This window comes from Dryobates pubescens, chromosome 21 (assembly GCF_014839835.1).
Source record: "Dryobates pubescens isolate bDryPub1 chromosome 21, bDryPub1.pri, whole genome shotgun sequence".
In the NCBI taxonomy this organism is placed as follows: Eukaryota; Metazoa; Chordata; class Aves; order Piciformes; family Picidae; genus Dryobates; species Dryobates pubescens.
Window position 1 is genome coordinate 15,995,984 of NC_071632.1, and position 71,821 is coordinate 16,067,804.

The following is a 71,821-nucleotide window of genomic DNA, read 5'->3' on the forward strand; positions in this document are numbered from 1 at the left end:
CCTGTTAAAGAAAAAAAAAAGTATACAGAGAGTTAAGCTCGTTGCTGTAACCCCTTTTGGATTGAAGTGTGCTGATGTTTTTTTATTTTTTTTTAATATTATGTATATTTTTATATATATATATATATATATTCTGCAAAAGTGTGTGTGTGTGTATATATATATATATATAAAATGTATACATAAAATGGCCTAATGCAGACATCCATTGTATTGCAGTTATGAAATGAATACATTTTGGAAAGAGCATTGTATCATAGTTCATGAATTTGCAGTGGATCTTTGTTCCTTTTTACTGTGGTATTTTAGAACTGAGTCTCAAAGTTTGAAATTAGATCTGCCACGTTGGAGTTTCGCTGCTTCGGCTTTGCACCGGGTGTCCGAATAAACCAGTATGAATGTAGTATTTGCCCTGTGTGAAGCAGCTACACTCCAACAGATAGGAGGAAAAAAACCTAGAAAGAACTATTTCCAGTTTATCTTTTTGTATATGAAAATAAACAGTAAATTACAAATACTTGTTTCTCTTGCTGGTCCAGTGTTAAAAGCTGTTACTGTCTCTGGCATCTAGCTGGAGTAGTTTCCATACAGAAGGAAGTTTTGGTGTTCTAATGGCATCTCTGCATCCAAAATCCCTAATAGAATCCCTGCAGAGGTGTAGCTGAGCCTTCTACTACCCATCATTTCTGAACTCCTCCAAAGGCAAGAGGGAATTGGCTCAAATTGCGTGTTGTCTTTTGCAGCACTGTGGTGAGCACTACTTTGTCGCTCCCAGTGAAGAACTGTTCACACAGAGCACTACACATGTGTTAACCTGTATCAATAATACAAAGTGCAGCAATGTGCTGCTAGTGGTGGGGAGTTTAAATCCTACAGCCTCACAATGAAGCGTCTCTTTCCAACAGTTCTATCAGAGGAGCTGAGCAGTCAGCAAGGGACAGAAATTGCATAAATGGTTCAAAACTGTTTACAAAAAAATTTGCCTGGTTTTGGGTTGGAAATGCTTACAGTGGACCCACGAGGCCAAGATTGTAGAATCATAGGATTGTTTGGGTTGGGATGAACCTTAAAGCTCATCTCCTTCCAACCCCACTGCGATAGGCAGGCACATCTTCCACGAGACCAGACTGCTGAAAGCCCCATCCAGCCTGGCCTTGAATACTCCCAGGGACAGGATATCCACAGCTTCTTTGGGCAACCTGTTCCAATGTCTTGTCACCTTTATAGTAAAGAAGTTCTTGCTTATATCTTATCTAATCTCCCTTCTTACACTTTAAAACTGTTACCTTTTGTCCTGTGAATATACTCCCTGATAATGAGTCCCTCCCCATTTCCGTTTCTTTCTGAGTTGCTGGAACGTATCCAGAGAAGGGCAACGAAGCTGGGGAGGGGTTTGGAGTACAGCCCTATGAGGAGAGGCTGCGGGAGCTGGGGCTGCTTAGCCTGGAAAAGAGGAGCCTCAGAGGAGACCTTACTGCTGTCTACAGCTACCTGAAAGGAAGTTGTAGACAGGTGGGGGTTGGTCTCTTCGCCCAGGCAACCAGCACCAGAACAAGAGGACACAGTCTCAAGCTGTGCCATGGGAGGTTTAGGCTGGATGTTAGGAAGAAGTTCTCCACAGAAAGAGTGATTTGCCATTGGAATGTGCTGCCCAGGGAGGTGGTGGAGTCACCATGACTGGAGGTGTTTAAGAAGAGACTAGATGGGGTGCTTGGCACCATAGTTTAGTTGATTAGATGGTGTTGGATGATAGGTTGGACTTGATGATCTCGAAGGTCTTTTCCAACTTGGTTAATTCTGTCTTTGAATTCTATTCTATTCTCTAGGCCCCCTGTAAGTCCTGGAAGGCCCCTATAAGGCTTCCCTTGAGCCTTCTTTTCTCCAGGCTGGACAATCACACCTCTCTGAGAGTTGTGACTCATAGAGTGGAGGTATTCCAGCCCCCTAATCGTCTTTGTGACCCTCTGCCATGCCTGCTCCAGCAGCTCCATGCCTTTCTTACATGCTGGAAGCCCGCACTCCAGATGGCATCTCCCCAGAGCAGAGGGGCAGAATCACGTCCCTCGACCTGCTGGCCAGGCTTCTCTTGATGTAGCCCAAGATACAGTTGGCTTTCTCAGGGGTGAGTGTCTGTTGCCAGCTCGTATTGGTTTTCAACCACCAGCACGGAGCTGCTCTCAATCCACTTATTGCTTAGACTGTATTTGTGCTTAGGATTGCTCTGACCCAGGGACCGATTAGCAGGCAACTGTGAGGGGAAAACAGTAATAATGAGGCTGGTGCTTCTCCTGACAAAGAGCCTGATGTCACATCACTAAATAGTGACTAATCCCAAAACCCTGTACCAGCCTCGCTGTATGGGACCAGTTTAATCAGCAGTCTCCGGGCGGTCCCTGTAGTCTCCATGAAGGCGAACGACGCGCCTCGGCTCTCTCATCTCTACAGCAAACGCCACTTGGCTCGTTCTTCGCCTACCAGCCGCCGCCGCTCTGAGGCGATGCCGCCATAGCAGTCAGGCTCCTCTGCTGCCGCCGCCGGGCCGCCAGGGTGCGCTGCCGTGCAGTGCGGATCGCGCCGCCATGGCGGCTTTCCCCCGCCACCGCCGCTTTCTGGGCGGCTTCGTGTGCGGGGCCGCGGCGGGAGCTGCTGTGTCGTGCTGGACTGCGTGGCGGCTCCTCCGCAGCCAGAGCCAGCTGGAAACGGTCCCCGAGCGAGCCCTACTGGAGGGTAAGAAACACGGGTAGAGGGGAAGCCGGGTACGGCGGCCTCGTGGCTCCGTGGGGCGGGAGCGGCGGCGCCTTTAGCGAGGCTGTGGCAGCGGCGTTTCAGTGCGGCCCCGGCCCCTACAAACATCCTCTATCCCCTAAACCCCCACCCTCCCCTTACTGCAACCTTCTCCCTGCTGCCTGCATCCTGAGATGCGCGAAGCGGGCCAGGAAGGCCTGGAGTGCCTCAGTCCTTACGGCGGACCTGGGTAGGTAGGTTGTTTGTAGGTGCTGTGTTGTAACTTGAATTAAAAACGCAGCTTCCCCTCGTTGCACCTGCTCACACCGAGCTGTCAGTGACACACGACAAAAATATTCTCGTGGAGCTGCCACAATGGCTGTAAATGTCCCGTGTTGCAGTGTGGAGCAGAGAGCAGTCGTCCTGTGTGATCTGGTAACTTCCCCGTAAGTACATCCTACGGCTGGACTCGATTATCATAAAGGTCTTTTCCAATGAAACAATGCTATGATTCTCTGTTTACTTTTAATCACATAGTTCAAGTCAGGCCACAACTAAATTTCAGCTGTTGCTTCCCCTTGCACAGAGCTGGGGCGACAAGGCCAGCACAAGTGGGGGCGGTTGGCTTGCGAAGAGCCCAGCCCACTTGCCCTGGCTTCTGGCAGGGTGCAAGGCTTGGAGGGGGTCACCAGGTTCTGCTGGGAATTAATAGTTTTCTCTGCAGCCTGAAGGCTTTTAAAATACCAACGTATTGAAAAGCATGGTAAGAGTGGCTCTAAAAACATGAGTTGCTATCGAACAGATGGCTGGAGGACAAGGAAGTCAGCAAGACAGATGTAAATATTCCTTCATGAGAGAAAAATGTTACTTGCAAAAAAAATAAATCTCAAAGTGATGCTTTGATTCATTCAGCAGAGTGTAAGTGTTCCCCATGAGGCCACAACTCATGCTTATGCTCAACTCGTACATCTCAGTTTGTGAGGAGTGTGATTTCCAGCTCTGAAGGATGAAATGTGTATGTGTTGATCTCCTATGTCCGTAATGCCTTGTTGTCTGATTTGTCCTAATATATCTGGTAACTTTTCCTCTTAAAGTAAGTCTGGAGTGATTGCTAGGGAGCTGTGTGTATGCATTAGTGAATGAGTTAGTCCTAGAGCTGAGATCTTCGTGTGAGGATATTTGGGCAGAAGAGTTTAATTGGAAAGCTCTCAATATTTTTCAAGGCCTTAATTGTGGCAGTAACCTCAAGTAGTTCGTTATACAGTGTGTTTACATCCACTGAGATGCTTTCCTTATTGTCTTGTTTCTAATCACATTTCATTTTTGGATGATGTGCTGGGGTTTTTTTCTCCTTAGAACCCATAGAAGAGTCTCTGCTGGAAAAATATGGATTCCCTGAAGCTGGAACAGAGACAAGATGTTACACAAATCATGCACTGTCTTATGATCAGGCAAAACGGGTGCCAAGATGGGTGATTGAACATATTTCAAAACAGAAGACCCTGGGTATGTAGGTATTTATTTCTTTACATTTATGATACCCAGAATGGGCTTTGGGGTTCATACAAGGTGGACCTGGGAGCAGGCAGGGGAAAAATTCTTATAAGGATCTCTGCAGGTTGGCAGGTCTCTTCAGTATTCTTTCTCATGTTGGGACTAGTTGTGTTGAACATACCTTGCAAGGTGTACCTGCAAGGTATGCTTGGCCCAAGGACTGACTATTTCCATGAAAAATTTCTGTTACAAGTTTATGAAACTGCCTGTGAGCACCAGGTGGATATATCTACATCAGTATAAACACTAATCTGTGTGTGCAGGAGCAAAGCTTAACTTGCCTCTTTTAAACATGAATGAAGAGAAGATGAAACACTGAAAATAAAACTTTGCTTACCTTGTTCAGACTCGCAAAGTTCAATGTAACTGCTCAAGCCCATAAAAATTGTGCTTTCATCCTTAGCTAGCATAGTTAGTTCTGTGGCCTGATTAATATCCGTTTAGGTAGTGCCCTATGGGCATTATGTGTGAGTGCTTGTGGAGTCAACATCTTTAGTGGCCAGACTTCCTTCTGCAGATCTTGAAGAGCACTGCTCAGAATGGGAAGAAAAGATGACTGCCCATTTGCGAGATAAAAATGGAGCAGAGGGTATCAACAGCTGTGATCGTTCAAGCCAGATAGGGCATTACCTACTCACTGCAGCCATAATTTACCTTGATGCAGTCCTGTTGTATTTTGTGATGTGCATTATCTAATACTCATTCCCCTGTTCTTTATGCAAGACAGAGGCTCAGTGATTTTTTTTCCTGTCCGTGGTGAATGAAATATGACTGGTATACAGTCATTGTAAATTAAGTTTATAGCATTAGTTCAGTTTTTATAAAGCAAATTATTAGTAATGGAGGTAACTGTGTAATTGTAAAATGTTTTATGAGCTCAGTAGCCCTATAAATATATCTTAATAACTGTCTTCAAATTACCTTTCAAAATTAAAAGCATGATCTTGAAAATATTTATAACCAACCCCTAAGTAGCATCATTGATTCCACTCTTTTCTGAAAAGAAAGCAGTTAGTTCCAGGCTTCTTTCAAGTGGGCCTTAACAACTGAATTGTTAAAATGTTTCCCAGATGATCAGATACAACTAACCTGCAAGCTGAAACTGAGCATCTTGAGGCATTCAGCTCTGATTTATGCCTGACAATTGAGATTTGAGGTGAAACTTTTGTCCAGGGAAGGTCACCAAAACCTTTCATGCCCTGGAGTTTTGAAAGGATACAAGGTAAAAAACTGTGTTTTATTGATCAGTGAGAACTTAGATGTTTGAAAAACACAGTGAAATTAGCTTTATGTGTAAAAGAGATGTACAAAATGGTTTTCAGAGGAAACTGGCCATTTGTATTAAAGCAGTGAATAGAGAATGTGTGAGGCTTTTCCATTTTTATTGATAAATTACACTCTGTCTTAAATACTGAGATTAAATAGGACATTTTTTCTATTAGAAATTCTGTTGTTTTGCACACTAATAAACTTGTCAGCATGGCTTCTTAAGCATCAGTCCTATATTTGAAGGCATTGTCATATCATGTGCTTTACCAAAAAAAGAGACATGAAATTCTTTCCTTGTTACCTGCACTCCATATAGCTACCCTGACCACCTCTCTGCTTTGACATGAACTCCATCAACCTAGGCACAGATGGTCATCAAAGAGGAAATTGCTTACAGGTGCTGGTTTTCAGGAGCTGCATTATCTGTACACACGCTGATTTTTCCACTCCTTCCTTTCTTCCTTGTGGTTCTTGCATATTCTGGGTTCTGCAAAGGCCTGCCAGAAGGAGAGCATGTACTGCTTTTTGTTCTCAGTCTGGAACAGAAGGAAGTACAGGGTGCATGATGCTCACTGGTAATATTGACATGATAAAGAAGCCAAAGTGTGTGGAGTTTGTGTGTGTATGCATGGGCAGCAGTGATCACTGTTGAAAATTGCCACTCACGTTGTATTGCAGCAGGAAGTGCTTTATAAAGTGCAAGTTTGAGGAAAGTTCTCTCAGGTGTGTACAGACCCCAATTCACACTTAAATGAAAAAGGAAGTATATAATGGTCCTGTGTATTGCATCTAATGTGTGGCAGGAATTAATCTAGGACTGGAGCACAGATATTTAAGTTGAACTCTTCTCTTGTATGGTTGAGGAGCAAATACTCAGGTTAGATTAATGTTTTAATTCACTAAGCATGAGGCACTTGGCAAGATGGGTCAGAACCAGTTCTTCTTGTCTTGCCATTGTGATGGTTTAATGATAACCTAACAATTTAGTGTGTTATTCCTCAGGCAATGCAGACCGAAAACACTGTAAATTCAGACCAGATCCTAACATCCCTCTAATGTTTAGTGCTGTCAATGAAGACTACCTTGGCAGTGGATGGTCCCGAGGACACATGGCACCAGCAGGAGATAACAAATTTTCAACAGTAAGACTTCTTTTCTCTTCTTAATTGTATTAATCAGTTGGAAAGGGCCAAAAGACCCTTAAAATAATGTATAATGTTCCTTTTGCAGTTGTTTTGAGACTGAATATGATCTCATTGTTGATGCACAGACCTGGATTTGGAATTACAAGGTCTGTTCCTGACTGAGCGCTGTAGAATGCCCTTACAGTCTGCTTCAGGTGTCTAAAAATGAGATGCATTAAATCACACCTAGATTAGCTTGTTTGGCAGAGGTTATGTGAGTATATCTTGCACAGTATAGTGTTAAGCAAGTCTTCTCAACTTCTTGTGTGTCACATTGTCTGCCTGTAAAATGAAGGTGATAACCTTCCCCAAACAAACCTTGAAGTGTCTTCCAACGCTGAGTTAAAGGAAGACAGGAAACGATGACTTCATTCTGACCAGCAGGTGCTGAGATGCTTAGAGCTGGATTGGGTAAAGCAAAGATGCTGTATTGGCAAGGGGATTGCCTGGGTGATTTAAAAGGCTCTTTCCTTTCTGGCAATGACTATGAGGTAAATTAGAACCTTTTTTTGCTGTAGTTCTTCAAGTCTATAAAACGTCCTCACCTGCCATTTATTTGAGCTGTAAGAAAAGCATGCCCTAATGCCTTGGCTGACTAACAAAGCAGCCTTGGATTTATTAGACCCTCTTGTGAAATGTACCTAATGCAGTGCTTTGTCAATTAAGAAGCTGTTTGAATTTGTATTTCTGCCAGGCAGAATAGCATGCAGTGGGGCAGAGTCACAGCCCAATGGAATGTAGTGGATGGAAGGAGGAGTCATTTTATTTCTATTTGAAGTCTGGTTATTATTTCTGATATCTGGGGAGGTTTTGCTGGTGAACTCCCTGTGCAGAGAGACCCTGGACCTGGTTTGAAATGGTTAGGCTACACCTTGAGTCCTGTGTCCAGTTCTGGGCCCCTCAGTTTAGGAAAGATGTTGACTTGCTGGAATGTGTCCAGTGAAGGGCAAAAAAGCTGGGGAGGGGTTTGGAGTACAGCCCTATGAGGAGAGGCTGAGGGAGTTGGGGTTGCTTAGCCTGGAGAAGAGGAGCCTCAGAGGAGACCTTATTGCTGTCTACAACTACCTGAAAGGAGGTTGTAGACAGGTGGAGGTTGTTCTCTTCTCCCAGGCAACCAACACCAGAAGAAGAGGACACAGTCTCAAGCTGCACTAGGGGAGGTTTAGGCTGGATGTTAGGAAGAAGTTCTTCACAGAAAGAGTGATTTGCCATTGGAATGTGCTGTCCAGGGAGCTGGTGGAGTCACCATCACTGGAAGTGTTTAAGAAGAGACTGGATGAGGCACTTGGTACCATGATTTAGTTGGGTGATAGAGGTTGGACTTGATGAGCTCAAAGGTCTTTCTTTTCCAACCTAGTTAATTCTATTCTAATTCTATTGTATTTTAAATGCAGTGAGATGATACAGCCTTTCAAATACATGATAGGAAAATTTAATTTCACTGTTGAATTAGTGCAGGTAGTGTTCACTTGCTATCCTAAGGAGTGCTGCCAGCCCCTTCACTTTGAAGAAGTAGTATGTGAAAAATACTGACAAGCACAGGACCTATGAATATTCTGGGTTTAGGTCTTGGAAATATTTTACCCTGTGTTTCCCTGCGCAGGCTGAAAAACAGTGCCAGGTCCTTTGCATCTGGAGATAAGCAGGCCTAAGCTTGGAAAGGTTTATAGAACTTTTGAAGGATAAAATGAAGTAGATGTTTTACTGTTAAGCTCTCATAAATCATTTCATTGCATGCATGTTATGTATTTGTGAAATATGGGTGATGATTTTTAATAAAGTCTTTTCTTGTCAGGGAAAGGAAAAGTTAGCTACTAGGCAGTCAAATAAATGAAATGCATGTCTGAAAGCATCCTTCCCATTCAAGAAGAAGAGCAGTTAGTAGCTTCCAAAGACATGACACAATTCCTGTGCCTCTTTAATTGGATATTCTTGTGCTGTTTCTGTTAAAAAAAAAGGTAAATTTTGCAATACTTGCCCCTCAGTTATGCACCTCCTCATCTAAAATAGTCTGGTAAATATTCTGACTTGGGTTTTACCTGACCTTTTGTGTTGGCAATGTTAACACTAAACTAGAAATGGATTCTGATCATCGCAAAAAGGTTTCAATGACATTATTTATTTATTTCCCTTTCTGTCTACAGAGAGCTATGGCTGAAACCTTTTATCTGTCTAACATTGTGCCTCAGAATTATGAAAATAACGCTGGATTTTGGAACAGGTGAGACACTTCTTGTAAGTAAAATAAGTGAAAAATACCAGGCTGTGGCACAGATGAAAAAGTGCTACATTTATAAAGCTTCTTCACATCTAAGTATTCCAGAGCATTTCATAGATTGTAGAGATCATAGAAACCATGTCTGAAATGAAAGGCAGATCAGTCTCCACAGTGCAAGAACAGTGTAATGGTCACTGTAGTTCTTTATTCAATCAAACTGCAGAGGACATTTCTTTAGAATATATAAAATTACTTCTTCTGGCTGATGTGGGCAAAGGCTTAATATCTCCATCTTTAAGGGAAATTCAGCAGAAGGAAGGAGAGGGTTTGGATCTTATTTTAACAATCTCTTCCTCAAAAAGACAATTCCACTCAGAGAGTTCAGATCTCTGTGTGTGGACATTGGTTCACTTTGAATTGGAGAACTGAGCACTCCCCACTGAGCCGTGACTACTTGAGGTCTTTAGGTGTTTCTTCAAGTGCTGGCTTCCAAGTAGTAGTTAGGCAGGTTGTCTGTCACTTGTGAGCATCAGCTGGATTGGCTTTGAGGTGAAGTGTGTGGTTGATAAATTTAGACTTTCTTCACATTGGATTTTTATTCTTTCCCTTCTTTGAGTAGAGAAAAACAGTAATAAAAGCAGCAGTTTCTTGCACAGGACTTACAGAATGTTAAGACTCAAACCCAGGAGGGGAACATGATGAATTTCCAAGGTTCCCTCAAGGGAAGGTTAACAATTTTATTTTTTTTTAATTGTTTTAATAACTCAACTATTTGAACATAGAATTTCCTTATACCAGAGCTAGGTATTTGTGCCATTTCAAGGTAGGAAACCTTTATTTCACTTAAGCAGGATCGCTGCCTAATCAGGAATCGTGGGGGGTGTCTGAAAATTTCCCCTGAAACTATCAGCCCTGCAGTTCAAGTGCTTTTTCACCCCATCTCCACAGTTTAAAGATAGGAACTAGGTATTTCTGTCACTTGGTTTGTCAGTCATTAGTTTAGTGATAGTTTTAATAGTTTTAAAGATACTGTTTCACATGCTTCTAACTTTTTCTGGCTTCAGTGCTCTCTTTCTGGGGTTTTTTAATTGTTTGCTTTTGAATTGTCTTCTGAGGTGCAGGCAGACAATACAGCTTAGTCAGTTTAACAGTCTTTTTTCCTTAAGGTGGTGATCCATCCTCCAGCCATGTGGTTTTGTTGCTTTCCCAGTCAAGTAGTAGCCTGACTGCAGGGAGCCATTTCCTTTTGCTAACCCAGTGAAACTGATTCACATTTTGTTTTGCTTGGTTATGTTTCTGCCAGATTAGAAAATGGGATCAATCAACTGGTGAGATGAGTGCCAGAGCCAGCATGGAAGATGGAGTAGGACTGTTCAGCTGGGGCAGACAAGGAGAGTAGTAGGAGAGGGAAGAGCAGGACTGCATCTTTCGACAAGCTATTAGATAGTAAGCTATTAGATTGGTTCAGTGATGGGATCTAACTGCACCTTAGTCTTGCTACTTCATTCTCTTCCCACCAACACGCATGCTTTGTTCATTCCTGATGTTTAGCTATAATCTTTCTGCCCTGTTTTGAGTGTGATTTCATTGTCACTGTAATCTGATCTCTGTCCCTGCTGCACCAAAAGCAGTTTGCTCCCTAGTTGCGTTTATTCCCATTCTTTCTTTGTGCCAGGTGGTGTTTGTACTGCCATGCGTGAGACAGCCTGAGGAGCTGAGCTGCTTGGAACCAAAGCTGATGACAGCTTGTGGTCAATACTTTGGTGTAGCATGTGGCAGCTCCCTATTACCAAAGAAGGGCTCATTCCTGATAATTCTGATTTGTGGGGCTCATTCGTGATAATTCTGGTTTGTGTGAACTGATGTAACTTGCTAACCCAGCACACACACAAAAAAAACCCCAAACCACCAGGTTTTGCTCAGGGTTATTGACAGATAAGAGTGCTAAAGGTGGCCCAAAGGGCCCAAGGGAGAGGTTTGAGGAACAGGGATGAGACAGAGAAGGGGCTGAAACCTCCCCCTTTCAGAGGCAGCCAGATTAGCTGGTCTTACCTGTCTCATGTTGTGGGTTGTCCATTTGAGTGAAATGTAATTCTGTCATTTGTAAAGGACCAACAGGCACTCACTGTATGTGATTTCTATAGAGCAAAAATGAGCTATAGTGTGTAAATAATATGTTAACAGCATGTTATAGTAATACACACAATATGTAAAGCAGGCATGGTCCAGAAGCCTTATGCAGAGAAATGTTTCCTGCTGCAAATTGAAATCAGTTAGTTTAAAAAGCAAAACTAATGTTACTATTTCTAGAGTTACTGCTTCAGTTTTAAACAGTTTTGTATGGAAAGCCAATAAGTGAACTTGGTGAGATTGACTTGTAGAAACCTCCCTAAGTACTCTGAGCTACAGAAGGAGCTGTCTTACAGGACATTGGTTCCTAGGGAAGGAGCATACAAATCCAGTAATGTAGTAAAACCTTTTGAAGAACACCACAACCTGCTGTTTAAAACAAATCTTCTACTAATCTCAAGTGACCATCAACAAGATCTTTCTAGTGTCAAGTGTGGGAATAAGTAGAGGACTGAGATTTTCAGGATGGATGGTAAGGCTACAGAAACGATTTCCGTGTGTGTGTGACGTGTACCTGTCCTTAAATAAATGAACAAATGAGAATAGGTTGGCATTTTCCCTTCTTTGGCTTGCAAGTCAGTTGCATGAGTTTGGAAAAATGCTCCCAGACTGCCAGTAGTTCATCTTGCCCTTCACAGTGTGTCTCAAAGATTATAATGTTAAGTTTTCCCATCTGACTTTACCCTATCTGACAAATATGTTCCAGAATGGAAATGTATTGTCGGGAGCTGACCGAGAGATTTGAGGATGTTTGGGTGGTTTCTGGACCTCTGACCTTACCTGAAACAAATAATGATGGAAAGAAGACTGTTACTTATCAGGTATGTATATATGTCGTTGGGTTAACACTGCTATGGCAATTGTTGTTTATAATCCATTTTGTAGCTTGATAAAACACAGTTAAACATCCTAGTACATGCAGATGTTTGGAATGTCCAATACTAGCAGAGACAGGTTCAGTAGGTAGGGATGTTCTATCTTGCCTGCACATGTAAAAGTATAATTTTAAAATAATATGCTTTATTTACAAAGAGAGGTCTGTTAAATGTTTGTCCACAGGCTGCAGTAAAACTGGTTTCTGAGTTCTCTAACACGTGGCAGTATCGAAGTAGGGAGTTAGTGGATTTTGCTGATGTGTAGGCATCTCTTCAATCATTTATTGATACATTTTCAAAGCAGTGCAATACAAGGGTGGTGTGGGTTTCTCAAAACTGTATAGGGTGTTAGAATGCCTGTGCTCCATTAATTCCAAAAGCAGTTGTTTGCTGATAGCTCATATGCTTCACTTCTGCGAGGCCTTGCAACTGAGATTCTGGGCATATCAAAGTCAGTTGAAAGACTCCATTCAAGTTCAGTAGGTTTTCGGTGAATGTGGTTAATCATTGCTCCATGGTACTGATACCCCTGCCTCTACTGATAACCCTACTTCTTTTGGTCCCTCATTTTTATTACCTGCTTAAAATATGTAGGATTGATCATGCATAGCCTCTGGAAACCATCACTGATAGTCAGATGGAAAAGTCTACCAAGGTGATAGGTGAATTTATTACTGCTTATCCTGACTTCATGTAAGCACGTGCTTAGACATCTGTAGCATCTAAGCATAGTAAGGTATTCAAGGGAGGGAGTATTCCCTTCTGCTCCTGCTGAAATGAGATATTATTGCTGTTTTCAGTTGCTAAATGAAAGCTAGCATAGTGCATATAATAAATGCTGTATTTTGCACCTCTCGAAAAAACACTTTTCTTGAAAAGAAGTGCTTGGATCAACTGCAGCTTTAACTCGTGAGTTATTCACCTGTCCAACTAGTTCTCTGAGGAGCAATGAATGAGGTCACTATAACAAAGCCCAGCTTCAGAGGGCTGTGAGAGACAGAAAAGAGAGATGTTCAGCTTTCAACACTAGCTTATTGAGCAGTCAGATTTAGGAACTGTTTCTCCATTCTAAGTACACAACTCATTTTCTCTTGATTCATCCTAGAACTCAGTCAAGATATAAATGTAATTTTTCCTGTTCACTTTTACCTCTATTTCTTTAGAAACTGTCCTTTATGTCCCCACCAACACATGTCTGTAACCTTGTCTGTGACAAAATCACAGCTCTGGTTTTGTGTTTGTTGTTACTTTTGTTTTCCAGTCAGTCATATGTTATGCACATGAAAAATGCAGGCATAACAGGGTGATGTTTTTTTCACACTCAGTAGCAGTTCCAAACTTCAGCTCTCACCACATCTTTGTGAGAATGATGACAGTTGTGCTCATTTCTGAGGACATAAGCTCTGGTTAAGAAGTATGACCACTGCCATGTGATTGACAGCTTTGAACTGGCAGTGGTTCCTTGCCACCCAAAGGGAGAGTGATGACTTCACTATTGTCCATTATACTTTCCATTGCTTTTTCTAGTCTGCCAGCAGTGGCCTTCTACAAGATGCTTGTCTGCCAGCAGTGGCAGTAGCAGGGCCTTCTACAAGATGCTATAGAAAACCATCCATACTGGACTCTTGCTTTCTGGGCTTGTTTTCTACTTAGATAGAACTGCACACAAAGGAGTCCAGCAGTTACTGGTGACAGCCTGAGCTATGTCCAAAAGCACATAGCTGGGAGCAGGAGCTGAGTGCTTGGCTTACTGTCATGCAGGAGGGTACCATAAGAGTTCTCCAGGCTTGCACACAGCTTAACTGGAATTTGCCTCCTTGCCTCCTCCTATCAGGATGTTGCATTTATTTTTGTATCCCTAAAAATATATATTCATCTTACTTAGCAAAGAATTACAAATCCTGAGCTGACTTGAACATTTTATAACTGGAAATTATTTTCCAGGAAGCAGTTGAATCATCTATCAACTGCCTCACATTAATCTTTGTCACCATTTTCTAGTTTCTCTCTAGGGAACGTGTTTACTTAGGAGAGAAAGATTAACCTTTTTTGAAAAATGATTGTGGCTCTCCAGTTTGGTTTTGAAAGGTAAATTTTAGTATTCCACAGGTAAAAAGAAGAGCAGGTCCTACATCTTACTGCCTTCATTCAAAACAACATGACACCAGGATGCAGTGATGGAATATTAGTGGCACAAAATGTTCATGCTGCTTTGATTATCGTATCGTTCTGTTCTTGTCTGTTGCCAAGATGTCTTCTTCATCTTTGGGTTTGATGAAAACTCTGGTCTTCTATGAATGTTTTATCAGTTTTGGTCTTAATATAAACTGTGAAGTGAAGTTCAGTGTGAGGCTGAAAACAGTGGAGTGATGATACTCATGTTTTCGTTTGGCCATTTGGCCACATTCATAAGTCCTTTCCTTGGCTTCCCACAGTGAGATTCATTATGGAAATTGATTTGCATTTAACCTGTATTTAAGTGCAGGTAATGCTGTCTACAGGTGGGCAAAGTAAAATGTTGATTCTGGGGGGTCTTACTTCTTGTTTTGTTTTAAGTATTAGATTATTTGATTTGGGTCCTCTTTCTCTGCACTCCTAAGTGTAAATAGGTACAGCCTGAGAATTGCTTTATTATTTTGAAACCTCTTTGTGGCATAAGTTCTTGTGCTTGCCATTGAAGGTTTCCTTTGTGGAGAGAGACTTTAGAGTGGAGTAGAGTGATGTGTTGGGGTTTTTGAGTCCTTTTTTTTTTTTTCCCTTACATCAACACATACACTTAGAAGAGAGAACACAACCTGTCAAATCACTGGAGAGAAGCTCTTTTCAAACAGGTACATTGGATATAATTGCAGTCATTGCCATTGATTTTGGTAGTCTGGGATTCTGCCCCTAAACCAAGAACACTAAGAGGTGGCAGCTGAGTGAGGAGGGAAGGTAATTCTTAGCTATCTTTCGGAGTGAATTCTCCTAGGTTCAAACAAGTGACTTAGAAATGAAAGGCTTTTAGTCCTCATTGTTTGGGCTTATGAAGCTGATGTGAGAAGGTGTCCTTTTTCTTTGTAAGTGCTGTTTAAGTAGAAGTGCTGTAGTACACACAATGGTGCTGAAACACACAACCTATAATCTGGTGATGTGGCTGTTAAGGCTGAGCTCCTTCTTAATGTTTTTCTTCTCCTCTGGGACTACAACTGTGGAAAAAAGAAGACCTAGAAGTACTATGGCGAATGTGTCTGCATTGATTGGTGTCAGATCCTCTCTTCCATCTTAGTTTCCATGTTTTTGGCTAAAGGAGTGGTTAAATATGTATCCATGGCTTTACAGGCTGGTGTTTTTCTCATCAGACATCCAAAAAGGTTATTTTTAGATCACTACAGAGGAAAAACAGAACATCGGTCATGGCATTGTTCCCAGTTCCTGCTTGGACTCTGGTACCATTTGCTGTTTAATTCCAGAAAGGGAATTAACCTTGAACTCCTTAGATGCCAGTGTTGTTCTATCTATTGGCTGAACTTGCTGTATCCTCAGATATGTTCTGTCATTTCATCTGTCTCCAGCGGAGGCTTTTATTGCAAAGAGTAGATTGATGACTGTGCTTGGTATCTGAAAAACATATTTTGAGAATATATGCAGAATAGAATGCCAACAGGAAAAATCTGTTCTGTGTTATTGGAGAGGCAGATGCAGGTTTTTCATCTTTGTCCAGAGCAAATCAAAATGACATTGTCTTGTTTCATACATTGTTGTTCTCCAGTGACTGTCACGTTGGCGATTTTCTTCTGTCAGCAGATTTGGAGTTTGAAATACAGAGGTTTGTTTTTTTTGCAGTGAATCCACTGAGTTGTGCTTGGTTCTCCACCCTTCTCATTCCCAGTGCCATTGTAGTAAATACTCATTTAAGAAGAATTGACTGTGGTTGGTGAATAAAAGTACAGGTTTTTATAACATTTTGGGTTTGGTTTGAGTAAGACATTTTAATGTACTTTCTATTGATATTCTAGGTTCAGACTGGGATTGTATCTGCTGTTTGATTTTTCAAAACTGAATCACTAGGCTGGGCCAGAGATGCACACTAGTGGTACCAGCACATACACTTACTTGTCATCTAGTTCTGTGGCAAGTAAGTCCCTGAGAAATGAATTGCACCTTTGAAATATAAGATGATACCTGATGGTTTTCCTCAGTCAGCTTCCAGAAGTAGAAGAGATTTTTCTTCTAGCCAAGATGTTATAAGAGAAGGAATTCTTGTTAAAGTAAGAAATAAACTTGGGTGTGTTGCTACTTTTTGGCTACTCCAAATGGCTCAAGGCTACACAGACAGCTGCTGGATCTAGGTCCATCATATATGTCCCATAAAACTTACACACAAAGGGCTAGATCTTAGATCAGCTGGTGTAAATGACTAGGACTCTGTCAGCTCTAAATTTAGACATGATGTACAAATGAAAATAATAGACACTGGGTTAAGATTGGAGGGGAACAGACACCAAAGGTGCAGGATAGATTTATGGGGTTGCTTTTATTTAGCACTGTACCCATCCCAAAGGTCCTTTTGATTATAGGAAGAGAGGGGATAGGGACTGTATATAGTGGATTCAGTTGTTAAGTATGGATTAAATGGATTCTGTGGAAGTAGTAGTCTGGCATTGTGTAAAGACAGTATCATCATACTATGCACACCTTTATGTTTTTAATGCCACAACTATGTATTGAGGCACAGCTTTTGTGTTGTTGGTTTTTTTTTTTTATCTCTTCTATTATTTTTTTCCTTTCTTTCCTTGTAAGCATTGCCAAATGATTTGGCAATAGCAATCAGACCAGCCAGAGCAAATTAGATTTTCCTGAAGTGCATACATTTGCATTTTGGAGTGCTTGGCAGATTGTTACTATGACTTCTATCTGTAGTATTTTCTATTTTCTATATTGCTAGCTCACACCCTTCAGTTCTTCTCCATGGTGTCTGACAGAGTACTCCTAAATATTGTGGGAAAAGCATTATCAACAGAATCAGCACTGCCTAACACAGATCTGAAAAGGAGCTGGAGTGATAGCAGTTAATGCTGTCACAATGGTCAAGTAAATAAAATTCTATTGATTGCAGAGGGGATTTTTTTTTTTGTATACTGCCAGAAAGTCTGTTTCTGTGCAGAATTTAGGATCAAATTGTAATACAGCTCTGGATTGTCACACAGGAATGCTAGACAGTAAAACATCTGATAGGCCTGGTCAGTATCGTGCCTCAGGTTACAGCTGAAACAAAACAAATCCTTGTTCAGAGAAAGCTGCAGTCTTATTTTGGGTGACAGAAATGATGTTTTTGAATTCTGTCCATCAAGAAATGCAACAGAAGTCTTAATTTTGTTATTCCCAGATGTAGATGGAAGTACTGCTACACAGAGAATCGTGTGTGTGCTTGTTTTCAGTCAGTTCTGGTTTGCCATATGGCTTAGTTCTAAACTCTGGTTTTTATACAGAGAAAGTGAGTGAAGAAACAGTTACTGGAGCATAGAGGGAATTTCTGGAGCTATCTTTTTAATGTATTTGATGATGATACCCTCTGATGTAAGGACCCTTCAGTGTGTGCTGGCAGTTAAGGCATGATTGAATGTGATTTCTGTTTACCAGGTTCTGAGAGAATCTCAGATAATTGGCAATCCAGAGCTGGCACTTGCTGATGAAAGGGACCTTCTGCTAATTCCCTTCACGGCTGATTTTCATTTTCCAGTCACTAGGTGGCAAAATACTACTTTTAGATTCATGAGTACTTTTGAAGATTATTCCTACTCTTTCAGTTCTGGGAAACTGTAACAAGTCCAATATAAAATGAAAATATGGTAACATTTGTGTGTGGTTTAAAATCTGTAATAAGAGCTACACTGTTTTCTAATCCAATCTCAAGTGTTCTGCCATTAGACCTTACGTAGCTCTTTTCTCCTGTTTATGTAAGAATGGAGTTTTGGTTCTCATGAACTCCAAACAGTCATTTTTTAGGGACTGCTTTGCCCCATATTTATCTGACTGTCACCATGAAGGTGACAATAATTAATTCCATATGCCTAAACTCACCCTAGACATTAACAAATGTCTTCATTATTTCTTGTGTCAGATTTGTCCTACCTCCAATGTTGAAAACTATGACCAAGAGCAATTTAAGGATTCAGCCAAAATCATGAGGAAAGGCAGCCTTAAGACAAATCCCCACCAGTGCCTTAGCTGTTGAGACCAGATTTATCAAAGCTCACTGAGGTCTCTTTGTTTTAAGAAATTGTGTTAGTTCTGGCCTTACCTTTCCCTGTGGGCTCTTTAAATTTGTCTAACTGCTTACCAACACGTGTGTTGTTTTAGCAATGTGTAAACATCTCTAAATGTCAACAAGTGCACACATTTTAATGGCCTGTCCTCGTGGCAGCTGTTCATGTTTAATTGGGCATTGAGGAGTGTTACAAATTTATACACACTTGTGGAATGTCAATAAAAGTGTCAATAATAATCATAAAAAAGCCCTAATAAAACACTGTGATGAGGCTGGGGAGAGGCCTCGAGCACAAGCCCTATGAGGAGTGGCTGAGGGAGCTGGGGTTGTTTAGCCTGGAGAAGAGGAGGCTCAGGGGAGACCTTATTGCTCTCTACAACTACCTGAAGGGTGGTTGTAGCCAGGAGGGGGTTGGTCTCTTCTCCCAGGCAACCAGCACCAGAACAAGAGGACACAGTCTCAAGCTGTGCCAGGGGAAGTTTAGGCTGGAGGTGAGGAGAAAGTTCTTCACTGAGAGAGCTGTTAGCCATTGAAATGTGCTGCCCAGGGAGGTGGTGGAGTCACCATCCCTGGAGGTGTTCAAGAGGGGATTGGAGGTGGGCAGCACTCGGTGCCATGGTTTAGTCATGAGGTCTTGGGTGACAGGTTGGACTTGATGATCTTTGAGGTCTCTTCCAGCCTTGGTGATTCTGTGAAAATGCCATCATCATAATGCTGCATTACTGGACCACACCAGTTCAGTTGTAGGGCTTCAGCCAGCATCAGATCAGCAGAGAAAATAAGAGCAAAGCAAATGTGAAAGGAATAGGCAGCTGCAAAAAGTTAGAGCAAACGTTTTTTATGTTGAACTGATGCAATAGTATCTGAAATTTCACATTGGTTTCCCAAATGATGATGGGAAGGGCATATATTTAAAGCTATAAAAAGAAGGCTTTTAGCTTGAGTGCTTATTTTTTTTCTTTTAGGAGACTGATGAAATTTTGCAGGATTAAACAAAATTTTAGGGAAACAGCAAATGTTAGTATTCAAAGGATCACAGAGAAATTTACTGTGAGGCCTGTTGTCAGCATGGTGTGAAACCATGTGGGACAGCAGTGATTTTTCCAACAGGTCACTGCTGTGTTTTCTTTCTTGTATTGGCACATCAGTTTTTTGTGTGTTTGTTTGGTGGGGCTTTTTTTTGTTTTTTGAATCACAGATACTATTAAAAACTGTTGCTCTTCTCCAGCTGGGACAGATAGCTGTTCCAGGCATTGATTGCTGAAGGATCATCTGCTGCCTGTGGATAGCTGAGCACAAATCAAAGTCAACATCTGTGCATGGATAATCTTAACCCATTTTCTCTTCTGTTACAATAGGAGCATATGCTCTCTGCCTCTGTTAGGCTTGCATTGAGATAAATGGGATGCTGCAGATGAGAATAGTGATTCAGGCTGCTGTAGTTAGGGAGGAGAATCCTCTAGGTGGCAATAGGAAATGAGTTGTTGTTTCCTACCTATTGCTTCTGTTACAAACTTTGCCTCTACAGAATCGCACTGAACTTCTTTCCCTGGCTGTTGAGCTGCATGTAGGGGGCAAATCTATAGAAACTCTAATCTGCAGCTTCTGTATCTAGTCCCATCAGAAAGGCAAATTGTGGTACATTACAGAGCATGATGATGGACATCCTTTTTTAACAGAAATCCCTGGGTTATGCTGGCTGCTTGAATTATTGGTGATGCATCCTGTGCATTTTTCATACAGGCATTAAAGTGCAGAAAAGCCATTGTATGATCTTTGTTGTTCATATTTACTGTCAGAGAAATCAGGCACCCTCTTTTGATGGTTTTCTGTAGCAGAATGAGCTGGGATAGAACTTCAGTGTCCCATTTTGTTTAAGGAAAGGACACCTGAGAACTCTGGCTGTTCAACAGGCTGGAGTTTATTTTAATCACTTTAACAATATAGAACTCAGTGAAGTAATTACAGAAGTAGTTTACTGCTATTCAGAGGACTGGTATGAAGCCTGTGCACTGTTTAGGTTTTATTTAAATCCTTAAAAGGGAGCTTATCTGGAACTGAAGTGGTACATAAATTACATATATGGCCATTGCCTATATAGAATTGAGTTGTATTTAGAAATGCATGCCACAAAAGGAAAGTAGCTCCTTCTTCAATTTGCAACTAGTCCTCTTTTCCTTCCAAATGTGCATTATTTTGCATAGAATACATATATATATTTGCATAATATTACATAAGCACAGGGTCTGTTTTCCTTTAACACCCACTTCAGGCATTCAGCATTTCCATTTCATACCTAACTATTCTATGTGCAGCTCTATTCATTCTGTAGCCTTTCCATCTACCCACTCAGCCCTCAGACTCAATCCCCTGTTCCCTCTGCTGGCTCTCTCAACATTCACCTGTTTGTTTTACATATGTCATGTACCCACTAATTGCAGACATTGGCAGCAGCCCCCTCTATGTGTTCACCCTTCCTCTAGTCCTTTGTGCAACAGAGGATGCTGGTTTGTGCATTTGTGTGGGAGGTGTTGAGAAGAGGAGGGAGCCCAGCTAAGGAGAGCCTAGTGTGTGTACATGTGGAGACAAGTATGTGAAGAGGCCTGGAAAGGCAGTGCAGGCCATACTGCCCAGGAGTGCTGCAGGAGATTGTTGGCCCAGCCAGCCTGGGGAACCAGGTTTAGTCCCACTGCTGCCTTCTCTCAGGAGGCTGCAGCTGCTGCAGGGTGCAATGCAGCTGTGTTGTGTAGCCTTTTCCTTCTCTTCTGCCTTACCCTGGGAGCCCTGTGAGGAGAGGCTGAGGGAGCTGGGGTTTAGCCTGGAGAAGAGGAGGCTCAGGGGAGACTTTGCTGCTCTCTACAACTACCTGAAAGGAGGTTGTAGCCAGGTGGGGGTTGGTTTCTTCTCCCAGGCACCCAGCACCAGAACAAGAGGACACAGTCTCAAGCTGCACCAGGGGAAGTTTAGGCTGGAGGTGAGGAGAAAGTTCTTCACAGAAAGAGTAATTGGCCATTGGAATGTGCTGCCCAGGGAGGTGGTGCAGTCACCGTCCCTGGAGGTGTTCAAAAAGGATTGGACATGGCACTTGAAGCCATGGTTTAGTTAGTCATGAGATGTTGGGTGGTAGGTTGGACTTGATGATCTCTGAGGTCTTTTCCAACCTTATTGATTCTATGAATATGCAGGAGAGGAGTTCTGCATGCTCCCTGCTCCAGGGAAGAAAAGGAATTCCAGCCTTCTGCCTTCACCAGAGTCAGTCACTGCCTGCTTTTGGGTGAATATGGAAATGTCAATCCCTCCTCTCCCCCTCGGGACTTTTTTGTGCTTCTTGGCTCCTTCCCTGTCCCCACCAGTAGGTTGCACGTGCTCCCCATTTTGAGCACCATCTATCTCAAAAAAGGTTGAACTCCCAGCACCATCCATTTTGTGATCCCGTTTTAACCCATCAGCTCTGCTAAGTGTGGCTGTGTAGTTTTTAGTGTGTGTGTTAAGATTGCCTGTGCATCAGTCAGTTTTGATTATTTATGCCGCTGATCCCGAGGAGCTGTAGCTCTGCTTTCACCCACACGGAATGCTAAATGCGAAGTGCTTTGACACTCAGGAGCTCTAATTTCCCTATCAAGACATCTGTCGTCGTTGAAAGGGAAAGTCAATTTGCCATAAAGCATTTATTTGTTGCTTACCAGTTGCAAAGACTGCTAGATGTCTAGGCAGGCCTTTATTTAGGAGAAGGTTGGTGGAATAAGAGAGGTATTTGCAAGAACAACAACAAAAAAAGTTGAAATTACAGGAAAGCTGTTAAATAGCCGAGTTTAGAGGAGGAGAGGAGAATGTTTTGCAACAGTGTAAAGAAATCTAACAGCACATTTACCATAAACAGTAGTAATGTTACTACTGTACTACGGTACACAACAGGAAAAAAACTTTCTTTATCAGAGGTTTCCCTTTCTTCTAAAGGTACTTGCTCTGGGTTTGGTCTAACCAGTCATACTTACAACACTGTTGACTTAAAACAGTGGCAACGGAAGCACATGCTGGAATGTGGCCAGGGAAGGGCCACAAGGATGATCAGAGGGCTGGAGCACCTCTCTTGCGAAGACAGTTGGGGCTGCCCTGCAGTTTGAATTCCAGACACTAGTAGCACTAAACCTTGCAGAGACTGGAGCCCCTGTTACAAGAAGGATCTGGACATGCTGGAACGTGTCCAAAGAAGGCCACAAGGATAATCAGAGGGCTGGAGCTCCTCTGCTGTGGAGCCCGACAGAGAGTTGGGGATGTTCAGTTTGGAGAGGAGAAGGCTCTGAGGTGACCTTATTGTGGCCTTCCAGTATCTTAAGGGGGCTTCAAGAAAGCTTGGGAGGGACTTTCTAGGGTGTAGGGAGTGATGGGACTGGGGGGAATGGAGCAAAACTAGAAGTGGGTAAATTCAGATTGGATGTTAGGAAGAAGTTCTTCACCAGGAGGGTGGTGAGACACTGCAACAGGTTACCCAGGGAGGTGGTAGAAGCCCCATCCCTTGAAGTGTTTAAGGCCAGGGAGGACATGGCTCTGACCAACCTGATCCTAGTGTGAGGTGTCCATGCCCATCTAGTTCCAGCCCGAACTAGATGATCCTTGAGGTCCTTTCCAACCCTAACAATTCTGTGAAAAGGCAGGCTGAAAGAATTTGTAACTGAAATGGTTAACTGTTGGAACAGACTGATGTGAACCTTGGCTCAGCAGCCACAGGCATGGTTTAGCTTTACAAACGTGATTTCTTTTGCTGAAGTGCTGAGTCCTCCCAGAAGAAAGCACACACAGAAGTGTTTCTTTTGTGATTGAGTTATACCAAATATATGAATGGACAAAGCATGTCAGAATTGATATGCTGGATTAGTTTTTAAAACACTTCCAATTAACATGATCAGTTCTGGCAGGGAAAGAAATAGCAGCTTTCTCTGAAAAATTGTATCTTAACTGTATCTAACAAAAGCTGTCAAAAATTCAAACCAAGCAGCCTTTGCTTTTGCAGGGATTGCAAATACTTGAAATGATAGCAATTTACTGGATTTTTATGTACCATTAGAGTAAAAGTGCACATTTTAGAAGGGTCATTACACAGAAGGGTTTTGCAAAACTCGAATTTTCCACATGTGAGCTTGGCACTTTGTTAGGGTGGCAGATCCAGGTCAGCAGCATTGAAGAAATGGCCTAATGCAGTGCATGCATGAGCATCACTTTTTGAATGCTGGAGGAACTACATTTATCATCAGTAGATATACTCCCTTGGATGTATTCCTGACACAGGGTGGGATGTCTACTGTATACATGTTTGTGCTTTCCCCCCTTCTTTGTGCTTCACTTAAATTCCTGGATCCTGGTCCGTGATCTTCAAGGTCCCTTCTAACTTAAACCATTGTATCAGTCTATGAAACCAAACATGTACAAGCTCTTAAGTGAATCTGTGCATTTATGGAAGGAATAGGTGTATTTTCTTTGGCTAGGCTAGGATCTTTTCCAAGATCCTGAGTCATGGAATGTACTTCTTTGTATCCAGATCCCCTCAAAAACGCACTTAGGTGCCATAGCTTTTAAATACAGCCTGTGTATAGGTAATGGAGAGATAAAAAAATAACTGAGAGAAGGTTAAGTTAGGGTTTATTTGAAATGCATATTAAAAACTACATGATGTGGAACTGTCAGGTCAGGAACTTAGTTATAGAGCCATTGTAACTGAAAACAGCTTTCCAGCATTAAAACCATGATGCAGTATGAGAAAGCAGCTCTACCAGCCCTTCAAGTTAGCTATAGAACTGTGCCAGGATTATTCAGCTGGGGTCTTGGGTGACTGCCTGTTTCCAAACGTGTTTTTCAGGCTTGGCTCCAGTTCATCTTCAGCTGTAACTGAAGTTGCATCTGCTTGGGAGCTTTGAGCTCTACCAGAGGTCCTCATTGCAGATCTTCACAAATATTTAGGCAATTGCTGAGCAATCTTTTGACCTTTTGTTTGCGTCATTTGTCTTCACATGGTATATTATAAACTCAGTGATGTTATGGAGAAAGGCAGAGAACCTTCTGGTGAAGTCTCATACCAAGAGCCACCAAAAAACACTGCAGTGAAGAGTTATTTGTCTTGCTTTTCCTGCTTGAGTGAGAGATTAAGGCATCAAATAACTAGCTCATTCCTGAGCAGCTTTATAAGGAGCTGCAATGAAACAGTGCTTTTCACCTCAGGGTCTAGTCTGGTTACATGGTGCAGTTATGTGTGGCTCCTTTTTAGAGGTAGTAGATTTAGTCTCACAACTCCTTCCCTCCCCCTTCCCCCCCCCCCCCAATAACAACTGTATCAGTAACATAACTTTCCTTTTGACAGGTAATTGGAAAGGACGATGTGGCTGTGCCATCCCATCTCTACAAGGTCATCCTTGCCAGGCGGAGCAGGACGTCTACAGAGCCCTTGGTACTGGGGGCGTTTGTGGTGCCAAACGATCCCATAGGCTTCAGCCACCAGCTGACTGAGTTCCAAGTAAAGATTGAAGATCTGGAAAAAATGTCAGGTTTAGTTTTCTTCCCCCAGGTGGACAGGACCAAAGATGTCAAAAACATCTGTGAGGTGGATAGCTGTAAACTGATGGGCTTCAAGGAATTCACCTTGTACATCACTGCTCGAAAAGTGCAGGGTGCCCGCACCTTGCACCGCTTGGAGAAAGCCATGTCAGAGCTACAGGAGGCAGGAATTGAGCCTGATGAGTATCTTCTAAAGCTTTACAAGAAAAAGGAAGAAGAACTCCTGCAGGAAAAACAAGTAGCAGCTAGAGAGGGGAAAGCTGGCTGAGGACCTGTTCAGGGTGATGTTTGAGGTTTTGTGCTCTGAAAGGGGAGCTGAGGGCAAACACAAACTCTCAAGGGCTTTATCAATTGTCCTGGTTTGAGCTGTGAAGAAAACAATAAAGAAACATTTGGAAGCTGGTGGGTTTGGAATAACGTTCATTCTTGTGTAACATGATGCACACACATGATTTGCTGCAGTGCTTAGATATGGGAAATGAAAATGACCCCTTTCTGGCATGAATAGATTACTGGACCTCCAGAAAAGGCTTTGTGCTATTTTCCAAGTGAGACGTCAGACTTGGGGTTTGTATGGAATCCCTTCTAGGAATATTATAAAAATAGACAGTAGACACCTTGGAGTGTAACTGGAACGTGTTTGAATGTAATTCTGCCTGCAAAGGGCTTTCAGTGTGATGCTGGAGAAGCAGTGGTGCTTTCTGAGAATTTTTAAAACCCAATGAATGTAGAAATACTTCATTTAACACCCTTTTGCCAGAGACCTGTACGACGCAATGGAAATCCCTTACACTCTTCACATAGCTCTGTTAACCGAACCAGATTGTCCCTTACCTCTCCTGACCTTGTGTGCTTTGGATACTTTAGCATGTCAGTAGCTGTCAACTGTTGTCATTTGCAGAGGGCTTCTTCCATTCATGGATCATTGTGCAATTAAAAGAAATAACAATAGGGGCAGAGTTTGCATAGGTAGCTACAAGTGTAGGTGGGGCTTTCATAAAGTATTTTAAACTTAATATTTCACTTTGCTCACTGAGTTTGGATGAGCAAGTTTTCTTGCAAATTGATTTGAGAGGTGAGTGCTGCTTGCTTTTTCGTTTCTGCTGGTCACTCACTGGCTCTGTTTGCCTTGTGGCAGCCTTTGCTCTGTAAACTTCACAACAAAAACTCTGCGTCAAGGCAGGAGATTGACCAAAAAAAGCATTTCCAATTCTGTTTCAGCAGCAAATGAAGTTCTCAGGTTTGCATCAGGCAAGTAGAATAGAATAAAAACCAGGTTGGAAGAGCCCTTCAAGATCATTGCGTCCAACCCATCAACCAATCCAACCCACCTAAACAACTAAGCCATGGCACCAAGCACCCCGTCAAGTCTCCTCCTGAACACCTCCAATGACGGTGACTCCACCACCTCCCCAGGCAGCCCATTCCAATGGGCAATCACTCTCTCTGTATAGAACTTCTTCCTAACATCCAGCCTAAACCTCTCCTGGCAGAGCTTGAGACTGTGTCCTCTTGTTCTGGTACTGCCTGTACCATTCAACTCTCAGAATGATATGGTTGAGACCATTCTGGTACTGAAGTTCTCAGCTTTGCAGCTGCCTGAGAGAATTAATTAAATACTTTTTCTGTTATTATTTTTTTTTTTACTTTGTGTATCCATCTTGAATTTCAGGCATCATTTCAGGGTACAGGCATGACTTTGTGTCTTAGGAGATTTTTTTTTCATCTGGAAAGAAAGAATAAAAACTGGCAGTCTTTAGGGTTTTGTAAGGGTAAGCATCATTATCAGTTTGGAGTTGTGCCATAAAAACATCTTCAGTAGTTTTAATGTCATAGAATCAGTCAGGGTTGGAAGGGACCACAAGGATCAGCTAGTTCCAACCCCCCTGCCATGGGCAGGGACACCTCACACTAGATCAGGCTGGCCAGAGCCTCATCCAGCCTGGTCTTTAACACCTCCAGGGATGGGGCCTCACCCTGGACATCCCATTCCAGGGCTTCACCACTCACGGTGAAGAACTTCTTCCTCACATCCAGTCTGAATCTCCCCACCTCCAGCTTCATTCCATTCCCCCTAGTCCTATCACTACCTGATATCCTAAGAAGTCCCTCCCCAGCTTTCTTGTAGGCCCCCTTGAAATACTGGAAGGCCACAATAAGGTCACCTGGGAGCCCTCTTTTCTCCAGACTGCACAGCCCCAACTCCGTCAGCCTGTCCTCACAGGAGAGGTGCTCCAGCCCTCTGCTCATCCTCGTGGAGTTAATACTTTCTGAGAAGGGTCGTACAGTGGCAGGCTGAACTGGGCAAATCAGGGGCATTATTTCAAAGTTGTGAATCATGGGTTGCATGTTCTTAAAAACTATAGTTTCATTCAGCTCACTTCAGTGCAGCATCCAAAAGTAGATCTCTTTATAAAGCAGTTATGGTTCCCACGACACCTTGGTGTTTGCCAAGAACATATCTGCAAAATCCAGACGTTTAGAACCGGAGAAATGTGACTAGCTAAGGACATCAGGAAAGCTTGCTGCCCACATAAATAAGAGGGAAATTGGGTGAAATCCTGACAAAACATTTGCTCATTTCATTTTTAGCCCAGACTTTTTGTTGTTAATCATATCAAATGTAACAGAAAGTGAATTTTAAACCAACAAGCCACCTCTCCCTTTGCAGAACGTGGGAGATGGCAGTGTGTGCTGCCTAGAATAACAAAGTGCCAGATCCTTCATGTGCCTCTTGATGGTCTTGTGTGTTTCAGTGGAGTCTTTCAGCCTTTTGGCACTGTAATGTTCTGTATTAAAAGTACCTGATGTTTCTCTTTTCCCTGTTATTTCAGTTATTTATGAATTTTAATTCAGCCTTTACCCTTCACCCTTCTTTTCTTCCTCTTGATCCTTTCAGCTGAGAGGTTACAGATCTCCTGCTCATATACACCTTCAACAGACAGCTGGAACAGGTCTGGGTGCCCATCTAGCAAGAATCCTTTGTTGGGACAGCACCAATTGTATGTGAGGAAGTCCAGGGACCTTGCCATTACAACAAAGAAGTGCTTCATGTGACACTCCTTTGAAGATCTGCTGTAGGGACCAACTGCTCCATAACTCAGTACCCCCTTGGGCCTTATGTGCCTCCTTAAATTCAGATCAGCAAGCCTCAAGTACCATAGTTTTCATGCCTTGTGGCTTACTGCCTAGACTAGACTCCCTATATAATTTTCAGTGCTGCTTGATTATGGTCACAGAATCACAGAATGTTAGAGATTGGAAGGGACCTCCAGAGGTCATCGAGTCTAGATGTAGGTGTATGAAAAGGGAAGTGCAATCAGGACTTAATCTGATAAGCCAGAGGTTAAAACCTTTATGTACTGTACGAGGCAAGGGAACTATGAACACTGTTATTTTTTCCCAGGATGTAAGCAGGATTGGAGTATGCCATTCTCAAAAGAAGATGGAAGATGTGTACACATGGTTCTGTATGGAAACTATGAGCTGCTTATGCATGTGTGGGGCACACAACAATTACATTCACAGAATCACAGAATTAACTAGGTTGGAAAAGACCTTCAAGATCATCAAGTGCAACCTATCACCCAATACCATCTAATCAAATAAACCATGGCACCAAGTGCCTCATCCAGTCTGTTTTTAAACACTTCCAGTGATGGTGACTCCACCACCTCCCTGGGCAGCACATTCCAATGACCAATCTCTCTTTCTGTGAAGAACTTCTTCCTCACATCCAGCCTAAACTGCGAAATTGTTTTAGAATCATAGGATCACAGAATTGTTGGGGTTGGAAGGGACCTCAAGGATCATCCAGTTTCAACCACCCTGCCATGGGCAGGGACACCTCACATTAGATCAAGTTGCCCAGAGCCACCCCCGGTCTGGCCTTAAAAACTCCCAGGGATGAGGTTTCCACCACTTCCCTGGGCAACCCGTGCCAGTGTCTCACCATCCTCATGGGGAAGAATTTCTTCCTAACATCCAATCTGAATCTACCCATTTCTAGTTGTTTGGGTTTTTTTCCATTCCCCCCAGTCCTATATTTCCTGACACCTTTAAAGTCCCTCACCCACCCCATTTTCCCCTCAAATCCCAGACACCTGGGCTCTATTGGAGTCTCCTCCCACCCCAGGTGTGGCCATCTTGCCCTCCCCATCCACTCCCCTTTTTAAACCCTTCCAGGAGAGACAGAAGCCCCAAGCTGAGCCCATTTGGGCTGGAGGATCCTCCTCTCATCACTGGTGAGTACCCATGGTGCACACTGGGTGATGGTGGTGGTGACAACAAAGGCTGGGGGGCCTGGTGGCCCCCCGGTTAGATAGGGCAATGATTGATGACTACTCCAATATCCACGGGTGCTGGCTGGGCCTCTTTACTGGTGCTGAGCTCCTCTGTGTGGTATCTTGGCTGGGGAGGGTCTTGCCTCCGGGTCTGGGATGGGTGCAGGAATGGTGGTGGAGCAGGAGCTGTTTAGCCAGATGATGTGATGCTAATTGCACTATTTCTACCTGGAGGCCCTTTGAGTCCAACCCCGCTGCCAGGGTAGTTTGCACAGGACCACATCCAGCAGGTCCTGAAAGTCTCCAGAGAAGACTCCACAACCACAACTCTGATGCCTTCCTTTATAAAAATTGCACCACATTTGTTCTTGATACTTTTTTTCCCAAGAGCAGTCAGTGTTCCTCAGCTTCTCTTGGAGGGTGGGCAGCAGGTGGTGAACAGGTGAAATGACTTCCAGCACTGGTGTGTGCCAAAGAATACATTCACCTGCTGGTGGTCTTCTAGTTTGTTCATCTGAAGTAACTGGGGACTAGCATGTAGCTAAACCCTGTACTCTTTTTTTCAATAGATAATACAGGACAAATAATAATAATATCAAAGGGATGAGTCTTTGCACACTTGTTTGAGCCACCTCCACAAGTAGTTGCTTCAAGATCCTCCGTGAGAATTCTGATGTCCACATCTGTCTGTCATTCCTCTTGCACAATTAATCACTGTCCCACATTTAAGAGACAGTACGAACCTCTGTGCTGCAGCTAGGCAGCAAGAGTCTTGGAACTGGAGAGCTATTGCTGTGTTCCCAGGCTTCAGGGCTGCAGCCCACCCAGCTCCACTCGGTGCACTTTTGGTATTTGGCCTTTTGAGGGCAGACTCTTTCTGCAGTGTCAGCCCCGGTGGCCAAAACGGATGTCCCTGGCCTGCACTAGCTGTCCTTCTGCTTGTGATACCAAGTTATTCATTGAAAATGAAGTGTTTCAAGCATTATGTTGACAGTAGTGCAATGAAGCAAATGATCTATGTATCTTTCCTACGTGAGGGTTTTGACAGTAACATTTGAAAGTGCCTTTGGACTGACCACCTTGAGTTGTGCACCTGCTCTGAAGACAATTTCGACTTCAGCTTCTTCATGAATCTTACTCTAGGTAAGAGTTTAACCCTGTGCTGATGTCTTGCAATGGTACTGCTTTCCATCTGTAAGCAGAGCTTATGGGAGGGGAGAAGACTAAAAGTTTTACTTTTTTTTGGTGTGGTTATTTTCAGTTTGCCCTAGAAGAGTAAAGATGGGTCTCATTAGCCAGTTGTGCTGACTGCTGCACTAACCCAAGGAGAAGCAGTCCCTGTCCTGAAAAAGCAGCACACATAAGGTACAGCAGGCAGGAGCTGAAAAAGAAGCTACACACCCAGAAATGTGAGCATTTCTTTTTCAAAGGGCTTCAGAGGTGCTGCAACAGCCAACTCTGAGTGTCACTTCCATCACTGGAATCATCTTCCTGAAATGAGAGAGACACTCAGATGTCCTGTAAATGGAGGCAAGTAGATAACAAACCCCAGAACTTGCAGCCAGCAGTGATTGCTGGAGGAAATGGGCACTGGGGTTCAGTCATGACCCTGGTTTTGGAGCTGGCAAGACAAGCTAACTATTAAATAGAGGTACTTATGCCACTATGCTGCCTGGTTAAGCCAAACCTAAGCAGAGATGCTTTCGCAGCCTGCTCTGACTCTATTCATGGACCTGAAGCCACTTGTTTTTCTAGTGGAACCTGGACAGCTAGGGCCTTGCTGAGCTGGGCTGCCCAGTGGAAGATATTGTTGTTCTCAGGCTCTCATGTTCTCATTTATTTTTCTGAGGGAAACAGCTCAGGAATTTCTAGAAATGAGTACAAGAAACAATAAATTGATGGGGAAATGAACAGCTGTGGTTCTCATCAAAGAGGGAGGAACACTGAAAGCTGGATAAGGCTGCTGGAGGCTCCAAAGATGTATCCCAAGTACATGGATAAACGACTGCTTAAAGATGGGACAGCAGGGAGGGATTTTTTTGGATGGTGTTTTGCAGAGGACCTCTGGTGCTGTAATGCTCAAATCTCTTTTTATGTGCTGGCCTGTGTGAAGAAAACCCCAAACCCTCCTGTGCCCATCCTGGTCATGTGTGTTTGTTGCCCAGCAGTGTAGCTGTGGAGGAATTGCATATAGAACTCCCAAGTGCTCAGGCTACTAACCTGGCTCAGTGGGGAAGTGAGGAGCAATTTTGCTGTTATTTTTGAGTTGTCTTCTGCCATCACACAGGAAAAGCTTTTCTCACCATGCAGCAAAGGAAATGTAGGAAGTATTCCTTTTTCTTTCTGTTTTTTGGTGTGGTGGGGTTTGGGATTTTTTTTTTTGGTGTGGGTTGTTTGTTTGTTTTTAGTTCAGGTCCATCTAATCAGCTCCACCTACACAGTGGTGGTATAGCCAGTTCTCACATGCTTCCTAATAGCTATCATCCTGTGTAATTAATGGCCTGTCTGCTTTTGCCATAGCTTGGAGGAAAAGACTGAACAAGAGCTTTTGAGTGTGTGCTTAAAATATCTGAAGGGTCTGTGTGGATGCTCTGGGATGGATACTCAGGGCTGGCTGCAAACAACTGCCACTTTTCCATGTTGTAAAATACTGTGGAGCAACTGGCCTTTTCTATCCTGCCCTTCAAACAAGGCAGGTTTCCCAAGTGCTGTATGAAAAATCGACAGCTGTGGCTACATAATATTCTCAAAATACTTGCTTCCAAGAGCTGTGCACAGGGCTTTTGATGTTGGTTTGAGAGGTATGATGGCTGGCATCCCAGCTTCCCCACCGGTGCGTTTGGTGGGTGGGGAGAGCTGCAGAAAGCACATCTGGGACCAAGTGCTTCCAGCTCTGCTCAGAAACAGCATGGAGGTATTTAGTAGATCACAGGATTAAATTTGTTTTGTGTCCAGGTTAAGTATTTCCCAAGATGAGAAATAAAGACTTGTGCAAGTTTTCCCTAGCAGCTCTCGGCAGCCAATGGGGCAGGGCTCAGCATGGAGCAGGCTGGAGCTGGGAAGAGAATGGGAGCACCCACTGTGGGATGGCTGCTGGTGTTCAAAAGCCTCAAGTCCTGTCTCATCTTTGTCTCCTATCTGGAGGGAGACCAACCTGTCACCCTGCCAGCTTCCTTTTACTCCCATGCATTGATTAAATGGTGTTCTTCCCTCAACTGTTCTGTGACCCAGCTGATGTTCTTTGTGGCTGCAGTGCCTCCGGAAGTGGGATAGCCATGCTCAAGCAGTCTCCCACAGAATCCCCACTCATTTCCCTGCCCTCCCTTGTCCTAGCTCCAGTCTTCAGGTGTTTTAATATGTGGGGAGATTCCCATGTAGGAATGCAAAGTGTATGCTCACGTGGAGTTAAGCTCAGCATGTGGCTGTGTGGGCGAAGAGTTTTGGCTTCAGGGTTATGTTTTTATCACATGAGATATGTGCTGTAGGAAATAGAAGATTTCAGGAGAGAAATCAATACTCCTGCTGTTGGGGGAGTCCCATCAATAGTTTGCTAGTCCAAGGGTAGGCCACGTTCTCCTTGCAAAAGCCACACACACGAAAAGTAGAGGCACATGCTGGAGATGCTGGAGGCCAATATCCAAATACCTCTTGCATCCAATTTGCACTAGGGGTTTGAATTCCAGCTTCCCACTCCCAGGGGACACGCATTCACCAAGGGGGTTAGGAAGAAGTGGGACATGAACTCATCCACTAAAGTTTCTACTGTCCCTAAATTGCTCAGAAGCTTTGGCTGTTGTTGGGCTGACAGGGAGAAAACAGTAGTTAGAATACATAGAATAAACCAGGTTGGAAGAGACCTTCAAGATCATCGCGTCCAACCCATCAACCAATCCAACACCACCTAAACAACTAACCCATGGCACCAAGCACCCTATCAAGTCTTCTCCTGAAAACCTCCAATGATGGCAACTCCACCACTTCCCCAGGCAGCCCATTCCAATGTTGTTCCAACTTGTTCCGAGTTGCTGCAGAACTTATTGGGGTTGTGAAGCACAAACCTTTGCCTCGTGGTGGCTTTATGAGCTGTGAAGAAGTGGGTGAGAGTGTGCAGAAGCAGCACTCCTAGGACTGCAAGTGTGAGTGAGAGCCTCAGGAATGTCTGGGATTTCCTATGGCTTTAAGAGTCTTGAATTAAAAACAAAGATGCTCCCATTATATGTGCTGAAACTTCAGGGACATGAAGATTAAGCCAGGTGTACTTTTTTTAGTGCAAGATGTGTTGAACAAGTGAAATGCCAAGTCCAGCCATTCCCATACTCTTTTGCATGCTGAACTCTGCCCTGAGCACAACCTTCCTCACCCACCACAGTCCTCTCTGCTCATCCCCTTGTGCTCTTCCAAAGCAGTAACTTTGCTTTGTTCTCACCTCTTTGTACTTCTCCTCCATCAGAAGCTGCCATCACCAAAGCCAGCATGTTGCTCTTACTAATAGCAAAATAATCAATTTGAGTCACTGTGTACATTAGTAATGGCCCTGTAATTCTAGTGCAAATTAGGTTTGGGCAGACTGGGAAGCCTGAGACATCTCGTCTTCCTGAGCAGAGCTTGGATTTACTGTCCTCTGGGGAAGGCCACAGCAAAACGCCCCCTACCCCCCTCACAAATCCTCCCTTGATTGGATACAGTATGGTCGTCTGATTAAAATTGTGCAGTGGTTCAGAAAATGATTTTCAGCCAGTGCTTCACAGTAAATTACTTCCCCTCCCTCCCCCCCAAGACAACAAATACAGCTGGACACTGCAACTGAGATGCTCCAGAAAAGCAAGGATGCCAGCGAGGCGAAGGCAGAGAGGGGTCAGGGAAGCAGTGACAGCCTGCCACAGGCTATCCGTGGTGTGCAGACATGCATCTCCCATGAGCCTGGTACCCACTCCCACAGTGGTGCCACACACTTAACACCCAAATCCCTTTTCTCACTGAGTCAGACCCCTGACAAGGTTTGCCAGTGCTTCTGGCAGGTGAGGAGCATCTCCTGTGGCCAAATATCCTGGCACCCATAGCTACACCCCCCCCATGGGGTATCCCCTTCCTGACAATGCCTTGTCTGTGCCCATCACCTTTCCTGTGGTACAGGCTCTCTCCAGCTCATATTTGCTCCATGAGAAATGGATAATGTGGGAGAGGGAAAGGCTGTTCATTAAATTAAGCAAATATGTTTCACAGCATATTGGCACTGAGCTGGAAAGGAGCAGCCCAGTCCCCACAGGATGGTTCCTCGCTGGGAGTGATTAATGCCTTCATCCGTCCAGTTTGAAATGTCACATTTCCTGTTACAATCAAAAGAGGCTTTTATCCAGGGGATATGTGTGTGTGTGTGTGTGTGTCTGAGGGGGTGTTTTCATTCCCTCCAGGTGGATATTTTTGTAAGCAGTGTCCAACACGTAACAGAAATACTTGAAAAGAAACATTTTACTATTACTAAAGACTCTTACTGCAGCTTTTGTGACCTTTCGGAGATCCTGAGGCGTGGGCTTATAAAAGGATGTGTGATCTTGTTTTTAATCTGGAGCATGGCAGAGAGGGGGTTTCAGCAAGCTCGGTTCCCAAATAGCTGCTTTGCAGGGCTTCCCAGTGCCAGCCCACTGGGACCCAGCAGTAGCAGTTGCTCAGCCCCTCCTGATATCTCCTCCAGGCAACTGGAAGCAAAGGTCCACCTCATTTTGGTGAAAGATGCTAAAGCACACATTTTGCAGGTGAAATACTCCATGGTAGTATACCAGCTCTGTGCACAACTCTGAGGATGCTCAGCATCTCTTTGCTGGAGGGAGTGGAGCCCAGGCAATGAGGTCCTCACTCTCCTACCTCAGATACAAAAGAATTAGAAGCCACATTATATGGCCTGCATTAGTTTGTCATCAGCCTTAGTGATAATGGAGTCTGAAGTGGTTCTGCTGTTGACCTGATATTTATTTTAAAATGGGCTTGCAATCTAATTTTATACATTGACACATGAGAATCCTGTCCTTGGTCTTCAGAAAAAAAGTCAAAGGGAAAGAGAATGAGGAAGAACACAGTGAGAAGGGAAATCTGTGAGGACTCATGACAAAGGGTGCAGATATCACGAGTCTAACAGTAACTGTAATTCTCTTGCATTGCAGCCACTTCAGAGCACAGGATGAAAGCTCAAAAGTCACAAGAAATTACTTTTGAGTAGAAGTTAGCACCTTTTGTAAAGCACTGTTACTCCATGTTGCCTGGCATGTCCATCTGTCTGTCCTAGCACTTGTATTCTGTGTTCTAGTGTAGGATTCCACACACCATGGAGGGGGTGTTGCCGTTTCACATTTAGGCTGACTGCACAAGGCAATGGGCAATGGGTCCAGGATGCTGTGGATTGCAATGGTCCCCCTCCCACTTTTTCCTGTACCTTCCTGTTTTTCATGTTCTTTTTCCTCTTTGGGACTCGTCTCACTTGTTCTTCTCTTGCTCCTCGGTGTTCTGGCACTGCCTTCACAGAGCAGTTGACGAGATTTGTCCGCCATAGACAGGGCTGATCTGAGGTACCAACTACTAGATTTCAGCTGTACAAAAGACAAAAGCATGAGGCCAAGATGTTAGTAAGGGGCAGGCTATAGTTGTGTGGGCATTATTGAATTACTCCAGAATAGAGGAAATATGACTAATGTGGTGTCTGTGCTTGGCATACGACTGCTGTCACATTCAGTAGGAGCTTATTAAACATGACAGAGGTGTGACTAAAGAAAATGATGATCAAAATGTGGAAAATAGCAATCATAGCCCTATTGTGTGCACTATGAATGTCTAATCCTGGGTGGTGGTGAATGTCTGTGGGAGAAGAGCAGAAAGAAATTGATGTGTTTTGCCATCAAACAAAATCCAGGTCAGGCTTCAGGGAAAGCCATTCTAGCTATGAAGTGATAGGTGATCCCTCTCATCCAGGTGACCCCAGTGTGCTGCTGAGTCTTCTCTCATGACCTTCCTGGGTGCTGGTCCTTGCTTCACACTTGGCTTATTCCCTTTACTGAAAGCAGTTGTTGACTGAAAAACTCAGAAATGGTTCTAAGAGGAGAGACTGAAGTGTACCTCTGTCCTCCTGTGTATGGCTACCACTACAGGGTGATGGTCGAAGTTTCCATCTGTCTAGCCTAGTGTGTTGTGTCTTGGGCATCCCAGCTCCAACTCCAGAGCTGCACATGGAAGAAGTCCAACTCATAGGATACCCATAGGCTGTGGGAAGGCTGGAATAAATGATCTGTAAGTTGGAGCTTGTTCTTGCTGCTTAGAAACCTAGGCTCTCATCTATCAACACCTCAGGGCACCTAGTGCCACAGTGCACTCATCCTGCACAGGATGAGCGGTGACTCACTCACTGCTGGCGTTTTGGAGAGCAGGAGCTCTGCTTTGATGACATAAGAGAGTGCAAAGTGGCTGAAGATGTCCAAAAGGGGATCCAAGCTCCAGAAGAGCCAGGAATTCAAGTAAGTGTCTCAATCTGATGTCTGCTACTGGTTCATGACTCCTACCTGCTCTCTCCCAGCTTTTGGGCTTCACCCTTCAGAGGTATGTCTCCTGCTGAAGACACAGGGAGGTCCCTGGTTTAGGCAGTCTGGATCATCCTAGCACAGCAATACACGTGGTGGTTTTGCTGTCACTGTGCACATGTTAATTACCCAAGCAGGCCATCGGAATTGTGCTTTCAGTCTCCTGAGTTAAACTTCCAAGATATGACTTTATTGAGGAATCAGCACCAAAGACTCCTCTGGAGAGTCAGGACCTGCTGGGAAACATGCAATTATCTCCTCAGAAGGAGTATAATAGCAGGTCCAGATTTGCTGCTTATGGAACAGCTGCCCCAGCTGTGGTCACTGCATTGGGTCCGTGCCAGCCCATGCCAGCAGGGGCTGACCCCCATCTTCCTGTGCCGGCTCTGTCTTTAAGACAGAGACAAAATGGATGAGTGTTTGCCCATTTTCATTTGTGAAGCAATTACAACAGCAAACACAGAGGGTTTACATCACTCTTCCTTTCGATTCCCAACGTCAGGATCTTCCCCCCAAATGATTTAACAGCTGTGTGGTTTCAAAATGTGACACACCACCATTAACAGCTTTCCAGACCTGTGTTGCTTTCAAACAGAGCATTACAGCACTGACTACCTTCTCGTTCAGGGATGCAATCAAGCAGGTGATGGAGTGTGATGCTTGATCAGGTAATTGATCAAGTGCTGGTCATCTACTGACCTGCATTAACATAACAATCAATGGTGATGATACAAGTTTACTAAGAGAAATGGAAATGAAGGACAGCAGGGCCTGACCCAGGTACTCACTGGGTATAACAGACACTGCTGTGTACTAATGAAGCCCTGCTGGAGAAAAATTCAAGGCTTGAGTTTAGCACTCTGGTTACCCACTTACTCCAGCCCTGCTGCAGTGCTGCTTCACTCACTCAAACCTGCTTGATGCATGGACCGTCTGCAAGAGATGCACATCTCAGTGTGAGTGGTTGCATATCACAGGATGTCCTAGTGGGCTTTTTAGCCTGGATCCTCCACAGGCTCTTCCAGGAAGAGAAGAAACCTTATCTCTGCTGAGCAAGCTCCACTGAGCTCAACTTAGAATCAATGGAGACTTGTGCATGTGTCTAAACAGTGGGATGAGTAGCTCTTTATGCCCTAGTGACAACATTTCCCTGCAAGCAGTGCTACAGCCTTCATTTGTGATGTGCAGGGAGGTACTCCTCATCAGATGCTCTTTGTGGACTTCCTAGGCAGCACTGCAAGTTTGCAGCACACAGGTTATATGCAGGTTATAATTTTGAAGATAAATGAACAGACAGACTCAACTGTCTAAAGTTCAAATGTGGAGTCAATGAGACCCAGAAGTCCTGGACTCATTATGCAGGCTTAGCTACTTGATTGAATTATTGCACTGATATTTTCCTTCTTTTCCTGTTTTAATGCTATTTTTTTTTTTTTTTGCCATGAGCATCTTCTAGATAAATAAAATTAATTGGGCATTTCAAGCTCTTGAAACTTTAACCAAAATTATAGAAGCAAAACCTTAGAGACACAAATTTCAACATAACCCATGTTCTCAGAGCCATAACTCGGCTGCTGCCTAATGTGTAGGAGCCCCAAGGGTGTAGGTTTCTTTTGGTCTACATTTATCCCCCTTTTTTTCAGTTTATATTAAATAAGACATATTGGTTTTGCCTCTCAAAAAACCTGAAAAGATCTGTCTAAAATATCTGTGCAAAATGCTGTATTTTGGGTACTTTCATGCACAGCAGCATAACTGATCTGGAACTGCCCTCATTAGCATACGGATGGCTGAAATGTGAAGAAGCCCATCAAGGCTCTCTCTTGCTGTATTATCAGTGCTAATCAGTGACAGTTCACATCAAAAGAGCCTGGCTGTGTGCTGTAAAGCTGTTGTAGAAGATCCAAGAATCAGAAAAAAACAAAAACCAACCCTGGATTTCTTTCAACTAAGGCCAGGTAATGCATTACACCCTGCTGTAAGGATTAAGAGCCCTGGCTGGATCATCAATATCCGTGTCCACAGTGGGACTCTCATTTTAGATACTAGACCCTTCCACCATTGGCCACAACAACCCCATGCAGTGCTACAGGCTGGGGTCAGAATGGCTGGAGAGCAGCCAGGCAGAAAGGGACCTGGGGGGTACTGGTAGACAGTAGGCTGAACATGAGCCTGCAGTGTGCCCAGGTGGCCAAGAAGGCCAATGGCATCCTGGCCTGGATCAGGAACAATGTGGCCAGCAGGAGCAAGGAAGTCATTCTCCCCCTGTACACTGCACTGGTTAGATCACACCTTGAGTCCTGTGTCCAGTTCTGGGCCACTCAGTTTAGGAAAGATGTTGAGTTGCTGGAAGGTGTCCAGAGAAGGACAACCAAGCTGGGGAGGGGTTTGGAGCACAAGCCCTATGAGGAGAGGCTGAGGGAGCTGGGGTTGCATAGCCTGGAGAAGAGGAGGCTCAGGGCAGACCTTGTTGCTGTCTACAACTACCTGAAGGGTGGTTGTAGCCAGGTGGGGGCTGGTCTCTTCTCCCAGGCAACCAGCACCAGAACAAGAGGACACAGTCTCAAGCTGTGCCAGGGGAGGTTCAGACTGGATGTTAGGAAGAAGTTCTTCATAGAAAGAGTGATTGACCATTGGAATGTGCTGCCCAGCGAGGTGGTGGAGTCACCATGACTGGAGGTGTTTAGGAAGAGAGTAGATGGCGTGCTTGGTGCCATGGTTTAGTTGATTAGATGGTGTTGGATGATAGGTTGGACTCAATGATATCAAAGGTCTCTTCCAGCCTGGCTAGTTCTATTCTGTTCTGTTCTATTCTGTTCTGTTCTATTCTATTCATACACCATAACTATGTCAGAGAAAGGTAGAACAAGAGTACAAACCTCAGCTCTGGAAAGTACATTCTTGTATGGCAGCAATTGTGTTTCTGTGATACTGCATGTATTTAGCTGAATTTTATGGGTGGAAAAGGCATGCATCAGGCACATACAACAAAAAAGAGAGCTAGATAAAACCATAGCTGGGATTTGTGCCTGAGTCATGGGTACAATTTATAGATCAGCAAGACAAATTTCAGAGATATGAGAGACATTCATCCAAATACTTCGTTTCCCTCTGAAAGTGTCTTCCTTGCATTATAAACTGAGTTATTTCTGATCAGGTAGGGGGGGGAAAAGGGGTGGGTGGGTGTATGGGAAAGGAGGACATCTTCCATCTTGTTTATTTTGTACAACTTGTGAGAAACTGAAGCCCAATTCTTACTACAGTTGTCCTGTGCTCATTGTGGGGAACCAGGACATCTTTGTAAATCTTTTCTTGTTTTTAGGCCTGAGTTTTATTTATGACCAGTTTAAGGATTTTTAGTACTGATGGGCCTATTAACAAAAGACATCTTGGAAGCAAGCTAAGTGGTGAAGCCCCTCATATGGTGTTTGCATAAGGAAAGTTTCAGCATCTAGTGTGTTCAGGCAACAGTGAGGCAGAGCAGTTTCAACCTTCATGTTTGGAATCGAGAGCTGTTACTGGGGCTGATGCATTAGCATCACAAAGCTTGGAATATTCAGGGCTCCAGCAATGGGCACTTCACTGTGGCGTCTTCCCACAAGGCTGTCCATGAGAAGCAGTTGGAATGGAGATATTTCCTCCTAGCTTTCTGAGAGTCTCACATGGCTCTGGTCCAAACCAAAGCAGATGTCCCTGCAGAGGGCATGTTGAGGAGAAGGGGAACATCTTTATCTGCTGTTACCTGTGACTTTGGCCACGGTCCTCAGGAAATCTTGACAATGTGTTTGGAGCAATGTACCCACAACAGAGAGAAGGACAATGACTCAATGGCCTTTTCCATCTTGGGTCTGCACATGCTTCTAATCACTGGCTCAATACTTTAGCATGGAGGCAACCCGGTACTCCCTTTCCCTGCTTTTCTCACCCGTTTCCCAACATTTTTTCATGCTTACCTGTAAGCTTTTGAATGCAGTTTAGTCATTCACAAGCAAGAGGACTCTTGTGGCTTGCTGTGAATTTTTTAGCAGTTGGGACTTTTCTTGGCAGCCCTCTTGATGTGGTGCAGGAAAATGAACAGTTCAAATCTCTCCAAATGAAATGGGAGACGAAAGGGTCAGTGCCCTATGTCTGTCTATCCTATAAACATCCCTCTAACTTCCAGCTTTGGGGAGAGAGACAAAGCTAGCTACTTGCTGGGTTGACCCCCCCCACCTCAGACATCAGTTGACGGTCTTTCTCTTGACTTGAGGAGTAGCCTGAGAAGGGGAGAGAGATTTCTGAAGTGAAAAGTGCCCTGTGATGAGATACTGGAGTCAAAGACACACACTGCTCCTGGACTCCCAGCCTGTGGATAAGAAACTTTAACTGACACTTATGAGTGAGTGGGGGAAAAATGCCTTAAACCCATGTGACACTTACATAACTTCAGGCCTGGGATGTTTTTCTTATAAAGGAAGGACGAGTATTGCCAGGGGCAGCTTTCATGATAAGAGCAAGCCAATAACCTCTGAAATTGGAGAGTTACTAAAAAAACAAGCCTTCAGGAGAGGACAGAATGTTCCACATCAGGCTTGTGCCCCTCTTGACTGTAGCAGGGCAGGGAGCTGCTTCTGGTGGCTTCCAAAGCTGGTGTTAAGTCAGAGACCGAAGACGAACAAAGGGTTGGGGTAATCCAAGTAGGATTTTTGGTGGGGAAGATGCTGAAGAGTCAAAGCACACAAAAAGAAGGGGAGGATAGTGCCATGTTGGTCATGGGGACTGATACAGCAAAGGAGCCCTGACTTTGCTTGGTGAGATTGGATCAAGGCAGTCATTTTTTTCTGGGAACTTCCTTAAAACCAGCAGATCCTCTATATACCATGTAAGCCTTTAATTCCCCTCCAAGAAACAGAATGGGAGAGCACAATAGGACTGGAACAAATGACCTTCTAAGGTCCCTTCTAATTTGAATTTTCCTCTGATGCTGATAAGTTTGTCATGGTGCACTCAAGAAGTAACAGCCAGGCTGATCCCAACCTTGCCCACCCAAATTTGTGCAATTTGGGACAGGTATTGACACTGAAGGGAGTTCACACCAACCACCTACTTTAAATATTTCTACTTTAGGGATAGGGATGCCTCCCGAAGGGTGGCTTGGCACATCTTACCCAGGTTTAGACAGATTCCTGTTCTGAAGTTTGTCTGTGTTCAGAGCTTTGTCTTCCCCCTTTATCGAAGTACAGTTATTAGCACCATGTTTGACTTCTGTATTCATCATCAAGCTTGCACCATAGCCCCTTGTACTTCTCTAGGAGTGGTGGGTGCACAGTGCTTTTGAACAGCAACCTGAGCAGAGACTGGTATTCCAACTCACCTGCCTGACTGCTCATGTGATTGCCAAATCTCTGTTCATGTGCACTAGAGAGGCATCTAGAAGCAAAATAGGCAGCTACAGAAGCTAGCAGACAGGCTGGAAGGGATGGGCCTTTGTGCTTTCAGAAAAGTAAGTGTGCCTCACAGATACTCCTCTGAGGTCTCTTCTACTGATACTTAATACTAATGGGTCCTAGCTTGATCCAGGCACAAAAGACACCCTCATGCAAAGACTATACAGGGCTTGGATAAGTCTCATATACAGCTCATGGGTCAGACACATTTCAGTCTCAGCACTGGAGTCTCATGTACACACTATTTGCTGTCTTGCAATCCTTTTCCTGCCCTATCTCTGTATGTGTTGTCCTTTTTGCAAGCTGATAGAAGGCGGCAGGAGAGGATGTATCATGAGTGTCTTCTGTGCAGTGACAGCTCTCTTCCTTTGTAAGCTACACCCTGAAAAGCTGAAGCTGCCTGACCCTGACATCTGCATTTGAATCATTCTCCTGTTTCTCCTCTAAATCCCCACCTGAGGTCAAGCTTTGAAAGAAAGGTCAGCTCTATTTGAAGGCTTTTCAGAGAGAGACTGAATCACTTAATGAGTCATGTGAAAATTAAATTGATGCAAATGTTAATTTGACAACCTGAAAGTCTGAAGAGTCCCAGCCAGACCACAAGCTTTGTGTTAATGCAGATGTGCTTCCCCTGGCCTGGAGGAGGTTTTGCAGCAGGTAAACATGGGCTGGGAGAGACCTTGCTATGCCAGAATGATCTTTTCTTCCCAGAGCCTTCACTTATCGCAGGTATCTGGCAGGAGGGGAGTCTCTGCAAAGAGCCTGCATCATCACCGTGTCACCATCTGGCAGCTCTCCTGATTAGTGGTCCTGATTCTGTTAATCTTTTTGTTATCAGCATCAAAGGTGCTGGATACAGCACTGCTGACTGTCTTGCAGAGCAGCTGAACACTTCCAGCTCTTCTAATAAATCATTAGCTACTCCAGAACGACCACTGAAACTTGCAAGGAAATAACAAATTACCTCCTGCCCTGGAGGAGCAGATCCTGTCGAAACCAAGAGAGTGTCTGGGGATAACAATATAACCAGAATAATTAAATGCTCTTTTATGTTTGTTAAATTCAAGATTATACTAATAATTTTACCCTCCCCCTGCCTCTAAGTAGAGTGTAATTAACTTTGAGGCATTATTACTGGCACTGACCCACCCTCGCATCATTTGTGTGAGCGCAGTCCTGGTGGTTTGCACCTGCTTTGCATGGATGTGAATGACTAGAGCAAATGTAAGGAAGGGTAGAAATAGGATCTTGTATTGGGAACATACAGGCAAAGGTCTTGAGGTTACACAACCAAGCTCACACAACTGTGGAAACGCCAGGACTGAGACTGTCTGTGGTGCTTGCAGCAGAGCGTCACATGGATGCTGAGCCCAGCACAAACGTTCAAGAGGAATCTAGCTAAAGATAGAGCTCTCACCAAAATACAGCCATGTCAGGGAGCTACAGCGAGTGACATTTGAAATGCCCTTTATTTTCAGGGTACAATTTAAGGCAGAAATAGGATGACTTGCTTTGTCAAAAGCAGAGTCCACTCAGAAAGCCTGAATGATTTTATATCTTTAGAAGTGACCTCTAAACCTTGGGAGCTTTGTTTGCCCTTTGTCAAAAGGCAAGCTCTGGCCTCCTACATTTTGGGTGGATTTTTCATTGTTTAATTAATTTATTTATTTCTAGTGGTCTCACAACTTAGGAAGCCATCAGAAAATACTTTCAAACAAGATTTATGATATTACTTGTATGCCTGCTTAGGCAATTGCTATAATTATCTTATTTGTGTGGTCTATTCTATTCTACTTTATTTCAGCACTGGTTCACTCTGAATACCAGTTCTGGGCATCTTGGTAAGCCTCCAATTAGTTATCAGGAGTTCAAAAGTACTTTAATGGGTAATATTTCTAATTAAATATTAAATGAAATATGACCTCAGCTTCATTAAAAATGACAAAATCATCCCTTCCTTATATATGTAAAGTTCATCTTTATAAGGAACAGTAGAGCTTCACCAAAATTCTGCAGTCCTCTTACCTCCTCATTTAGACTAGACTAGAATAGACTAGAATGGAATTAACCAGGTTGGAAGAGACCTTTGAGATCATCAAGTCCAACCTATCACCAACACCATCTAATCAACTAAACCATGGCACCAAGCACCCCATCTACTCTCTTCCTAAACACCTCCAGTCATGGTGACTCCACCACCTCCCTGGGCAGCACATTCCAATGGCCAATCACTCTTTCTATGAAGAACTTCTTCCTAACATCCAGCCTAAACCTCCCCTGGCACAGCTTGAGACTGTATCCTCTTGTTCTGGTGCTGGTTGCCTGGGAGAAGAGACCAGCCCCCACCTGGCTACAACCTCCCTTCAGGTAGTTGTAGACAGCAATAAGGTCTGCCTTGAGCCTTCTCTTCTCCAGGCTATGCAACCCCAGCTCCCTCAGCCTCTCCTCATAGGGCTGTGCTCCAAACCCCTCCCCATCTTTGTTGCTCTTCACATTCCAGCAACTCAACATCTTTCCTAAACTGAGTGGCCCAGAACTGGACACAGGACTCAAGGTGTGATCTAACCAGTGCAGTGTACAGGGGGAGAATGACTTCCTTGCTCCTGCTGGCCACATTGTTCCTGATCCAGGCCAGGATGCCATTGGCCTTCTTGGCCACCTGGGCACACTGCAGGCTCACGTTCAGCCTACTGTCTACCAGTACCCCCAGGTCCCTTTTTGCCTGGCTGCTCTCCAGCCATTCTGACCCCAGCCTGTAGCACTGCATGGGGTTGTTGTGGCCAATGTGTAGAACCTGGCACTTGGATGTGTTAAATCTCATGTACCAGGGGAGGCTTAGATTGGATATTAGGAAAAATTTCTTTACTGAAAGAGTGGTCAGGCATTGGAATAGGTTGCCCTGAATGGAGTCACTGTCCCTGAATGTGTTCAAAAACCATATAGACATGGCACTTTAGGACATGGCTTTAATGGCTGTGGTGGTGCTAGGCCAACAATTAGACTAAATCTTAAAGGTCTTTTCCAACCAAAAAAAATCTATGATCCTATGATTCCATGATCTTTTCCAACCCAAAGTATTCTATGATTCCTTTATTTTTTACCTTTTCTGACTGATCAGGATTATATTTGTGTTATTAGTTCATTTGGTTTGTTATTCTCTCATTTGGGAACTGATAGAGTGTTGCAGATTAAACTCAAGCAATTCTAAGCTTCAGCCCAGGAGGTGAACAATATTTCTGGAGTCTGTCCTGCCTGTTTTCCTTCTGGAAGCAGATTTGTATGCCCTGAAACAGCCTGTGCTCACAGTATTTTGTGTCTGGAGTAGAAGTCCTGAGATTCCCATGGGGAAGGCTGAACTCAACATACATTTAAGGCAAGAAGTGTTCAAGTCAAAAAATTTGGACAAAGCTGGAAGGAGATACTAAGGAAGAACTGAAATCTTTGATAGTCAGCCAAGGGTAGGGGAAGTATAAAATACCAAGGGACAAGTCCTGCTCTTTTATTTGGCATCATCACTCTGCAAATAGCACCAGCAACATTCCTGCAGGGCAGGAGTGCTGGAGACAACTGAAATTTAAAATGTTTTATTTGTTTAAGTAGGAAAGCACAAAGGCACCAAGTTTCTCAATGTAAACAGAGACTTCCTATCTCTCAGGCTGGTTTGGTCCTAAAGAAAAAAACAAAACAAAACAAAACACCAACCAGCAAACAAAACACATGGGATGAAATATCAAAACCAGAGGAGTGAAGTTTTCTAAGCTCAGCCAGTCTGTTGATTTCCTTTCAACAACTTGTATCATTTGCCACATTGCCAGCTACTACAGATTTGCTGTACATTGCAGAACAACCTGATGTTTTACTCACTGCTCCCAGAGACAAAACAGAGGAGAGTTTGGCTTTCATTACAAGATTTCACCCCAGATAAAGCCCAGCTGCTGTGGCTGAGATGAAAATATGAGGAAGTCCAGCTCTCCTGAAATCTAAATTCTCACCAACTAAGGAAAAAAAGAACTAAAAATGAACTAGAAAAAAAAAGGGGGGGGGGGGGGGGGAAAGGGGGAAGAAGGGAAAAAGGAAAAAAAAAAGAAATTATTCTCAAGAGAATCTCAGCAATGACATTTTTGTTCTTCAGGGTCTCTCCTTTGGTGAGATTTGGAGGGGTGGAATGGGGAGGCTGGTGTTGGCAGTGGGACTGAGAGCATCAGCCCTCAGAAGAGCATCAGGCCGCAAGTTCTAGGTGCAGTATGCATCACCCCAAATTTATCTGACATACATCCTCCCCTGAGACTGATTTATTTACACAGAGGAAGGCTTGGCTGACTTGTGCAGGCTGAGGGACAGCTGAATGACAGCAGGCACTACTGCCATCCTTGCAACACCCATATAGCCCACAGCTAGGGGGACCCTTTACTACCACCCCAGGAATACAGCACCGCCTGAGTCACTCAGCAACATGCACAGCATCTGGCATCCAGCACTGCAGTCAATTGTTTGTTTGTTATTGCCTTTGCCACTTTCTTCTTTTTTAACTGAAGGGGGTTTATTTATTTATTTTCTTTTATTGGATCTGGCTGAGCCTTTGTAAGAGAAGGGAAATGTGTGTGGGAGGAGTGAGGGGGAGGTTGTGGCATGGTTGTTGTTGGAGACGGGGCTAATGGCCCAGGGATTTAATAAATAATTCTGTTTAATTTAAGCCTTGGGAGCTTCCAATCGAATTGCATCACCTGTGGTTCTCCTGCTTTCTTCCAGGCCAGGGAAGTAAAAAGCCCGATAGAAAACCCTGACCTTTGCTACAACCAGCTGTGGACGGGGGCTTTCTGAGGCTGAGTGAGGCAGGTGAAGTTGAAGGGAAGCATGTTCTCTTGAGCAGCCCTTTCCCCTGCAGAGCTGAGGGGATGCATGCTGCAGCCGAGGCGCTGTTCAAGGAATCCTGGGCAGGAGAGGTTAGCCCATCTACCAAGTCAGCCATATGCACCAGAGGGGATGTAGAGTGGCAGCTTTAGAATAGAATAGAATAAACCAGATTGGAAGAGACCTTCAAGATCATCGCATCCAACCCATCAACCAATCCAACACCACCTAAACAACTAACCCATGGCACCAAGCACCCCATCAAGCCTCCTCCTGAAAACCTCCAATGACGGCGACTCTACCACCTTCCCTGGGCAGCCCATTCCAATGGGCAATCACTCTCTCTGTGTAGAACTTCTTCCTAATATCTAACCTAAACCTCTCCTTGCTCTGTGGCAAAAGAGATCACACATGGTCCCTGCAAAAGCTCATCCTTAAGTCAAACACCAGCTTTTGCATTTCCTTCCAATAGCTCAGGAGTCAAATAAGCCTGGGAGTGAAAGGGATGCTGCTGACGCGGACCTGTTGTAACATGTGAGGGTTAATAATAGCCCATCCTGGAGTGAGGTGGAATACAGAATATCTGATCTTAATAGTTATTGCTCTTTTAGAGGGAAAAGCAGAGTGTTCAATCAAAACTGACTTTTAAAAGGTTTTCTTCTTCACATAGATTAAAACTGGGATTTACCTTCCTTGCTGCAATCTCTTGAAAATACCTGGGTCCTCAGGTTTGGAATGCAAAACTTGGGGAAAAAAATGCTTGGAGAAAGCTGCTAATGATCTGGAGGTGACTAATATCCTCACTGAACTAGCAGTAAATCCGAAAGGGATAACTGCATCTTGATTTTACCACAAATCCTTTAGATTTCCATCTCCAGAAGCACAGGGTTAGATTCCTGCTGTGTACACTGTACTGGACACACATCTTTTTTAGCACTCAGTCATCCATGCACAGCTCTGCTCAGGTGAGAAGGGGCAGGAGAGACATGGAGTGGTCCCAGAAGCAGATGCTGCTGCCCAGCAGCCTCTGTCACTTCTGCTCACACTGTTCAGTTCACTTCTCTGTCCGATACTAGTGAGAAGTGGCTCAGATGTAGCTGGGAGCAAAGTAGGCTGCAAGCAGTATCAGCTAAAACCAGAAAAAGAAGACCTTATTTTGGGTTAAAAGGAAAAAATAAAAAGGAAATAAAATCTGCAGAGGGATTGAACTAGAGGGATCATTCCAGCTAAAAAAATCTTTGTTTGAGTCAGAGCTTTGAAATCTGGGAGAACTAAACACAGTGAAGGCAATGATGTGGGGAATGCAGAGGGGACATGTCGGAAAGGGGACACACATGCCTATGCAACAGGGGGCAAGGAAACCCAAGTTCCATGAGGGATAAGAGAGTGCATGGCATAGCAAATTCAGTGCTGGCTGGGAGAACAATGCATGGTGTGTGGCTTTTGGGGACACGGGAAGGAAAGCCAGCAGGAATTGCAGCAGGTTTTACCGAGCTTGGCTTTTGGCAAGTATTGATGGGTGCAGTGTTGGCCCCATGGCCTGAGGCAGCATCCAGGGAATTACTGAGGGACATAGGTTGTGGGCATGAGAAGGGGCAGAAAAATGCAGCAACACAGCCCTGTGGTTGCAGATGCCTGTTGTGGAGCACCTGCAGAAGCAGAGCGAGAAATCCCTATCCCATCCATGGAGATAAGATGGAGCACAAGTAGTTCCTGTGAGTTACCTGAGTTGCCTTAGGAGCACACCATCAGGAATTTACTGTTCAGCTCACCATACTTAATGTTTCTCTGTAGACTCAGGCTGTCACTAGGAGACAGAGGCTGCCCAAAGCCAAGACTGAGGCACAGTATGTGCATGGGTGAAACCTGCACCAATTGAAAGAAGGGCTCACCTTGCATCCTATCCTTTCACACACATTTTGAGGGATGTTCTTCCTCTGTTTAGACCCAAGACCAGACCAACCCTTAAAAACAACCCTACCCCGTGCAGCATCACTGATGGCTGTCTCTTCCAATCAGGTCAGGACAGGCAAAAGCCCACATCCAAATTGCAATGCATGGGCTTTTAAAGATGCCATGAGAGAGCAAGCACTTGCCTTTGGGAACCGATGGCAGGGTGAGGAACAGCGTGGATTTTATTTTAGCAAGCACAGGAGCAAGAAAGGAACATGGCAATCATCTGATCAGCCTTTCTGCACAGTGAAGGAAGGCCATGAGAATGTGCTCAATGATTTCTGCAGCCATTCCCGGCTTTTTGGATGAGGTGATGGGCACCATCTGAACACTTACAACTACATGCCCCATCTCCAAGTGTGTGCCTACCCACAGCCCAAGGAAGCAAGAGCAGAATGTGGATTCCAGAGAAATGCTATCATAGTGATAATCACACTAGAGCTGTATTGCCTGCAGGGGTGTGTTTGGGGGTTGTGTGTCATCATTTGGGGGAGATTGAGCACATGCTCATGCAATATTGATCCCATTGCTTTCCTGACATTGATTTTTTAAAGGCAACATCCAATTAAAATCCCATTTAGTCTGGCTAAGCAGGAGCCTGTGTTAATCAACTGATAAAGAGTAGATAAAGGCTTCAGAAGCTTCACATGTGCTGTGTGACTTAGTGCTGAAGTTTGTGCTAAATTCTCCTGCAAATCTGACTTACTTGGTTTAAATTCTACAATGTCCATCCCAACTCTTCATTTCCTTGACATCTCATGGACCCAGGGAGCACAAGAGAGCTGCAGGCAGAAACTGAAGAAATTTGATGCCTTTCTTGGTTTCACACTGAGAAAGCTGATGGGCAGGAAGCTCTTCAGATTGTCTCAGAGTAAGCAGGGAAAAAACCATGTCTCTTCAATTCTGCCCTCTGCCATGCACCATGGATCTTCCAGTGTGTGTTCCTGTGCACTCTGGCTTGGTACACTGTAATTAAGGAACTGCTGCATAGCAATTTCAAATAACCACGTTTTCAATGTAGCTCTCTGAAGCTGGAATTAGCAGCAATATTTGAGTAGATTTAAACAGTTATATTAAAAAAAAGTCATGCTCTTTGTGTAAGGAAGCTCTGGATCAGGCTTTTTTCCCCCCAAGTGTTTGGAATGGTAGGGTTAGAAAGGACCTCTGGAGATCATCTGGTCCAACTCCCCTGCTAAAGAAGAGTCATCTGGATCAGATTGCACAAGTATGCATCCAGGAGGGTTTTGAAAGTCTCCAGAGAAGCAGACTCCACACCCTCTCTGGGCAACCTGTTCCAGTGCTCCATCACCCTCAAAGTAAAGGAGTTTCTTCTGAAGTTCAAGTGGACAAGGAACTGCTTGAAAGCGCACATGGCAGAGCCACAAAGGTGATTAAGTGAATAGAACATCTCCCTTATGTGGAAAGGCTGAGGGAGCAGTGTCTCTAACTTGGAGGAGACTGAGGGGTGACCTCATTCATGTTTATAAATATGTGAAAGGTGAGTGTTGGGAGGACAGAGCCAGGCTCTTCTCAGTGATATCCAATGAAAGAACAAGGGCCAATGGGTGCAAGTTGGAGCATAGGAGGTTCCACAGGAACATAAGGAAAAGCTTTTTCACTGTGAAGGTGACAGCACTGGAACAGGCTGCCCAGGGAGACTGTGGAGTCTCCTTCACTGCAGACATTCAAAACCTGCCTGAATGCATTCCTGTGTGACCTGTCCTAGGTAGTTCTATCCTAGCAGGGTGGTTGGACTTTATCTTTTGAGGTCCCTTCCAATCCTTCCAGCCTTCTGTGATTCTCTGGAAATTCCTGTGTTGTGCTTTGCACCTGTTGTCCCTTGTTCTATCACTGGTAGTCACTGAAAAGATCCCATTTCCCATCCTCATGACCTCCACCCTTTATCAGAAGGATGCTCCAGGCTGGAGTACCATAAGCACAGACCATTTATTTTGATGCCTGTGTAGAATCTCTTTTAAAAGTGCAGTCCTAGTCATACCTGCTGAAGTTCCCCAATAGTAATCTGTTTATAAATATCTCCTGGAGTCAAAGATGTCAGCCATACATAGCCCTCAGTTTGAAGCTAAATTTACTTTCTTTTCTTGTATGTCAGGCTATTTGAATTGCTGAAACAACCATGGAGCTGGATGATAATTGCAACACTACCACCCCCATATTTTATCTGCAGTTAAGCCAGTTTCATAAAGAAAGTCATTGTTTCTGAAGCAAAATCCTTGGTTTAATAAAAAACAAATACTTCATTTTAAAAAGAGAGAGAGAGAGAGAGGGAGACTATGCAAATAAAACCATTAGAATCCAATTCCAGAAGAACTAAGATAAAGATCAATCCAGGAATTCATTAAATGCCTTATGCACCAAGATGACCTTTAAGGCTTGCTAGCAATCTCCATTTTCAAATTTTTAGGCCTTTTTTTTAAAATGCCTATTCCCTCTCAGAGTGAAGAAAGAAGCACTGATCATATTTGTTGCTTAGCAAATGGGGAATTTTCTGACCATTTTATGTCTACGTTATTTTCTTGTGCATCAAGGAAACAGTTCTGGACTGCGGAGAGCACGAGAAGCAAGGAGCACTGGAAATGCAAGTACTGGGAGCTCTGCCTCAACAAAGGAGCAAGAGTTATTTCAAACAAAGCATCAGAGACTGTATTTGCCATCCAAATCCCTCAACATCCCCCCCCCTCCCCCCCCATATTACATCTTCTCACCCTTCAACCCAAACAGGAAGAGTTCTAATCAGAGAACCAACTCAGCCTGAATCTGGCATCATGGTCAGGTTTGTCCCTAGATGGAGCCTGCCCCCATGTCCTTTCCTCCCCAGAAACTAAAACATTCTGAAAATGAGCTGTGTTTTACTGAGAAGGACTGTGAACAAATCTCTCTGACAGTCTGGTGGCTTCCAGGAGACTTAGTTATACAAATTGGGTATTTTATTTACTTTAGATTCTAGGTTAATTACAGGAGCCCAAGTTAGAGCAGCAAACCACAAACAAGACTTGCAGAAACAAGGGCAGCCACCCACCAGGGGAGAGAAAATCGACCATGCTGCTGCCCACTTTGTCTGGGTAAAAGCTCTGAAACTTACTAATGCTAGTGAACAAAATTCTGGCTTACAGTGTCATAGGTCCTGTGACATGAGACACCCAATCCAAAGCAGGAGTTGCTGCTACATCTCATGCCTGCTGGAGACAATGGAAGTCCAATTCTTCAGGGTACACCAGATCTAACCCACAGTAGGTCCCATCCCTGCATTTTAGAGGGTAGGAAAGTTGGATTTTGCCCATATAGCTGAGAAGTCATGAGACAGTGTATTAAGCATGACCCAGTGCTCCTGAGGTCCTCAATAACCATCCCAGCTCAGGATCCTTACATATCTCCTCAGCCTAATGCTTGGCCACCAGAGGAGGAGAGGCAACTATTATGTGCTTTTACAGGATGCGAAATGGGATGGAAAGCAGGATGGTGTAAAGTGGCTTTGCCCACATTTACCCAGAAAGGCTGGGACAGAGCAGGAAACCTGTCCAGCCTACCACTCTTGTGTTTTTCCCATGACTGAGGCTTTTGCTGTTGGAGAGAAAGGGTCTGACTGACAGCACCAAGGGGTGAGAGCTTGCCTTCTCCTACAGAACAGGTATGTCCCTCTTATGAAAGGACCCCTTGCTAAGTCCTTGGCCTCTCTGCTATGGCTATTAATAATCACTTCCCGTGATTTTCATAGCTTTCTGATGCGGACACTTGACCTCTTGTAATTGTGTTCAGATTCTCGACTCATGTTACACAGACTATCCAGCAGCCATGGCACTGGGAACAGGCTGAACCTCTCCTCCTCACCGCTCAGCCCCGGAGCCCATGTGCCGCTCTCCCCACTTTCATCTCAACAGGCATCCCAGACGCCTACTTTCTGGTGGCTGCTCTGGCAGCTCTCCATTATCCATATTCACATTTAAACACCAGGTTGCACCTGTTAGTTTAGCTGTTGATTGGGAGGAACCAAAGCAGAAAGTGACCCTGCACGTCCGGCTAAGCAATCCCTCTGCACTAATGGCTGCAGGAAAGCCGCCAGCGTGTTCCTCGGGGCTGTTTGTATTGCCAGCGGCTTTGCTTTATTGACTGCCTCCTTGGAAAATAGTTCTGCTGCTTGATTGATTGTAACATTTATGGGGTTTGGGGTTTTTTTCTTCTTTCTTTTTTTTTTCCTCCTCTGACACTCCATCAGCCTCAGGACTTTATTTCACTGTTACTCATTTGCTGTTGCGCAGCAGGAGCTGGTTTTAGGGTGGCAGGCTGCACGCTCTTGTTCTGCCAGACCATGCATTAGGGAGTGTGGTATTGTCCCAGCAAGTGGTTTTATCCAGCTCTGGCTTTCCAGGACAACTCCATTCACCTCTATCCTCTGCTCTGCATAAAAACTTGTGTTTTCCAAAGTTGCTTCTGATGGTGTGGCTTCCTCTGTGTCTCTGGGTTGGTCCCAAAAGCAGGGCCTTCAGAATGAAAGGATGTGAGACAAATGTTGCCTGGGGATCTTCACTCAAGCACTGCAAAACACAAGAGCCCTTGAAATGCTGTATCAACACAGCAAGGTGGGTTCTCTCTGTCAAGAATAACCATCAACCAGGAGAATGTTGCATCTGGGCTCTTGTGGCAGCCCAGGACACACTTGGGGGGGTGGGGGTGGGGTAGGTGAGGACACATATTTTCCTGTATTTCTGCTGTTAAAAACTCTGAAAGTCACATATTAAGCTAGCCCTTTGCATCATCCTATTGCAGCCCATATCTGGACACCTCACAACAGGCCATAAGGAGCTTTCAGAGGTCCCTCAAGCAAGCCTCTTCCTATCTTCCATCAGCCAGCACCTCCTCAGGGTAGCTCAGCTCAGATAAGAGATGTTCTTATTTCCTTGGGGCTCACAGTGTGACATACGTATTCCTCCTCGTCCTGCTGAGGAGGGGTGATATCATGCATTGGGCAAAGAGGAGAGTGGAGAGGGAGGGCAAACCAGCTTGACAGCTGCTTCTCAAGTAGACCATCAACAACAATCTGCTAGCAAATTTAAAATAAATTGGGGAAGGGTTCTCATTTATAACTTTCCCTCACTTTTGTTCCTGCTGGCTAGCAGGCAGACTTTTGCATCTAACGAAATAACAAGCATTTCCACGAGCTGTTCATTTGACAGGGCATAGGATGAAGGTGAGCAATTAGGTGTTGGGGGGGAGGTTAATGTGGCCATTTCAAGCTGTGGTTATTGGTGGACCAATAGAACAGATTATGTGCCTGTAATTATGATTTTTTTTTTTGCTGCTGGGTGGTCAGCCTTTCCCGTTGGAAATCTGCTTGTCAAGGCACCAAGACATTTTTCTGTGGGTGTTTCTTATTGTTATTTAAGGGTAAGGGAAATAATTTCAAAGGCACAAATTAAGCTGGGCTGCCAACAGGAAGGAGATAAAGTTGACTGAAGGGAGAAGAGGAAAAAAAATGAAAAAGCCACTGGGAATGTGAAAGTCCTTCCTACATGCAGCCACGCTCCTGCGGGATGGGGGGATGCGTGGGCTGCTGCTGGCCCCCGTGTTCAGCTCTGACGTGGAGAGCTGGGAATCAATCACTTTGATGTCTTATCTTATCCCTGAAGATAGATAGCAGTGGCTTGTTTGGTGGCAGCCTCAGCAATACTTTAACAGACCCTTTTGAAGTACTAGAGCAGCACTTTAGCGGCTGTTGTGAGAGTGGAAAAGCTGACACCAACGCTGCTGTGGGAAATGGCCACCAGGGATGTGGGAAGGATGATGGGTTTGTGCTGAATGACATCTTTCCTTGTCACCCATGCTTGTCATGGCTGGGACTGTTGGTGGGTGGTTTTGTGTATACATCTCTTGCCCACATGCACCTCTGTCCTGGATGTGTTTATGACTCTGACAGCTTTTGCTCTAGCAGAGGTGCATTTGCCAAGCATGAAGATGGAAGCAAAAGCCAGGGAGGTCTTCAAACACATTTCTCTGTTTTGTGGGGCTTAAATAGCTCACTGGCACTGTGGGTGTCCAAACTGCTAACTCTGCCCCTGGTGAGTCACTGAACAACACAAACTGGGTTCCTACAAATGCCATTAATGAGTTCCATCTTCTACTCGAACCTCCCTCCACATGGGTTATTTTTTGCTCTGATTTGTTCTTCCTACTGTCCATAAGACACAACCTTTCCTATTGTCCCACAGAGCTAAAAGCCAACATTTGCTCCACGTTTCCATTTCCCAGTTTGCAGCAGCCTTTTCCCAGTCTTGGCAAACAAAGTCTTAAGAGGCTCATACCTGTTCACAGCATATCTCCATCCCTTTGGTCTGGCTGGCACACCTCTCTGCTTTCATCTTTCCACTCATTTGCCTTGGCTTTTGCACAGCAATCTGTGTTTTCAAGACCTCTGTGGCCTATCACCTCTGATTTCTGGCTCTAACCTGCTGCACATCAGCCTCTGCTTTTCACTCATATGATTTTTGAGCAAGCACCTTTGTGTTTTTCTGAGGACACCTGGAAACTGCATACAAAGTGTCCTTATTGCCCTTATTTGAACTTGCCTTTGCTGCTCTGGGTAGTGATTAAGTCACTGATGGATGAGTATCATGGCCATCATGCTGACAGACACCACTTCATCATCTATTAGTATTGTACCCTTTATTAAATGTTGTCATTTCTTTGTGTTGGAAACTCCTAGTTTGGTTTTTTTTATTCATCAGTTTTAGTCCCCAGAACAACATTATCCTGTTCCACAGCTTGGATTCTCTCAAGTGCTGTAGGAACTTGTAGGAATAGTAATCTGGGGATGACCACTTCTGCCTAGTGTGGTGCTGAGGATGAAAATCCATTGATTTTTTTTTTTCTCCTCAAAAAACTCCCTGATTTATGCACCAGATGGATGAAATCTGAAGACTTTTGTTCTTCATCTCTGGAGACTGTTCTTCATCAGCTCAGCTAGTTTTTAACCAAAAGCATTTCTCTGCCCACACCCCAGAACATCTCTGTGCTTCAACAGAGTTTTCCCTCTCTCTATGTTATCATGTAGAATAAGAGCAGATTCACTTCTGCCACTCACTTCCAGCTGCTCTTTGCAGAACTGACCAGAGGGCTTATAGAAGCCCCTTGTACCAGGAGGAGCTCTTGCCATGTGCCTGACTCATTGCAACACCTTCCTTCCTCTAACTGGATTTTTTGGTTCTCCTTCCACTGCAGTCTCCTCCCAGCATCTGCTTTATCTCCCATGAGTTTTAGAAGAAAACTCACAAACCATAGCAGTTCTCGCAGACCTTGGTGGATCATGTTTACCCAGCCTGGGTCTCTTTTAAAGCACCATCTCTAATCATCACCAGTAACTTGCTGGATGAAAAGTCTGCCTCCAGTACCCTTGCTTGCAGTAAAAATTCTCAAGTATATGTGAAAAACCAGGCTTTGGGTAATGCCTCCACAAAGCTTTCTGCATTGGGCTACCTGCACTTGATTGGCCATCAGATCAGGTTGCATTTTCCTGACATTACATGAGAACCCTCATAACATTTTATTCCTTAATTTTACTTTTTGCTCTGTGGATTCAGAAGTGAAGTTGTTTGATAGCAAGGACCCCAATTCTGCTCCGGTTTGTGTAGCAAAGTATTCAAAACCAATGCTGTGAGACAAAGTCACCAGAGCCCAATGTTCATCTGACAAGAGTATTTGCTAGCAAACCATTGCTGAAAATGGTGGTTCTTAGTTTCCATTGTGAAGGAAAAGTGAGTTGGTGGCAGGATCCTCCCAGATGCCTGGACAAAACTGACTCTATTTCCCCCTCCTCCCCTAAATTACTGTTTAGAAATCCAAAGATGTTCTCTGCTATTTGCTAGCATATGAAAAAGCACACTAAATGGCACTTGGGGGTTAATTTTCATGACCCTGACTCTACCTCTCAACAAGATAGATTACATTTTCAATTCCATTCCTTGGCGTATAAGAGAGAATCATTTTGTAGAAAATGAGAATTGATCCAAATCTTCACCCTAAAGTTAAACTGCAGCTTTATTGACCAGAAAGAAAGAAAGAAAAAATTAATAATAAAAAGGGATGCCTTTCTTTAGAATAGTATTCCCTGTGATATCCTCCATGCCAAACCAGCATGAAACAGGAGCAGAGCTACCACTTCCATGGGGAAACCATGGGCAAGCCTTGGTTGGGAGGCTTTCTCCTATGGGTTTATGCAGTCTTCATGACTTTTCTTCTCTTACCAAGATTTGGCTCACTGCCTCCCTGCCCTCAGTGCCTCTTTGAGCCTGACACTGTAGCCATTGGGCACCATATAGGGCCTGATGCAGATAAAAGGCTGAAGGGATTTTCCAGGGTGTGAAAGGGAGTGAGGCGCCTCCCTCCTGTTGAAAGTCTCTGGGAGCTGGCATCCTGCTGCCCTTTGGGAATCACAGGCAAGTGACAAGTGACAGGACAAGAGGAAATGGCCTCAAGGTGCCCAGAGAAGGTTTAGGTTGGACATTAGGAAGAATTTCTTTGCCAAAAGAGTCATCAAACACTGGAAGAGGCTGCTCAGGGAAGTGGTGGAGTCCACAACTCTGAAGGTACCTAAAGGACATGTTCATGTGGTACTTAGTGACATGGTTTAGTGGTTACCTGGCAGTGCTGGGTTAATGGCTGGACTTGATGATCTTAAAGGCCTCTTCCAACCAAAGCTATTGTGTGATTCTAAGTGGAAAAGAGAAGTGCTTATATTTGGGCAACTGACACCCTGCAAGAGCTATCCAGGGACTTTGGTGCTTGGATAGATGTCAAATGTACCCTCCCGAGGTGGGGCTGGGGAGACTTACCCTGCAAGGCAAGCAGACTCTGGGACTTCATCCTGCTGTCTTGGCCAGAGCGAGGCACAGATTTTACTTCTGGCCATGCTCTGGGCTGGCTCTTAAGTTGGGAAAGGTCATTTAATTGCTCTGCTCTTAAGCCTCCTTGCTCACCCTTGGCTTTGCTTTGCTTATCTTCACTACCAGGACTCAGTGAATCAGCCCCACTGAAGCAACCTGCCCAGGTGCCTCTGGCTGGGTATAAAGTCTGATATCATTTTATCTTCTCTCTTCCTTGAGAAATTCAACATATCTAAAACCAACAAAAACTTTCCTATCCTTTATCCTAGGAGAAAAAAGATTGAAAACTGGGTCCTACAGGGTGAAACAAGCCCAAGCTCCTTCCTTTCATAAAACATATAAGAAAATCCCCAAGTTTTACTTATCACAGGGCTGAAGTCTTTTACAGTTCATTTACCTCATAGCTCTGAAAACTTGGGTTGACACTGCCAGTGCCAAGCTAGGCATGCTAATATTTTGCTCTCAACACCTTGTGTACCAGTGAGCAGTCAGGCTGGAGAATGCTATTTTATCATCCCACTTCACTGGAGAGGAAAATAAACCCACCATCAGTTCACCAACCCAACAACAAAACCTTTCTGCAAGAGGCAGAGGGCAGTGTTTGCACACGCAGAGTAATTAAAAGTGCAAGCAGGTCAGATTCATCCCTGGTGTTCTCCTTGCTGTCCTCTTTGGGGTAACCATGGTGGCCTGCTGGGTTTTGGTGAGATGAGAGATTGATTTATGCCCAGCTTGGATGTGTTTGGGAAACCTTAAAGGCATGATTGTAGGGCTCACAAGTCCCCATGGAAGCTCCTCCAGCCAGAGGAAGCATGGCTCTTCTGTGGAGGTGATCCATTAGGGGAATTGCCCTCAGCAAGCAAGGTCAGAAGTCACATCACAACTGGGAGTGCAGGAGTGTGTCCAAAGAAGGGTAATGAAGCTGGTGAGTGGTCTAGAGCACAAGTCTCATGAGGAGAGCTTGAGGGAACTGAGGTTGCTTAGCCTGGAGAAAAGAGGGCTCAGGGGAGACCTTGTCACTCTCTATACCTACCTGAAAGAGGGGGGTCTCTTCTGCTTAGTAACAAGTGATAGGACATGTTAAATGTCCTCAAGTTGTGTCAGGGGAGGTTTAGACTGGACATTAGGAAAAATTTCTTCACCAAAATGGTTGTCAAGCCCTGGAACAGGCTGGCCAAGAAAGGGGTAGAACCCCCATACCTGGAGGTATTTAAAAGACACTTATGGTGGTGCTTACTGACATAGTTTACTGGTGACCTGGTAGTGCTGTGTTGGCAGAGTCTATGGGTCTGAAATCAATACCCCCTCTGCTTCCTATGCCCCCTGCTTATCCCCTCCAGAGATGAGATTTTCCAGAGTCACAGCCTAGCTCAAAAAGATCTGCCTCATCTGGCTGTCCCCTGTGGCAATATGGTCTCTAAAGGTAAACAAACTGAAAAATGGAATGAAAACTTCCTGAGCTAAACTCAGTTTGTGTTTACAAATGGGGCTACTTTAGAAAACTAATAAATTTCATGCTTTCCTGCTGGTGCCCTCAGGGGAAAAGTATCACAGCTCTGAAGCCCTGTTCCTACAGGAACAGTTGGTGTGTGCCTGTAGAGACCATTGTAGTTTGTATTCAGCTGATCAGAGACTACATAAAAATTTCCTTAGCACCCCTTTGACGTCACCTGCAACCTCCACCCCACAAGGCAAATTCCCCTCTCCAGCAGCAGCTGCATTTCATATCATGGTAAAGATGACAAAGGGAGATTCTTCTGCCACTTGATACTAGCTGTCCCTTGATACTAGCTGTCCCTTGATTAAATTCATCCTTACTTTATCTTCATGGCGCTACAGGAGCTGAGTCAAGATTTAGTTTATCCCACATAGTTTGCAAGGTCCCCATGAGCTTATGGCACAAGGGTTAAATGCCCTATGTGCCAGTGATACCCAAACAGCTGTTTGAAGCTCCTGGTCTGACCTGAGCAGGCTCTAGAAGGAGGCTGCTGCAGCAGGTGATATTTAAAGAGGTGCATAACACAGCCACATCTAACTAGTGGTGAAACCACGTGCCGGACGTGTGCACAGTTAGCTCTGAAATAGCATTCCATACCCATCAGGGAAGTGGCACTGCTGTCACTGAAGTGTGGGAATTGCTGTTCCCCATTTTGAGCCAAGCAGATACTGAATGCTGAGGGATCCCCAGGATGTTTCCAGAAAAGATGGGATCTGGGTATAGTAAAAATAGTTCTTTGATGCAGTCTCTGATGCCCTTTTGGTCCCTCAGTGCTTCAAGAACCAAGTAAGAGCACATATCTCCTCTTCTAGGCTCTCCTCTCCAGTTGACACCTCACCCTTTCACTATATTTTCTAAAGAACATCCTGTAAATGCCTTCTCACTCTGCTTAGCAACCTGCTTGCTCCTTTTTTTGCCAGCTACATCCAACCAAACACAAAGAGGCAGAACTCTGCCAGCACCAGTATGCAGGTTTCTGCTTGGTATCCAATCCCAAGGCCAGGCTCCTCTTACATGGTCTAATTCTGATCAGCTTTACATTCTTTTGACCACTCTTGCAACTTCAGCAAGAAGCTGAATAAGTTTTTCATTGCAAAAAGCTCAGTTACCACCTCAATCTAACCTGAATAAAGAATGAGCCACCCCATCTACATGACACATAGCTGGGACCAGGTCCCAAACCTATTAACCCCCTTTGTTTTGTTAGCAATTAAAACAGTTGCAGGCAAGCAATTATTTTCATAGTGGTTTCTGTTGGGATATTTTGGCAACCCAGGCTCATTTTAGTCCTATCCAAAACTCCTCAGGGGTCCTGTGACACTCCATGTCCATCCCAGCTGGCCAGGATCTCTTTCTGCACAAGCCCACAGCTGCCCTTGTGCTGCCCTCAGAGCTGGAGAGAAGCCCAAGGGTGCAATGGGTCCCTTGCTGCTGAGTGTGGGGGCTTCCAAGAGCTGGCTGCTCAGCAGCACCTCAGCAGCATTTGGCCATCAGCCTGGCAGGAGCCCAAGAGAATTGGTTAAGCAATGAATGGACTTCTGAGAAGAGCTGGCTCATCTTTGGTTCAAGGAGTTTAATGTCCCCAAAGCTCTCAAATCTTCTTTCTGAATTTTTTTTTTCACTCTGCCCACCCCCACCACCAAGAGAAACTTCTGCTCCACTGTCAGAGCTCTGATGTAAGCCCTGCATGGCTCTCCTTCATGGGACACTGGACAGAGAGAGGTCTTTGCAGCTCTGTAAATCAGCACACAGCCCCTGGTGAACACTGCTGATTTGACAGCTGGTTTGGAGCTGCAGTCGCCTGGTGGCAGCGCTTCAGGGTAGTACCAGACTCAACTTCCTACGTGGCAGGAGACACCTCTGTCTATGTGCTCCAGGACTGGAGCAACATGCTGCCCTCAGGCACTGTGCAGCAAACACAGAGAGTGAGGTTATGGCATCTTACTGCTGTAGGGATTCAAGTTCATGCAGCATCTATTTTCTCACATCAGAAATTTCTGGCTTAACACATTCAGAGCTTGTGTGCAAAGATTTGCCTCTTAAGAAGAAAAAACACACCTAGTAGGAATCCACTTGTTCCCAGAAGTCACAATGGGGAGCTATTGTTTGTTTAGAAGATGTTCTGCTCTCCCTGAGCACTCTTATATAGTATTTCAGTATTTCAGTATCACTAAGGTTGGAAGAGACCTCAAAGATCATCGAGTCCAACCTGTCACTACTGCCCACTGCAGGCTTGAACTCACAACCTTCCCATTAAGGGTCTTATGTGCTACCAACTGATCTTCACCTAGCAGAAGTGCTGCATAAGTCATCATAAAAAGCCTGCTCCTTCTAGCTTTGTGGGAAGTCAGAACAGGGGAAAATACAATTCCCTACTTATTTTTGCACAAGTTTTCAACATCTGGCTCAGTGCTCAAACCAGGGCACATCCACTTTGAACCGTTCTGCCTCCATAGATGGTGTTGGTGTGCTCTGGTGTGCCTGACCTCTGTGCCTCCAGGGATGCTCCCTTCCCACACGTGCCTTGTATATGCTGGGATATACTCAGTAAAGACAATAGATTTAATCCTCAGTGACATTGTGAAAATAAAATGGATTTTAACAGTTGGCTGTCTGTCTTTAGAACACAATGGCACTTCATAAATAATACAGTATTATAGCTCTCAGAAGGCATTTGCAAGTACTTTATTAGGTGTCACGTCTGTGCTCCATTTTTGCAGCAACTGCCCAGTACTAGGCATTCTATAATTCAGTTACACTTTAAGTAGCCACTAATGAGGCATATTATTAGAAAGAGCCAGTGCTGTACTGCTACACTGCAGTAAATCTGAAGTAATTCCAGTGAAATCAGTGCTAAAGCATGGATTTGCTCCTATGAAATAAAAAACTGAAAGAAAAAAAAAGAAAGAAAGAAGTTTTGAAGAGCAATTGTGAGACTTTGAGGAGAGGATTGTGGAAACCTCCTAATTCCTGTTTTGTGCTCTTCCCTCTTCTCTTTTCCATTCCATTCTCAGCTGTCACTCATGTATTGAGTATCCTGACAAGTCTGCCTGACGATTAATGCTCCTATTTTGTGGGTTTGCATAGTGCCTCCTGAGTACTTAACAGGTCTTACAGAGTTCAAGTCACTAAGCTCTCAGATTGTCTGGCAGTTAATAATGTAAAATCATAAACTGGACTGCAGCTGATTCCTCTTTCCTGTCTATTCTTTTATCAGGGACTGCAGTGTGGGCTCTAGAAGACAGAAACATAATTAGATGTGTGCTGAGTGGGATTTCCCTTCAGCAAGCACAGTTCTGACCTCCAGCTCCAGATATAACCAGGGATCTGGGAGGAGATGGATTTTCTGGAGATAATAATGCTTCCTTTGCTGTAGGATGGAGTTCATAAAGCAGCTTTCTGTGCATAAAAGGATTTCTGTCTTCTTTTCTGAGACATGCTTACTCAAGCACACTCTTGCAGCAATGTTGAAATTGTTATATGCTCTTGTAGTACCTAAGTTGGGATGCAACGCGGCTGCATGATGTAATCCAAAGGTGGCCACATCCTCCCCATTCGATTTCCAGTTGATAGATTGATTCTTAGCCCAGAATGCCATTATCTCCCATAGTAAACCAAGGCTTGCTTCTGATCTCTGATAATGAATTAAAAATGTGTTTCCAGAGCCAAACCCTGGTGTCCATGTCAGGACAGGTCACTCTCTGGGCATGTGCACACATACACGTGCGTGTGCCTGCTGACAGCACCCCTGTCCAGACAGTAAGTCACAATCAAATTTACTGCTTCCTTTCGATCTGAATAATGTCATTAACTCCTGGTAATGTGGTTAGGAGGGAGCAGGAGATGCTCTGGGATGTTGGCTGGTGGTAGTGGAGCCAGCACTAGGGCACATGTGTAAGCTCTTGGCTTTGAGAGCAGCTGCTACTTGCAAGGCAGAGGGATGTTCTATCCTGATCATGAAACTGGAGCAATGTTTGAGTTGCATTACTGAAGCATTAAACCTCCCAAGTTGAGACTGCTTTGAGTAGCAGTAGTCTGAAGCAGGATGCCCATCCAAACTTACCTTAAACTGCAGTGTAAGACAAGTCAACCTTGATTTAGCAAAATACACTTGAAACCTGAACTGGGCCTCCCTGGGGCAGTCCATGGGGTCATGAAGGGCAGGTGACTCTGTGCACCCCTCAGAAACAGGAATGATTGGCACTGTGCAAGCCAACAATCTGTCTGGGCTTGAAATGCTTCTGCTCTTCCACACTGGAACACCAAACTGACAGAAAAGCTGGACAAAAGGTGGAAGATCTGCATACCTTTGGAGGCACTCAGGGAATAACACAGAGCAAAGCCTTTTCCTTAAAATTAAGCAGTAAAATAAGTGGATTGGAAGTCAGCTTCTCTTCCTCCTAGGGGAACACCCTAATCATGAAGCTACAGAATCACACTTCTCCTTTCTTCCCAGCACAGCTCAATTGTTGTACAATAATTTCAAGAGACCAGCATAGCATCAACATCAGGGAATGAAGCACACGTTACTGCATCAGCATCCTCTATGGTTTTGTGGTAAAGGTGCCCAGCAAATGGGTTGCACTCCTATTGTTGGAAACAGAACCATATTTAAGTCTTCTATAAATGAACCCCCTTCCTCAGCTTTGTACCCTTAGGAGAAGAGCAGGGAATCACTCAGTTTCAGAGAGGGCAAAGCCTGGTCTTGCAAGCATATTTAAAGCATGTCTGGAGCCCAGTTTTCACCAAGTAACTCCTAAATGTGCAATATGATAAGCCTCAGAAATTATCTAGGTGCTGGGATTCTTGGTCTCCAAATAGTGGAGCACTCTGAGGAGTGCTGTTGACAGACCTTTAACTACCTGGAAATATTAACCTGAAAAGACATTTGCAGCTCTGAAACTTCAAGGGCCTCCTGAGCCCTGCCTCTGCAGAACAAGAGTTTTTCACCTTGGAGCCCCAGGCAGTGTTAGGTGATGGAGAGTTTTGCGTGGAGGCGAGACTCTGCAATTCCATCTGCACAACAGGTGTGATGCGGTGAAAAATGCCATGAGTGTGAAGTGCTTGGCCATTAGGAGAGTGGGGGCAACCAAGTAAGGCAGGCAAGCAGAAAGAGAAAAGAAAAAGCATTTGGGCTCTGTGCCAGTGACAGAGAAAGAATAAGAAACCAGATATATGCTGTCCCTTTACCCTGCTCTGGATATAAAATCACACTCAGTTTCCTTTGGTGCAAAGATGTACCTAATTTTCACTTATCCTGCAGAAGAGCTTGCTACACCTGTGTTTTAGAAGCACTGTCATGTCTTCCCACCCATCTTATACATCTGATCTTTATTCTCTCCATAATACATTTTTTTAATCATTATTTCTCAGATACCTTGTACAAGGTCTATTTGCTACCCACCTCCTCTTGCTTGGTGCAGTGAATCATTGTTCACACAAAGCTGAATGAAGCCACTAATTAAATATGTGATTCTTACTAGGCTCTAGACAGGCTATACTTAGGAGGCTGTGCAGTAAATGACTTGTTAGTACTATTCTTTAATTTGTTTCCTGCCCCTGTCCAACTGCTTTGAGTGCAAACAAGTCTAAACTCACAAGGTATGACGGCCAATTCTCTCTGGATTCATGCTTTTGTACACAGATCCAAATTCATAAGTGAGGAAGCCTGGAAAAGTAATTACTTGGCTGCTTGTGACTCATTCGGTTACCTTGAAGTAGCTCCGAGGCTTGAAAGGGTTTTGTGCTCATGCTGAGCCCTTTGCTGACTTTGCAAGGAGTTCACTGAAGTGTACAGCACTTACCCACTCCCATACTCATAGGTGCCAGGCACAAAACACTTTGGTGTGAAAACATGCCTAAAAACACAGCCTTGTGCAGGTGTTCATCATACAGAGGAGCTGCTCAGGATCCCTTCTTCTCCCTTCAAGCAGCAGCAAGTTGGCAGCTTTGTGGCAAAGCTCTAGTTAATAATAAACCATATTCCTCTGCTGGCCCTACTCATGTGTGTGAAACATCCCAGGTGGCTTGAGCCTGCTCTCTGAATGCTCTGCACTGCTGATGTGCTATGTTGTACATATTGCTGTGCAGTAGCTGGGGGCACCCAAAGCTTTATCTCCTTAGAAGACAAATTGGTTATTGTGATATCTCAAGGGGCTCTGTGCAGCAGGTGAAAAATGGGTGGAAGCAGGCAAATGAAATCATCCCTTCGCAGTCAATCTTTCTATGACTGAACAGATTAAAAGGAAGCATTCAAGAAGACACAGCATCCCAAATCCCAGCATAAGATTATTATTTCTTTTTTAAACAAAATCCAGACAGCTTTATAAAGATAAGAACCATGATGCTTGTGGGAATGAAAAAAAAAGCCAAACAGAAGCTCACCTTCTGTTTCTCAGACAAATGCTCTTTTATAGTGCAGATGTGTGTTCTTTTCTTATGGCTTTTAAATGTGTTCCTTGATTTGTTTCTTTACCTGCTCCCCGAGACTTTCCTGATTAGTTGAGATTTTTGCACTCACTAGTTGATTAAATAATGAATACATTTGTTTGATTTGCAGTTGCTTACTTAATTAAAATTTCTTTTCAGCGCCCCAATTTTCATTATGATTTCAATTTTGCATTTAATCACTGTGTTGTTCTTTGCTGCCACCTCTCTTAATAGAGGTCTGCTCTCCTGTCAGACTTACTGCAAAATTTGCCTCCCAGCTGCACGTGGGCACACGTGAAATCTCCCTTTGTGCAGTTGATTTACACAGGAAGTAGAAATTTGGAGGGGAGGATTGAAGAAGATTGAATTTGGAGGGGAGGATTGAAGAAGATTGAATTTGGAGGGGAGGATTGAAGAAGACTCAATTTGTAGGGATATCCAAAGAGTGCAGAGGGGTTTTAGGCTAGAACATTAAGGTAAACTATTTCTAACATTACATTGGCTGGTGCAGGAAGATAGAGCCAGGTCTCCTCATCCCACAGGGCAGAAAGAATGATCACCGGTACCAGCAGGTGGTTTGTAGAAGTGGGACGACATTTCCTTCAGCAGAACAAGAGGACACAGTCTCAAGCTGAGCCAGGGGAAGTTTAGGCTGGAGGTGAGGAGAAAGTTCTTCACTTAGAGAGTTGTTAGCCATTGGAATGGGCTGCCCAGGGAGGTGGTGGAGTCACCATCCCTGGAGGTGTTCAAGAGGGGATTGGATGTGGCACTTGGTGCCATGGTTTAGTCATGAGGTCTGTGGTGACAGGTTGGACTTGATGATCTTTGAGGTCTCTTCCCACCTTGGTGAGTTGGTGATTCTGTGCTGAGCTATGTACTCAGTGCTTTACTGCTGCTTCATTTTAGCATACTGCAATTTCTTCTTCTTCATTTTTTATTCACTTCTAAATTTTAATCTTTATTTTCCCTTCGCTTTCTTCACATTTTTGGGAGGTTGTTTGTTTGTTTGTTGTCTGTTTTGTTGGGTTGTGTTCCCCCCCCCCCCTTCTTTTTTATCTACATTTCCTTTCTTGCAGTAAAGCCCAAATTTCTATGTCCCAGACTCTGTTCTCAGTCTGAACCTTTTTCTATTCACTTATTTAATGCCAGTATCCCAATTTGATTAATAAAAGTAAGGGATTAATAAAAGTAAAGGGAAATCCCACTTTTGATGCTGGAGCAGGCTGCAGACTTGGGCAAGTGTCCCCACAGAAGGGTAGTACTGGTATGTCAAAAGCAAAAGGCATCTGTCATCCCATGTGCACTAGGATCAGCAGGTTTATTTTATTGCCAGGCAGAGCAGAAACACTACATGGCAAACCCATCCCCCCAGCACATGGTAATACTCTTATGATGAGGTTCTTGGAGAATAAATTATTTATGATGTACTTTGTCATCTGCACAAGCAGCACAGTGAGAATCATCAAATTATCTAGCTGGAAAAACTGATCATCAGATCAGAGGTGAAGAAGATGCAACACAGAGGGGTTTGAGGAGACAGGCACTGAGGACAACTGATACACTGGGAAGCTGGAAGGAAGGAATGACCAGGGTTAATGGCTTAAATCCTTATCCATCCGGGAAATCCCTTTAACTCTGCTGAAGTGAATATATGTCAGCTTAGAAACCACAGGAACATCTGGTTTATGTATTTGCAAAAGTATGGAGTTTTTGAAGACTCAAATTTTGCTGTTTTTCCACATCTGCAGCTTTTAATTCAGGAAGAAACACAAAAGCATCCTTTGAGGCTGTCCACAAATAACAATAACTCTTCTGGAGTTACGAATTATTTTTTGCTAGCTCCAAACAGCAGCAGGAACAGATCTTGTAATCTTGACAACTGTGCACAATAAGTCTGTGACAAATGTGCCTTTTTATAGAAATTAGAAATCAGCTATTCATAAAAAAACAGAGCTGTAAGAAACCTTGAAAAATCATCTCTCCCAAGCGTAGGGCTTCTGGGAGCTGGAATCAGAGCAAAAGCCTCTCTTCCCCTAAAAGTTGTCTTGAGAGCAGCTCTGAAGAAAAGAACTTGGAGGTGCTGGTGGATGAGAAGCTCAACATGAGCCAGTAGTGTGTGCTTGAAGCCCAGAAAGCCAATCATGTCCTGGGCTGCACGAAGAGAAGCATAGCCAGCAGGACCAGGGAGGTGATTCTCCCCCTCTACTCTACTCTGGTGAGACCTCACCTGGAGTGGTAGAAGCCTCATCCCTGGAGGCTTTTAAGGCCAGGCTGGATGTGACTCTGAGCAACCTGATCTAGTGTGAGATGTCCCTGCCCATGGCAGGGGGACTGGAACTAGATGACCCTTGAGGTCCCTTCCAACTCTAACAATTCTATGATTCTTCTTTAGAGTAAAAGACACAGAATATATGTACACAGAATAAAGTACACTGATTCTAATAAAACCTCATGTGGATATTTTCAAAGGTATGCACTGTAATGTGGACCTTTAAAATAGGTGTTTGACATTGATTACATTAATCTAATACAAAGAGTTATGGTTCCTTATTCTAGATACTTCAATAGCTCTCTTGATCAAGGAGCAGCAGCCAAAGGTGTCCTGCTCTGGTTTGTGATTCGGACCTTTCCTAATCACCAGTGACAACAACTATGAAAGTGGCTTACACCTGATTACACATCTTACACCACTGAAAACACTCATTTCTGAACTACTCATCTGCTTTTCTTATAGACCATGGAGTTTGGGAGTGGAAAGAGTCCATGGTTTTCGAGGCACGATTCTCCACAGTTGGTCAGATGAATCATGTCCTCAAAGGGTGTGTTTCTTTGCACTGACTATGATGAGAGCTAGGCCAGTGGAGGTGCAGAAGTGTGCCTGGCAAATGCCTGAAGTTGGAAGGACATTGATTTTGCACATCACATGCCCCTGTATTTTTTTTGCTATCTGTATTGAGAGAACAGACAATACACACCCAGCTCTTATCATTAGGAAGATATGTGTGTGCAGTGTGGAAGATAGGAGAACTGACCAGGCACACAAACTAAACAAGAGGTTATCTCTTGTCTCAGTTAGTCTTTCCGGGTGAGATTTCCTTTAATATTATTTCTCAAGAAGTTAGGGGCTAAGAGGTCCATTTGCAGTCTGTGATGACAGACAGGTGCTTCACAAAGGACAATTCATCCCCTCTTAAATTAGATAGCTCAGATAAGTGGCATGAATCAGGCTCCAGAGGAATTTATCCCTTTCCACAGACTGTTCACTAGGTTCAATTAATAATGTAGTTTGAAAGTTTTGCCTTTGCTGAGCAGAAACAATGGCAGCATTCTTGCTACCAAAGAGCACTTACCATCCAGGGTTTTGAGTCAAGTTGCTGGTGGGCTTTTTGTTAAAACTGCCTCCATAAATCTGAGAGTTAAAATGTAAGGAAAGAAAATCAGTCTGGTGCAGGATTTTATTGGTTCTTTAATTCTTGATCCACTCAGCAACCTTCCCATCATAAGGCATAGCAGCTCATACTGGTTTAACTTGTGGAATAACCATCCCTAAACAGATAAATCCCATTTTGCCAATAAAAGACTTGTCCCACCATAAAATGTTTGTCTATGGAGCTGTTCAGCATCCCTTGATGCCATCATCCTTGGGGAATACTTTTCTGACTTTGTATGGATCACAATCTGAAGCACCATCAAGCTTAACATCTCAAATTTAATTACCTCTTCTTCACACAGTCCATAATTCAGGTGGTTTTATTGTAAATCAACCACAAGATAACAACCTAAGTCACTTCTAAGTACTCACTGGACAAGTGTGTGTTGTGTGCTCCAATAAGTATTGACAGCAGCTTCAAGTTATAGAGCAAAGATTCAATTACATCCAGGACTAGCAGTGCCTCGAGTATTTCTGATCAGTGCATTCATTACAGAGCAAATGCTGGAGAAACTTGTAAATAAATCATTTAAATGAAAATGGGAAGCTGTCATCCTCTAGTCTGATGAGTCAAAACAGAATGCAAGAAAAATAATCCCTGTTGGAGATGTCTCATTTGATAGGCAGCTGGAGAGTTTGGAGAGCAGAACCCCTCTGTTGTGCAAACATCATCAAATATCTGAATGCATGACCCATCACAAAACTGTTTGAGTCAACCTGGAATTAGTGGAAATATTGTGGGATATGGTGATCTCTAGCAGATGCGTGACTGACATAATTTGGATGTTCAGTAGTATCAGCTGCCCTGACACCTGATTGGTAAACCCTGGGCTGTTCCTTGGCCTGCATTGGTAGCGCAGGGTCTGCCTGCACCACGGTGGCGACTGGCTTTGGGAGGAAGCTGGTGACTTTGGGAGGAAGCTGATGGCTTTGGGAGGAAGCTGGTGGCTTTGAGAGGAAGCTGGTGGCTTTGGGTGACGGTTTCTGAGGAGCCAGACAGAGTAATGGGAGGATGAGCGATAGAGACGTTGTTAAGAGGTAAACAGACTGAGGGATGGGCAAATACAGAGGGAAAGCCCCAGTACTGTGAAGGAAAGAAAGAACAGCTTGTGGCAAGAACAGACATCTAGAAAGTGCTTGAAAATTGTGTGTGACTGAGCATTGCAATCCTTTAACTAGACATTTTGGCTTATGTTTACCCAGGATGGTTAACAATGGAGACTAGCACTCTAATGAGCCTTCATTCCCCGAGGCAGGCGTTGCCTTTTTTTCAGGTAACGTTTCCAGTGCTAATGATTTTCTTCTGTGCACCAAGGCAGACTTTTTTCCCCCCTCTTTTATTTGTTTATTTATTTTTCATCGTTTACCTTCCACCCAGGCAGGACAGATGGTGCCATGTACAGTTTGGGGAGCTAGTCTAGGGTTCATGAGCTGATATGCATTAGGCTCACAAATTCAATTGTGTCTCACCTGTCTGCCTGAGGAATCCATCTACTAGAAGAAATGAAGAGCCAGAGGAAAGCAGCAGCTTATGTTTGTTTGTTGTGCTTTTCTTTGCAAAAACCCAACAAACACACACAAATAATTTTGCTTTTCTGCCAGAACTTTAAATCGCATTTCAGCAGAATATGTCAAAGGCTTAAGGTCATCATCCTATGAAAGCACAGGTCTGGGAAGCTCCAAGCTGAAACAAGGGTTTCTGGTCTAGATAAATTTGGGGCATGCAGCAAGAATCTTTGCTCTAATGGATTTAAGTCCAAAGCTTGCAAGTTGTTAGATACTTCACTTTACTCACATGAGTGATATTAGCTGAAGCCTGTGCACCCAGTGAAGAAGGTGACACTACCACAAGTTCACAGCAGGAAATGCACTATTGAAATAATAGATACATTGACCTTTTCTACCTTCCCTGATCTGATGTGACAGCAGAGGTCTAAGATATAAAATCTTTTTCTTTTTTTTACTTTCCTTCACCCTTCACTGTTTTGATGTTCTCACCCTCTTCTTTGTTTTGTGAGTATGAAACTCTTTACTTGCTTTCTCCAGCTAGCACCCACAGAAAGAACACTTTGGAATTAAGTGCTGCAATGTGGGCTGGGAGGTAAAACCTAGCTTTTGAGTAGATATGGCTCCACACTGCAGGATGATGGGTGCCAGGAGCTGCATGTATCATAGTATCATAGTATCAGTCAGGGTTGGAAGGGACCACAAGGATCATCTATGGGCAGGGACACCCATTTAGGGGCAATCCTTTGTACCTCTTTGCATGGAATGGTGCAGCAAGGCAACAGTGAGTGTGGTGAGCACAAGGAAGACAGAACAATGCCATCTTTGAGCAGGTGGCCACTCCACAGCATCTACTCTGCCTTATTGCACATCTTAACCCATTTATTTACCACATGATCTTGTGGGAACAGGTCTGTAATTAAAGCCATATTTGTTTTAATTGCCTCTGGCTTTCCTTGCTTTGTGGCATATGCATAGAAGGAGGAGACAAGGACTTTTATGGGACTAACATTTATAATGAATCACTTATATACAAAACAGACCACATACTAGTGGAGGGTGGTGAGAAAGTTGCTTTGACCATGGGTTGTTCTGTGCCATTAACTTATTATTATGCATCTCAGAAATGAGTGGAAACTTCTCTTGCTTTGCAAAGTCTCTCCTTTGCTGCTGTATAGCGATCTTACCTATAGCTACAGAACTGTAGTATCTCTACAGGAGACTGAACAGTGCATTTGC

General features: G+C 44.1%; 1 protein-coding gene across 1 annotated transcript; it reads left to right on the forward strand.

The window, feature by feature from the left end:
- Positions 1 to 2,570: 2,570 nt before the first annotated feature.
- Positions 2,571 to 25,804, forward strand: EXOG (exo/endonuclease G). The gene is made up of 6 exons (XM_009897850.2): positions 2,571 to 2,727; positions 4,081 to 4,230; positions 6,550 to 6,689; positions 8,876 to 8,952; positions 11,786 to 11,900; positions 24,557 to 25,804. The coding sequence occupies exons 1-6, from the start codon at positions 2,580 to 2,582 to the stop codon at positions 25,016 to 25,018; spliced, it is 1,092 nt and encodes a 363-aa protein (XP_009896152.2). The 5' UTR covers positions 2,571 to 2,579; the 3' UTR covers positions 25,019 to 25,804.
- The last annotated feature ends 46,017 nt before the right edge of the window (positions 25,805 to 71,821 follow it).

Bases quoted from the DNA above. Each gene is read 5' to 3' on its own strand.
- EXOG (XM_009897850.2), top strand. From the start codon at position 2,580: ATGGCGGCTTTCCCCCGCCACCGCCGCTTTCTGGGCGGCTTCGTGTGC. The intron at 2,728-4,080 runs GTAAGAAACACG...TTTTCTCCTTAG, and splicing joins CGAGCGAGCCCTACTGGAGG to AACCCATAGAAGAGTCTCTG. The intron at 11,901-24,556 runs GTATGTATATAT...TCCTTTTGACAG, and splicing joins AGAAGACTGTTACTTATCAG to GTAATTGGAAAGGACGATGT.